This window comes from Ranitomeya variabilis, chromosome 1, assembly GCF_051348905.1.
Source record: "Ranitomeya variabilis isolate aRanVar5 chromosome 1, aRanVar5.hap1, whole genome shotgun sequence".
Lineage (NCBI taxonomy): Eukaryota > Metazoa > Chordata > Amphibia > Anura > Dendrobatidae > Ranitomeya > Ranitomeya variabilis.
Window position 1 is genome coordinate 593968518 of NC_135232.1, and position 66752 is coordinate 594035269.

At 47.5% G+C, this 66752-nt stretch overlaps 1 protein-coding gene across 1 annotated transcript; it reads right to left on the reverse strand.

The window, feature by feature from the left end:
* Positions 1 to 9226: 9226 nt before the first annotated feature.
* Positions 9227 to 58252, reverse strand: LOC143807595 (T-lymphocyte surface antigen Ly-9-like). Its single transcript, XM_077289348.1, has 4 exons — positions 58183 to 58252; positions 57995 to 58072; positions 9685 to 9996; positions 9227 to 9512 (listed from the first exon to the last, which is right to left on the reverse strand). Exons 1-4 carry the CDS (start codon positions 58235 to 58237, stop codon positions 9415 to 9417), a joined length of 543 nt encoding a protein of 180 aa, XP_077145463.1. The 5' UTR covers positions 58238 to 58252; the 3' UTR covers positions 9227 to 9414.
* Positions 58253 to 66752: the final 8500 nt, after the last annotated feature.

Consider the following 66752-nt stretch of genomic DNA (forward strand, 5'->3'; position numbering starts at 1 on the left):
TTGAGACGCAGTGGATATGGCGTCTTCAAACTGTTCAGCCTCATGGTCTCAACAAGCATATATCCTTCGCCCCATTACTGTAATCCACTGACTGCTGTTGTCTTATTCTTCATGCATTCCTCCGCATGTCTTTTATTATATGTGATTTTAATGGGTTTTAATTCTTTTTCAGTATCATTGACTGTGGCATATGAAAGCGGGTGATCATTTTGGTGAACATTATGGGAAGACAGTAGGCTGTATGGACCATTGTTAATAATACGAGGATACACGAGTTGATATGGATACCTTTGGACGATGTGCAATGGGATATTCATTATGGATTGTAAACACTATATTTTGATGTGTGAGGGATGTCTGTGTACATGTACCTGTGAGTGCATGTGCTATTATTTACTATATTTATGATGATTTGTTGTTATGCACATGACACATGGATATACGTGCTCAGTATTCCCCCTATACATGTTCATTGTGGATTGGGTGTTATATTTGTGTGTATGGGGAGTGAGATGCACTTATGTGGGGTCATGCAGCTATAGAGATATTATTTCTATTTATATCCACGAGACTATGTACACTTATATATCTGTTGATGTGCATCTATTTTTTCGTATGTATATGTGTGTTGATCATATTATGTCTCTATATGCTGTTAATAATTACTATACAATCTGCTTGTAAACGTAAATATGTGTTTGATAATATGGTTCCCTTGTACATTGGAGCAAATCTCCCTTTCAGCATATGCTGCTTTCCCTTTGCTCGCCGCTGTTTATTGTGCCATATGTCTCTTTTTTCGTTTCTTTTGGGGCTGGTAGTGGCGTTTTTTAATATGCCACTTTTGGGACTTACCTAGTGGTGTTTGCTATGTGGCAGCCATACCTATATCTTGATGATCAGATATGACTATACCTCCTCAGAAAGATGGTGGCGTGACACTCTATGCGCATGTCCATTGGACTTTCTTCACCAAGATGGCTTGACCCTGGTATTGTCGACGGTGTAGTCTTTAACGGTAAAACACCCCCACCCATCTTTTTCCTACCCGTGGCCCACCAGCTATCATTCCTATACCCAGTAAAAACACGACAACTGTAATTCTTTGGAATGATATAGGCCACAGTAGCCTTTTTATTAAACATATAACAATAAATACATTGATAATAAAGCAATAACATTTTAAAGGCTAGAAGGAGTCCTTGGAGCCCCAAGAATCTGGTGATTGACAAACCATACCGTGAACGTACATAACACCAACTTTACTCCCAGCCGTTCAAAACCCTGGCTCGGGAGCACCAAAAACCCAAACGAGGGTTCACTGTTCACGGTAAAAAATCCCAGGAGATCCGGCCACCCCTGCCGGAACTCCCCAACCACCATTCACCAGATTCAAAAGATATCAACACCAAAACAGAGGAGCCATATGCCAAAATGGATCGCCAAAACCAATTTTTACCTACTCCCAGGACTCCCCCCCCCCCCCCAGCCGCCACGGCCACAATGACCCAACAAGGCAAAACAACCTTGCCATTTAACGATCAAAACCTACAAGAACCCCCCTTTTTAAACCAACAATAGGGCGGGAGGGCGGGACTGCTCACGATCCTCTAAGAGCGGGAAGTGTCAGATCCCTCCCCCAAATTCCCATATACCCTCGAGCCAGAACCTTCCCCCCACTCATTACCATATTTCCTACCCCTCTCCCCCCCATTGTCATGCAGGCCTCCGCCTACGCCGTAGGGGGAGGGGTACGGCTCGCTCCGGCCTTTTCTTGACCCTGGTATTGTCGACGGTGTAGTCTTTAACGGTAAAACACCCCCACCCATCTTTTTCCTACCCGTGGCCCACCAGCTATCATTCCTATACCCAGTAAAAACACGACAACTGTAATTCTTTGGAATGATATAGGCCACAGTAGCCTTTTTATTAAACATATAACAATAAATACATTGATAATAAAGCAATAACATTTTAAAGGCTAGAAGGAGTCCTTGGAGCCCCAAGAATCTGGTGATTGACAAACCATACCGTGAACGTACATAACACCAACTTTACTCCCAGCCGTTCAAAACCCTGGCTCGGGAGCACCAAAAACCCAAATGAGGGTTCACTGTTCACGGTAAAAAATCCCAGGAGATCCGGCCACCCCGGCCGGAACTCCCCAACCACCATTCACCAGATTCAAAAGATATCAACACCAAAACAGAGGAGCCATATGCCAAAATGGATCCCCAAAACCAATTTTTACCAACTCCTAGGACTCCCCCCAGCCGCCACAACGAGAGGCCCTTTGAACCCCTCAAAGGCCTGAGACCCCACCACTCCGAAAAAGTATGGCCCGCTCAATGCCCTCCTGAATAGCGAGGGCCCAAAAGTCCATTCCTACCGCGTTCAAATGGACCCCATCAGCCAACCAAAAGGCCCCTTCTCCTTTTTCCAGCTCAAAATGTCGCACCGCCACACCTCCATTCCTGGCCACAGAACCGGACACCGCCCGATTAACCTTTATCCGGGCTTTGTTCAACTTGTCCAATGACCTCATGTTCCTCCACCGTTTTCGCGGCACGATTTCTGACCAAACAATGGTCAAACCAGGGTACAGGACCCACAAATGCAGACAATCCTGCTTGATGTCTTTTATCAAGTCCCTAAAGGGTCGGGCACCCAAATCATTACCCGACGTGCAATACTAAAATATCCGGAGCCCTGTCCAACTGGACACTGTTATTCATTTCTTTTAAAACTCTATGCCAGACCAACCCCCGAAAACCCAACCAACGAAATACCGCCACCTCGCGATCGAAACCCAATTGCCTCCCCTCGTTCCGCACGTCGGCTCGCTGCGCTCCCCAATGGACGTACGAATGGCCGAAGATCCACACCAACAAAGGCGGGGAACCTGAAAGAACACAAAGCAGAAACTCAAAATCCACACAACCGAACCAGCGGCCATACAGCCCCCACCTGCCAAAGCGCACCTCAATTTACGGGCGCACGTAGCTCCGATATCCATCAGAACGCCACCTTCCAATGCGCTGAATTGCATGAACCCCCAGTCCCCCCAACGCTGCTTCCATCGCTGCCCCAATCCTGAAAGAGTGAGGAGTAGTGTTGAGCGATACCGTCCGATACTTGAAAGTATCGGTATCGGAAAGTATCGGCCGATACCGGCAAAGTATCGGATCTAATCCGATACCGATACCCGATACCAATACAAGTCAATGGAACTCAAGTATCGGACGGTATCCCTGATGGTTCCCAGGGTCTGAAGGAGAGGAAACTCTCCTTCAGGCCCTGGGATCCATATTAATGTGTAAAAGAAAGAATTAAAATAAAAAATATTGCTATACTGACCTCTCCGACGCAGCCTGGACCTTACCGAGGGAACCGGCAGCGTTCTTTGCTTAAAATGCGCGCGTTTCCTGCCTCCCGTGACGTCACGGCTTGTGATTGGTCGCGTCGCCCATGTGACCGCGACGCGACCAATCACAAGCCGTAACGTAATTTTCAAATCCTGAATGCCTAGAATTAGGCATTCAGGACCTGAAAATTACGTCACGGCTTGCTGTGATTGGTCGCGTCGCGGCCACATGGGCGGCACGCGACCAATCACAAGCCGTGACGTCACGGAAGGCAGTAAACGCGCGCATTTTAAGCAAAGAACGCTGCCGGTTCCCTCGGTAAGGTCCAGGCTGCGTCGGAGAGGTGAGTATAGCAATATTTTTTATTTTAATTCTTTCTTTTACACATTAATGTTGTTTCGATACCGATACCCGATACCACAAAAGTATCGGATCTCGGTATCGGAATTCCGATACCCGCAAGTATCGGCCGATACCCGATACTTGCGGTATCGGAATGCTCAACACTAGTGAGGAGCAAAACAAGCCTCGTCCAGACCCAGCAACCCAATTGCCTTTCTAAAAATCACCGTAAATTAATACCGGGACACAAGGAACCATCCATATGGCATAATAACGACCGGTCATGACTAGGCCGCAATTCCCCAAAATTTGCCAAACAGGTAACCGGACACATAACCGACCCCGGAACCGAACCTAACACGATCCTGCTACCCCTACCTTCCTGATCAGACTTAGACCGCCGCAGCCACAACTCAACCCTGCCTGCCAATAAAAGCACGTCACGAGCCAACAAACCTCCCATAACATTCTTACTAGGTGAAACCAACTCACTAACCCGAAATGCCCCAAAAAAGGCTAAAGAGAAAGCTAACCGAAATAAACGCAATTCAAAAACCGACACACAGACCGAAGGCAAAACCCCGCCCAATCTTTCCAACAAGCTGAAAGACATGGGGCGTCTGGCATCCATGCGCCACGGCCGCCGCCGAAAACCCTTTACCGCTTGCTTCACCAGAAAGATCTTAGTTAAATCCGTTTGACCACGTAATTTAAAACCGAATGCCAAAGCTGACATAACACGTGACACCTTGGCAGGAGACCAACCCGCTGCAGCTCCCCGACTCAACCAAGACAACAACACCCCAGCTTGCTCCTGCTCGCTTGGCCCACATCCGGCAGCCCGCAACAACTCCACCCAAATAGCCTCGTAAGCCTCCCACGTTCTGGGGGACAACGACGACTTGATCAACGCCTCTGCGTCTCGGACACCACAAGCCAAAGTTCCGCAGGGCATTCCAAACCAATGACCTCCGCATCCGGAGCCAGTGACCGAAAACGCTCGAACTGTGAACGGGAGAGAGAGTCGGCAATGGAATTATGAACACCAGGAACATGCGTCGCAGTTACACGCGCGTTCAATTTCAAACACGATAAGACCAGCTGTCTCAACACCCGCATGACAGGGGGCGATGAAGCCGACAGATTGTTTATCGCACAAACCACCCCCATGTTATCGCAGTAAAAGCGAACACGCCTGTTCCGAAAAACCTGCTGCCACAAATGCACCGCCACCAAAATAGGAAAAATTTCCAAAGTGCGATATTCCGAACCAAGCCAGAAGAAATCCACAATGGCGGCCACGTTGCTGCACACCATTGCCCTTGAAAATACGCACCGAAGCCTGACCCCCCGGCTGCGTCCGTAAACAAATCCAACGACTCGTTATCAACCACTCCCTCCTGTAACAATGACCGGCCATTATAGCTCTGTAAAGAACTGCTCCACACCGTCAAATTCTCTTTATGGTCAGTTGACAACCGCACAAAATGATGAGGAGCACGAACTCCCGCCGTAGCCATGGCCAAGCGCCTAGAAAAAACTCTGCCCATGGGCATAACTCGACAAGCGAAATTTAGCTTTCCAAGGAGCGATTGCAACTCCCTTAATGACAACTTCCACAAACGACAAGCCCGCAGCACCTCCTCGCGCAAACTCACCACTTTGTCGATGGGCAACCTGAACTCCCACTGAAAGGTATCGATTACAATGCCAAGGAAAGACAAACATGTGCTCGGGCCCTCCGTTTTACCCGGAGCCAACGGAACTCCGAAGCGATGCGCCACCAATTCAATTGCTCGCAAAATCGTTTTACAACGGTCAGACCCAGCCGGGCAGATGCACAAAAAGTCATCCAGATAATGGATAACAGACTCACAACCCGAAACATCACGAACGACCCACTCCAAAAAGGAACTAAACGCCTCAAACAACGCGCAAGATTGCGAACACCCCATGGGCAAACACCTATCAACAAAGAAGCGATCCTCCCAAAAACAACCCAACAGCCGAACGCTGTCTGGATGAACCGGCAACAAACGAAAGGCGGATTCTATATCTGTCTTAGCTAGCAGAGCCCCTTTTCCGGATTTTTTAACCCATTCTACCGCCGTGTCAAACGACGCGTAAACCACCGAGCAAAGCCCAGGGTCAATCCCGTCATTGACCGACATACCTCTGGGATAAGACAGATGCTGAATCAAACGAAATTTCCCTTCCTCTTTCTTAGGCACGACCCCCAAAGGGGAAACCACCAAATCCACAAAAGGCGGTGACTCAAACGGGCCCGCCATCCGACCCAACACAACCTCCTCCCACAACTTTTCGGAAACCACATCGGCGTGTAACAAAGCCGACAGCAAATTCTTCCTAACACAAGGAACATCAAACGAAGGAGCCGGGATTACAAAACCCTCCTGAAAACCTAACAACAATAACTCCGCTTTCTCCCTATCTGGATATCTATTTAGATAAGGGACCATCTTTTCCCACTTCACCGGCATCACCCCCATGGGTATTACCACTTCCCGACTTTCCTCTACCCTTTTTAAAACATTTTGCCGCCCCATATGTGGAGCCGCTACAATGGGAACACAAGTGTTTAAACTTGCAGTTGACATCGAATCTACACTGACCTTCGTTAAACTGCCAACAGACACCCAATTTTTGACCCCCCGCTTGACCAGTGGAACTAGGGGACCCTGCGGTACCGGACTGAAAACCCTGGCCGGAACTTCCGGCCCCCCGTGAAAGGGATGGCCGAACTTGTACTGTGCCATCACCCGCAACCATAGCCCAATATCCTTCTGATCCCATCGAATTGCCGGCTGGACCGCTTTCCTCTGCCTGAACTGCTCATCATACCTGAGCCACGCCTGACCACCGTAAACCCTATGAGCCTCACTGATAGAATCCAAGTAACAGAACAAACCCGAGCAATTCTCGGGCGCCTTTTCTCCAATCACACTAGCCAAAATGGCAAAAGCCTGCAGCCAGTTAGCAAACGTCTGAGGAATCAAGCGCCACCGCCGCTTTTCCTCATCCTCCTTCTTACCCTCCTCCTTCTTCTTCTTATCCAGATTAAATTTCTCGGGAGTAACGAAAATATTTCGATATATTCGTCCTTCGCAATCTTTTCCTTAACTTCCTTTTTAAGATGCGCCCCTAAAGGGCCCTCAAAACACACATAAACTTCACCGTGAGCCCTATCATCTAAATGCACCCTACACTCTTTCTCCTTCTCCGTCTGCACTGAGACCGATATCTGTGCAGGCGCCGCTACTGGCGCCACCGCTGCCCCAAAAGCCCCCCCCTGCGGTCTCAACCAAGCCCCCAAAGGTCTCTGAGCGGACATACCCTGCTCCAACCTGGATAACAACTCCTGCACGCTACCCAAAAGCTCACGGACCCCCGCTGAACCCGCATCGCCCGCCACCCTCTCAACACTATCAACCCCCTGACTACCCATAAAAGCGGGTGATACCAAAGTTGGTATACAAAGACCCGACACAGACATATACTCACCGGGCTGCAAGGGATCTGTGGTCCCCTCAGCCGAAGTGCTGGCATCCAGACGTCCCCGGCTCGCCGCGTCCATGAAAGATCCGCCCGAATCCAGCCGATGGTGAAGCCCCAGGAGGTCCGCCTGTGTGCCCTGTCCAGGTACAGGCACGGCAGGTAGGGGGCCCGGACTCTGTATACCCGAGGAGAACGGTGCCTGCGTGGATGAGCTGGCAGCGCACCAGCTCACATCTGCCCCAGCGCCAGCCGCCCATGCCATTATCCTGCCAACCTGATGCAGGAGAGGTCCCGGCCGCTGAAGGTAGGGCCAGCCCGGATCCGTCCAGCCTCGGGCCGCCCGCCCCGACGTCACTCGCCATAAACATTGCGCTCCCAGATGTGGCCGAGGCAGGCCGTGCGGCAGGAGCCTCACCGCTGCGGCCTCCCGCTCCAACAGGCCCCAGGCGCTGCCCGGCGTGCCGAAGCCCCGCCCCCGCTGCACTGCGAGGTGTAGGCCTCGCGACCGCCGCTGAGCCCCGACCGGCAGATGGATTCCGGGGCCGCACAGCCGCTGATCTTACCAGCGCTCGGCCTGGAGGGTCCCGAGAGGGGCTCCTGCGCCTTCGGGGGGCTCGAGGAGCGGAGTCCGGTGAAAGGCGCTCGGGGGGCCGCGTCCTCCGAGAGCGCCGCACCGTCCGACATGATGTGGGCCACCTGCGCCTGCAACCAACCAGGGGGATGTAACGCTGCCGCCGCCCTGAGGCCCTCAAGGATCGCGTCGACGCCAGACATGTCAGGTATGTCTGCTCACGATCCTCTAAGAGCGGGAAGTGTCAGATCCCTCCCCCAAATTCCCATATACCCTCGAGCCAGAACCTTCCCCCCACTCATTACCATATTTCCTACCCCTCTCCCCCCCCCATTGTCATGCAGGCCTCCGCCTACGCCGTGGGGGGAGGGGTACGGCTCGCTCCGGCCCTTTCTGCTTCATTGCATTCAGATGTCTTTATGTGGTCTCCAGTAAGATGGCCGCGCGGTACCATCTGCGCATGTCGGCTTGTTTCATTATACTCTATGAATTTTGCGTGGTGTTCCCCATGCGTCATTTCCGGTCTCGGATATCGTGGTGCTGCTGCCTCTGGACTACATGGGGCCCGTGTACTTCCGGTGCTGTGCAGCCGTGCGGACCGAGTCCAATTATGACGTTTTGTTGGGTAGGTGCAGCCACTTCCGGCTCTGTTTATGTATATATTCATCACCCATGGACACAATTGCTGAGCCCTTGAGGAAGGCATTTGCCGAAATGCGCGTCGGGGTGGACGGGTGTGGGGTGCCTGCACACTGGTGCTTTTCACGTTGATTGGTACGTATACTTTATACATCTGCCTCATTTGACGATACTTGCTACTGGTATTAAGTGCAATAATGGTACTGACCTACTGATGAGGATTCTAGATGGGCATTACTTTTGTTGATACCATTGATACAATTCTCTTGCACCCACCCCTGTTCCTTTTTTGTACGTGCTGAGGGTGGCACGGGGACTATTCCTATCTGCTGTTTTTTAGCCTGTTATGATTAATAAAGACTATTTGTATTTTGCACATATTTGGACTTATGACTGCGTTTGTATGGATGGTTTGTTCGTAATGAATAGGCAGTTTGTCCATTAGATCCGATTCAGTCCCATCAATTTTTGATACTTAAACCCTTATTGGGAAAATAATTATAGATGACTGGTATGTATTCCATAAAGTGTTTATAACTATCTTCCAATGTGTATGGGGGTCTTTACTGTTCATGGTGCCGTAATGTTTCACTATCATTTGGAGCCAACTCAGGGTGGGAATGGGGACATCAAAGGGGAATGACATGTAGGAGGGTCTGAAATGTACAATTGGTGGAGGAAGGTTAAACTTGATGGACCTAGGCCTTTTCTCAATCTATGTAACTATATTCAGTTTTTTGGCTCACCACACTGCGTAGTTTTTCTCAGGGGCATTTTACAAACAAATTGGCAATTGTGATCTACAGTTTTGGCTTTATTTGCACATTTTTTTTTACAGTTTTGCACTGGCATCGTTACAGTACGATTTTCAGCAGCGTGCGGCAGTTCTCTTTATTCCACATTGTTTTTGTGACTAATATTATCTGCAGTCCTAGCTGTCAGCAGACAAGCATGCTAAGCATCTGTGATATTACAAAGCCATTACGTCATTGCATTGAAGAAGGTGGCAAGAGTCCCCAGGATGATGATTAGCTGGATGCTACTCTTTGTCCACTGGACTCCACATGTCTGGTATTTTCCTAAAAAAAAAAAATCACAAAGACATCTGCTAAATACATGGCCATGTGTACTGCCCCACTTGGAGAAGTACTATATTTTGCATGACAGCTTCTCTCAATGGTCTACATAGGAATTTCACATTTTTCTGCCCATTTGCCAATTCTAATTTTGCACCCTCCTCCATCTACTTACCGCACACTTGCAGTTTGAAGCTTCTTTCGATAGTTGGCCCATTAGTGTATATTTTAGCTTCATAAATCCCACTGTCTTCTTCAGTGAGATTACTCAACTTTAACGAAAAACTAGGCTGTTGAGAAGTCAGCCGCTTGAGGAACCTTGGGTTGATAACATTAAGATGGTCTGATTTGTCAATGGCGACCATTTTCTGCATGTGAGACCAAAATACACTGGTGATCTCGGTATTCTTTGGTATGTTGACTTGGAACAAGATGGAGCCACCAAACTTTGCCGACAGTGTCTGTCTGGTCGTATCTGAGAGGACACCTGAAATCAAAATTTGAATGAAACCATTTAGATTAAGGATGGGTTCATGACAATATTTTTTTGTAAGCTCCATCTAACGCCCCAAAAACTAGACGTGCCCCTGATTGAACCATCAACTTCACGTACATAAATTTAGCCTCTTATCATCTTTTCTGCAGTGTCCGTCTGTTCTTTCAGACACAATAGCATCTTAGACCATGCTCATGTGCGGCTGCAAAATGATAGTCAATAGCTCCGACTAGGGTACATCTGAGGTGATTCAAACTGAAGCTCCCACGACAGAGTCATGAAGGAGCAGGCAAAGGTGATGTAAATATGGCCTAAAGGTATGCTCATACATAAGGGGATTATTTGAGAATCCTTGAGTGGACTGGACAAGAACCATACGCCTGTGCAGATCAACCATTGTTTTTGTTTTTACTTACACTGACGAGCAAAAGGGCAACAATAGTTTGAACTGTTTTTTTAATTGAAATTTTTTTCTGTAAGATTTTTATGCTTTACAAAATATAGACTTGAAAGAAAGGAAAAATAAAAAGACTTACACACTATCTGTTTTGCGCATGCGTTTGATAGGAAAAACATTGCCTTGAAACAGCAGAATTGCCTTGAAACAAGCCACGCGTGGCTCATGGCATTTCTGTATATAAACCCTTGTACAGATGAAATCCTCAGATTTTGCTCCTGTATCCTGCGTCAAGATGGATCTTCACATGGTGAGTTTCTATCGGAATCTGGATTTGGATGTCAACTTGTTTCTTTCCTTTGCATTTGCTTGTGAGCAAGAACGGAAAAGAGAAAAACAGAGAAGACGCCGTTGGCGCTTTTGGCAGCACCTGATTCTTGAACTCCGACAGAGCCTTGGAGCCTACCACTCCTTATTCCATGAGCTCCGTGAAAACTCGGAGAAATATTTTGAGTACACGAGGATGTCTCAAGATAGCTTCATGGATCCACATGGAGAAAAAAGAAGAACCGGAGGATAAAAGCCGCGCAGACCATGAAGATAACAGAGTTACACACACACTCTGTTTATTAGCCTACGCGTTTCGTGGCAGACAAGCCACTTCAACAGGGCATCATCTGCCCTGTTGAAGTGGCTTGTCTGCCACGAAACGCGTAGGCTAATAAACAGAGTGTGTGTGTAACTCTGTTATCTTCATTGTGGTCTGCGCGGCTTTTATCCTCCGGTTCTTCTTTTTTCTCCATGTGGATCCATACTGTTTGCCGGGAGCCTGCTGCGACCATACGTGCTTATCCAAGGGAGTTGTGACCTGTCACAACCAGACCAGGTGAGTCTGTTTTGTGGGGGTCCACGTGATTGTGATACCTGAAGGTATTACTCTATGTGCGCTTCTTTTTCTTGTTTTTAAAGATAGCTTCATGGAATTGCTGGTCCGTGTACAAAAAGCCATCAGCAGGCAGGACACCCAGCTCCGTAGAGCAATTCCTGCTGAGGAACGTCTGCTGGTGACACTAAGGTACGTAATATTTAAACATTAACGCCTGTCCTAATTCTTATTGTTCTGCAATGTACTTAATATTTGCAAAAAAACTGTTATTGTTATAAAAGCCATGTCCTTTAGTTTTTTTTTTCTTTCTCTGTTTTGCAAAACCCCAGTCATGAATATTATTGTTCTGATTTTTTTTTTTTCTTTCTCTGTTCGGCAGATTCCTGGCTACCGGAGAAAGCCTATCATCGCTCAATTTCCAGTTCCGGATAGGAATTTTCACACTATCTGGGATTGTCGCAGACACCTGCTGGGCTTTGTGGGATGTTCTCGGTGAGGAATTTATCCCCCCACCCACCACGGAAATCTGGCAGGAAAATGCCGATAAATACTAGCAAATTTGTAATTTCCCCAACTGTTTGGGAGTAGTGGATGGAAAACATATTAGAATTACCAAACTGGCTGGAACTGGATCCGAGTACATTAATTATAAAAAATATTTTTCCATAGTGCTCATGGCGATAGCAGCTGCGGACTGTAGGTTTGTGTTATGGACCTGGTGGTTAGGAGCACCCGGAATGACCTGATGAGTAAACTAGTAATCGGAACAAGCTCTGGGAAAGTGGGAACTCTGCTGATCGCAAACCCTACTCCTATCACACACACTAGAAATAGCCGTGGAGCGTACCTAACTCTCCCTAGACGCCTCTTCACAGCCTAAGAGCTAACTACCCCTAAAGATAGCAATAGAAGCCTAACCTTGCCTCAGAGAAATTCCCCAAAGGTAAAGGTAGCCCCCCACATATATTGACTGTGAGTTAAGAGGAAAGTCACAAACACAGGAATGAAACAGGTTTTAGCAGAGGAGGCCAGACTTCACTAAATAGTCAGAGGATAGAAAAGGGAACTATGCGGTCAGCACAAAAGACTACAATAAACCACGCAGAGTAAGCAAAAAGACTCCCCACACCGACTCACGGTGTGGAGGTGCCACTCTGCACCCCAGAGCTTCCAGCTAGCAAGGGAATATCATGATAGCAAGCTGGACTAGAAATTGGCAGTACTAAGAAATATATTCAGGAAGCAGTAACAACAAATGAACTAGCAAAGACTTAGCTTCTGCTGGAGTAGACAGGTCCTCAGAGAAGTCCAAGAGAGATCTGAACCAATACTGAAACATTGACAGATGGCATGAAGTAACGATCTGAGTGGAGTTAAATAGGGAAGCCAACATAGCAATAAACGACAGCAGCTGACAAAGCCAACCTCAGTGACCAGCAGTTCCGCTCAAAGCCACCAGAGGGAGTCCAAGAGCAGAACTAACCAAAGTACCATTCATGACCACAGGAGGGAGTCCGAGAACGGAATTCACAACAGGTTTGTCACCGTGGACATTGGATATTTTGGCCATGGTAATGACTCCCAGACATTTAAAAACTCGGACATGAGCCAACGGTTGTATGGCAATCATTTCAATTTCCCCCTGCCACAACCTCTTCTCAACACTCAAGGCCCCCCAATGCCATTTGTGGTTGGGAATGAGGCCTTTCAAATGTGTGGAAACCTACTGAAACCATACACCAGTCAGGACTTGACACACACACTAAAAGGATTTTTAATTACTGATTGACCAAGGCACGAAGAACAGTTGAGCGTGCCTTTGGTATCCTTGTCTCAAAATGGTGCATTTTAGGGACAGCCATTAATCTCAAAATTCAGCCACTCGATGAGGTTGTCAAGGAGTCTGTGGTTCTGCACAACTACATAATGGCTAAAGAACTACCCAACGTTGAACTTGATGAACCTGTTTCTAACCCAATTCCAGATTACCATCATCACCCTCTCAGGACAGCAGTTGAAGTTGCACAAATGAGGATACATTTGCGTCCTACTTTGTTTCTGAGAGTGGACTTATGTCCTGGCAAGATGAAATGGTTTAGTGTTCTTGTAATGTTGTGTAATGTTATTAAAATGTATTTTAATGTTGCTGACAATAAAACACCTCTAGATAAACACCTGTTCCAAGTGCCCTCTATATTAGAATAATTTTTTTTTAAGTTTAATAAGGTGATCACCAGTTCACAACTACAGTTTTTATAAAATCCACTTGCTGTATCATGCAGATTGCATGAGACAGGGATTGGATTATAACCAAATTGGGTTATGTAACCCATGCTTTACACTACACCTCTTCTCTCTGAGGTCAGTGCTATGGTAGGTGACGTTGGATTAGCTCTATCGTCTCTTCAGTCTGCATTTCTATAGTTCTATATATTAATGCAGACTGAAGAGATGATGGAGCTAATCCACCTCATATCTTTACTCACCTGCCCGTGTGTCACATCTAGTGCACTCAGGATGCAGAAAACACTGCATCCTGAGTGCACTAGTGCTGACACCTGGGCAGGTGAGCATTGTTGACCCCTGACCTTTTTTGCTGTATTAATATATATTTTTGGAGGATTTTCAGTCCTCTTTGTGTTTTTGCCACCTCATAGCTCCATGACAGACACAAGAAGCAAAGCTGCAGTGTAAAGGAAATAGAAGAGGGGCAGTAGATTGTGTGTCATGGAGCTTTGAGGTGGCAAAAACACAGTGTGTGTACACGGCAACATGTGTGTTGATGGCGCACGGTGTGTTGCCGGCGACGAAAGAGACCAAGAACAAGCAGTGATTGGGGAAAAAATAACACAAATTTATTTTTTTTAAAAATTTACATTTACGAACCAATGAGGGGGAAATGTTATGGACCTGGGGGGTGTGGAGCTGGGAGGATTGGCTACGGGTGGAGGATGAAGGGGTTCCAGGGGAAGGGCTAACTAAACTTGTAGGGTCTGGGAGGTCAAGGATGCGAGAAGACACATTAGGAGTGGAAGCATGGGACGGGGAGACACATTGGAAAGGAGAGAAAAACTTGACAACACAGCAGGTCGTTCAGAATGTGGACCTGGCCTGGTGGTGGTGGTGGACAGCCGTTCAGGATCTTGAGGCGGCCTGTTGTGAAATTCCGTTCTCGGGCTCCCTCCTGTGGTCGTGAATGGTACTTTGTTGAGTTCTGTTCGTGGGCTCCCTCTGGTGGCTTTGAGTGATACTGCTGGTCTTTAGCTGGGCTCCAGCTGCCTCGTTTTCTGCAGTGCTGGTTGCCTATTTAACTCCACCTAGATCTTTACTTGTTGCCAGCTGTCATTGTATTCAGTATTGGTTCAGTTCTCTTTGGGACTTCACGTGTGACCTGTCTCCTCCTGGAGAAGCTAAGTTCATGCTAGTTCATTTTTGCTCATTGCTTTTGGAAAATGTTTCTCAGTATATGATAAGTTCAGCCCAGCTTACTTATATGCTATTTTCTTGCTAGCTGGAAGCTCTGGGGAGCAGAGTTGCTCCCTCACATCGTGAGTCGGTGTGAGGGTCTTTTGTTCTCTCTGCGTGGATATTTTGTAGTATTTTATACTGACCGCACAGTTCCCTTGCTATGTTCATACTATTTAGTACTAGTGGGCCTCTTTTGCTAAAACCTGTTTTCATTCCTATGTTTGTATTTTCCTCTTAACTCACCGTCATTATTTGTGGGGGGGCTGACTTTACTTTGGGGAAATTTCTCTGAGGCAAGTGAGGCTTTTGTTTCTCTCTAGGGGTAGCTAGCTCTCAGGCTGTGAAGAGGCGTCTAGGGAGAGTTAGGTACGTTCCACGGCTGCCTATAGTGTGTGTGATAGGATCAGGTTTGCGGTCAGTAAAGTTCCCACGTCCCCAGAGCTTGTCCTATATTTCTGGTTTACCTATCAGGTCATTCCAAGTATTCTTAACCACCAGCTCCATAACAGCGGCCTAGTGATGGTGGCTGTTGACAACCATGCAGGATCTTGAGGCGGCTTAGTGCTGGTGGCGGTGGACAGCCATGCAGGAGCAGGACTCGGCATGGTGGTGGTGGTGGAGTGGCTTTCAGCAGCACCTGGCCTGGTGGTGGCGGTGTAGTGGTGTGCAGCAGAACTCGGGATTGAGGTTAAGTGTGTAATTTGTGGCACAGGTGGAAATACCACCTGTGGCTGCTGGAAGTACCGAGTCTGCTGCATAGCTTGAATGTAAGCAGCCTTGCAGGCCTGCATCACGTTGAGCTGGAGTTCAGGCATAAGGTGTTCTGACATGCCCTGCTCTATCTTATTTAAAAAAATGGTGTGCTGGTCTCTGGAGGTCGGCTTCCAGACGGTTAAGGCGTTGGTTGACATCCTGGAAAAGTGTGTTAATATGGGTCAGACCACTTTCCAGTCTATCTTCCAGTGCCTTCAAGCCATTCTGGAAGACCGAGCTCAAGTGAATAAACTTGGGCATGAGTGACCTGTCCGAGGCCTTCTGCCGCTGGCGAGAAGAACCCAAAAAAAAGAGGCAGAGGACTGGGACAGGGGAACACCTGAAGAACCAGCTGCCTGTTCTCCAGACTGTGACGATGGCCCACTTGCTGCTTTGCTGGTGGATGGCTGGGACTGGTCCATGGCTGTTCGATGAGGGACCACTCCAGAGGACGATCCAGGTTCAAGGGTGCTGCTACAGGTTTTGTGAAAAGAAAAGTAAAACATTGCTACCAAAAAATAACAATTGTAAAAGCGCCAACTCTTGTGGAATAGAAAAATTCAGATTAGTGAATACAACACAATGGAATACAACACAAAAATACTTACGTTCTCTGAGCAAGGACAGGCTTCAGGAAAGACAGCAACCGGTGGTATTTGTATTTCCAGATCCTTGCTGCAGCACCACTGCGAACTTGGATCTCCTATCTCAGGTCCGTGTTGAAGAGATCCTTCATTGAACGCCAACGGGTTTTGACTATGTTCACTGTGAATATGGCAAAAAAAATTGTTAAACGATGCTGTTTATGCCGGGATTACTCAACCATATGTGATGCGAGAACCTTGCAGGAGTTTCTCGCATCACACACGGTTGTGTAGTCCCAGCCTTCAGGTTCACTGCTGCATCAGACCACACAGCAATACTTACGAAAAGCCTTTCTGACTCGTGGTGTTGTCCCAGTCATCCATCAGCGCTTGGGCCACCTCATTCCACAGCCGCCGAATCACCACAGTGTCCGAGTGCTGCTGCTCCCGGGTGTCCCACAACACAACTCGCTCCTGCACCAAGGCGATGAGGAGGTCGTTGTCAAGGAATTCCTTTTCCCATTGTGGAACCTAGAAATGAAACAAAGACATTCATGTTGGAAAGATGAAACACTTAAAACAAAAAAGGCAAAAATAATAAAAAAAGCAAGAGTACCAAAAACAGTCAAGAATGAATAAAAACAGTCAAGAATACTTACACGTCGTCTTGTCACTGGAACTTGGGCCTGAGCCTGCTGCTCCTGCTTATCTGCACTGGTATGGTTCTGTAAAAAGAAAAATAAATATTTTGCCACATGTGTAATAGTGACAGTGAATACTTACCAATCAGTAGCAAATGTACTCACTTCAGTCTCCTGTCCACTCTGTGAGGTCTGGTCTTCACTGGAGGACATGATGAGGAATGCTGCAAGAGAGACAGAAATGATTGCAGACTGCAGGGAGAAAAACAGACAGGCAGACATATAGCTTGTATACTCACATTATGTCATGCTCGCGCCCAGACTGGTTGGCGCGGGCGTGCGGGGGAGTGGCCCCACTGGACCACAGACCAAACCTCCCTGGACGGGGCGTAACTAAGTAGCTTCCTAGGTGTTCGCTGGAGCCTCTGATGGTGAGGTCAGACTTGTGCAATAGGAAGCTACCAGGTACCACTCCAGGGTGGAGTCTGGTTGTGGCTGCTGATCCCACCGGGGAACGGAACATAGACAAGCAAGCGGGCACGGCTGGCACATAGGCAGGCAGACGGGTACAACAGGAACACTGTCAGGCAGGCGGGCACGGCTGGCTCACTGGCAGGACTGGTAGACAAGACTGGTACACTGGAAGAACCGGTAGGGACCGGTCTGCAGGCAGGTATGTAGAACGGGTAAGAACCTGTTCAGACACGAGGACCTAGGAATAAGTAGATAAAGACCGCAAGAGCGGATGCAGAGAGAAAGCACAGGAGCTAGAGCCAAGAACAGAAATGCAGGAGGCGGAGCCAAGAGCAGGAGGCGGAGCCAAGTGGAAAACCGCAGGAGGCGGAGCCAAGAGCTGGAGGCGGAGCCAAGTGCAAAACCGCAGGAGGCGGAGCCAAGAGCTGGAGGCGGAGCCAAGTGCAGACAGGCAGGAGGCGGAGCCAAGAGCTGGAGGCAGAGCCAAGTGCAGGAGAAGTAGAACCGCAAAGAGCAGAGCCAGGTAGAACCGCAAGGAGCGGAGCCAGGTAGAACCGCAAGGAGCGGAGCCAGGTAGAACCGCAAGGAGCGGAGCCAGGTAGAACCGCAAGGAGCGGAGCCAGGTAGAACCGCAAGGAGCGGAGCCAGGTAGAACCGCAAGGAGCGGAGCCAGGTAGAACTGCAAGGAGCGGAGCCAGGAAGAACCGCAAGGAGCGGAGCCAGGAAGAACCGCAAGGAGCGGAGCCAGGTAGAACCGCAAGGAGCGGAGCCCGGTAGAACCGCAAGAAGCGGAGAGGAGCGGCGGGAGGGGTCTCTGCAGCAAAGCTGAGCAGAGCCACAAGGAATGTGGAGAGAAGCTGCAGCAAGGGATAACTGCAACAGCAGAAGAAAAGCTGAGTAGAAAGGAGCAGAAACGCAGAAGTGAGGAGCAGAGGTAAAGTCACAAAGGTTCAGAGCAGGCAGAGCTGCAAGAGTGCGGAGTGTAAGCAGACTGAGAATACAAGGAGAGACAACAGGGAAGGAAGCCAAAGGCTAGGAGACCGAGGTAAGACTAAGTACAGACAAGGCAATGGAACAAGACACAAGGACAAAGACACTAGGACCAGGATATACTGCCTCCTGGTGGGCGGACAACAAGACCAAGGAAATAACACAGAGAATCCTCCAGAGAGGGAGTAACTCAGAGCAAGGCCAGGCAAACTCAGAAGCAAGACACTAACTGAGCTAACACATTGCACAGGCCCAGACCACTGGGTGGAGCTGCACTATATACTGGAGGCCTCTTGGTAATTGGTCAGGAACAGATTGGACAGATGCACCTGATTCCTATAAGAACCAGAGAGTTCAGGCGCCGCCCCTCTATACACAGAACCATGAAACATGCAGAGAGCAGAGACACAGAACATGGAGCTGGCAAGAAACAGAAACCACATCATGACCTGGAGCAGTGGGTAAGATAGTGTGAGAAATGCGAGGCCATGCCGTGATGCCAGCAGAGTTGTTACAGTACCCCCCCCCCTTTACGGCCCCTCTTCTTCAAGCCCGCCAGAATAACTTGTAGAAGAAGGATGGGAGCATACATAGTCCAGGCCAACATGATATCTTCAGGGTAGAAGGCGGCAGGAGGGTCACCAGGTATCTCAAAAAACAAAGTCTCTTTGTGCTCTGCAGGTTTAGCTTCATCAGAAATCTCGGATAGCAAAGTCTCATTGTACCCAATAGGGTTAGCCTTCTCAATGGACTGGACCATTTCCTCAGGGTAGACAAGAAGCAGGGACTTGGAAGCTACCGACTTGTTATCTTCACCAGCCAGCCACATGGAAGCCGAATGAATACTCACAGGATACACCCTCTGCCCGATATCCAGAGACAAACTTTCAGATAGCAGAGATGTTCTAGAGTACTGAACACAGGAAAAATCACTAGAAATGAGTGTGGAGAACAACAGCTCCACCGGGTCAGAGAAAAGTTGAGGAGAACAAACTTCTGTTTTGAAATCTTCACCAGCCGGCCATAAGGACGCAGAAGGTATAAACATAGGAACAATCTTGTGCCCGTTATCCAGAAGAAATCGTCCAAGCGGCGGGGATGTTCCTAGGAACGGATTACAGGTATAGTCGTTGGAGATGTGTGGAGAGATAGTCACCGCTTCCCCATCTTCGGTGACATTAGCACACCTTGACTCGACGACTAAGTGTTTACTGGTATAGTCGCTGGAGATGTGTGGAGACATCGTCACCGTTTCCCCATCTTCGGTGACGTCAGCACACCTTGACTCGTCGACTAGCAGACCAGCTGAAGAAGATGACACTGCTGAGTGTCTTTGACGCATGGGAACCAGACAGTTCTCAAGACTGGGTAAGTTCAAACGAAGCACTTTACTGGAACCCTTGACCAGAGCGGGTGGTAGAGTCCTTGGCTCAGAATGACCCATGGGCATACCAGACAGCATGTGGAAGACAAACTTCTTCGTGTATAAGGCTCCAACTTGGAGCTGTAGTTGTCCTTGCAGGACTAGACTGCTCTTTAGCAGGGTTCGGCCATTATCAGGCAACGCCCACACTGGGTTCTGGAGCTGAAGAACGGAGACCATACACCGACTCCGTATGACAGGCGGCTTAGACACACCAAAGCTCCCAGAAGGCAGAGAAACAGTCATTAACTTTGATGGGAAGGAAGTACTCTCACCAGGGACAGCCTCTCCTACTGGCCCAGGGTTTTGGAGTACAAGCTTCACAGGCCAAAGACCATCTGAATGTTCTTTACAACCACAGGGATGCCGTATTTCAATCTCAGCACCAGATTCAGGCTGCAGATTTGCCAGCCCCCTTTCATTAGACCTCTCGGATCTTGCTTGGGTGGCTGCTTTGGCAGGTTGTGGAACAGGCAGGGCCGGACTGGCCATAGGGCACTTCTGGCAAATGCCAGAAGGGCCGGTGCCAGTGGTGGGCCGCTTTGAGTGATACTGCTGGTCTTTAGCTGGGCTCCAGCTGCCTCGTTTTCTGCAGTGCTGGTTGCCTATTTAACTCCACCTAGATCTTTACTTGTTGCCAGCTGTCATTGTATTCAGTATTGGTTCAGTTCTCTTTGGGACTTCACGTGTGACCTGTCTCCTCCTGGAGAAGCTAAGTTCATGCTAGTTCATTTTTGCTCATTGCTTTTGGAAAATGTTTCTCAGTATATGATAAGTTCAGCCCAGCTTACTTATATGCTATTTTCTTGCTAGCTGGAAGCTCTGGGGAGCAGAGTTGCTCCCTCACATCGTGAGTCGGTGTGAGGGTCTTTTGTTCTCTCTGCGTGGATATTTTGTAGTATTTTATACTGACCGCACAGTTCCCTTGCTATGTTCATACTATTTAGTACTAGTGGGCCTCTTTTGCTAAAACCTGTTTTCATTCCTATGTTTGTATTTTCCTCTTAACTCACCGTCATTATTTGTGGGGGGGCTGACTTTACTTTGGGGAAATTTCTCTGAGGCAAGTGAGGCTTTTGTTTCTCTCTAGGGGTAGCTAGCTCTCAGGCTGTGAAGAGGCGTCTAGGGAGAGTTAGGTACGTTCCACGGCTGCCTATAGTGTGTGTGATAGGATCAGGTTTGCGGTCAGTAAAGTTCCCACGTCCCCAGAGCTTGTCCTATATTTCTGGTTTACCTATCAGGTCATTCCAAGTATTCTTAACCACCAGCTCCATAACAGCGGCCTAGTGATGGTGGCTGTTGACAACCATGCAGGATCTTGAGGCGGCTTAGTGCTGGTGGCGGTGGACAGCCATGCAGGAGCAGGACTCGGCATGGTGGTGGTGGTGGAGTGGCTTTCAGCAGCACCTGGCCTGGTGGTGGCGGTGTAGTGGTGTGCAGCAGAACTCGGGATTGAGGTTAAGTGTGTAATTTGTGGCACAGGTGGAAATACCACCTGTGGCTGCTGGAAGTACCGAGTCTGCTGCATAGCTTGAATGTAAGCAGCCTTGCAGGCCTGCATCACGTTGAGCTGGAGTTCAGGCATAAGGTGTTCTGACATGCCCTGCTCTATCTTATTTAAAAAAATGGTGTGCTGGTCTCTGGAGGTCGGCTTCCAGACGGTTAAGGCGTTGGTTGACATCCTGGAAAAGTGTGTTAATATGGGTCAGACCACTTTCCAGTCTATCTTCCAGTGCCTTCAAGCCATTCTGGAAGACCGAGCTCAAGTGAATAAACTTGGGCATGAGTGACCTGTCCGAGGCCTTCTGCCGCTGGCGAGAAGAACCCAAAAAAAAGAGGCAGAGGACTGGGACAGGGGAACACCTGAAGAACCAGCTGCCTGTTCTCCAGACTGTGACGATGGCCCACTTGCTGCTTTGCTGGTGGATGGCTGGGACTGGTCCATGGCTGTTCGATGAGGGACCACTCCAGAGGACGATCCAGGTTCAAGGGTGCTGCTACAGGTTTTGTGAAAAGAAAAGTAAAACATTGCTACCAAAAAATAACAATTGTAAAAGCGCCAACTCTTGTGGAATAGAAAAATTCAGATTAGTGAATACAACACAATGGAATACAACACAAAAATACTTACGTTCTCTGAGCAAGGACAGGCTTCAGGAAAGACAGCAACCGGTGGTATTTGTATTTCCAGATCCTTGCTGCAGCACCACTGCGAACTTGGATCTCCTATCTCAGGTCCGTGTTGAAGAGATCCTTCATTGAACGCCAACGGGTTTTGACTATGTTCACTGTGAATATGGCAAAAAAAATTGTTAAACGATGCTGTTTATGCCGGGATTACTCAACCATATGTGATGCGAGAACCTTGCAGGAGTTTCTCGCATCACACACGGTTGTGTGGTCCCAGCCTTCAGGTTCACTGCTGCATCAGACCACACAGCAATACTTACGAAAAGCCTTTCTGACTCGTGGTGTTGTCCCAGTCATCCATCAGCGCTTGGGCCACCTCATTCCACAGCCGCCGAATCACCACAGTGTCCGAGTGCTGCTGCTCCCGGGTGTCCCACAACACAACTCGCTCCTGCACCAAGGCGATGAGGAGGTCGTTGTCAAGGAATTCCTTTTCCCATTGTGGAACCTAGAAATGAAACAAAGACATTCATGTTGGAAAGATGAAACACTTAAAACAAAAAAGGCAAAAATAATAAAAAAAGCAAGAGTACCAAAAACAGTCAAGAATGAATAAAAACAGTCAAGAATACTTACACGTCGTCTTGTCACTGGAACTTGGGCCTGAGCCTGCTGCTCCTGCTTATCTGCACTGGTATGGTTCTGTAAAAAGAAAAATAAATATTTTGCCACATGTGTAATAGTGACAGTGAATACTTACCAATCAGTAGCAAATGTACTCACTTCAGTCTCCTGTCCACTCTGTGAGGTCTGGTCTTCACTGGAGGACATGATGAGGAATGCTGCAAGAGAGACAGAAATGATTGCAGACTGCAGGGAGAAAAACAGACAGGCAGACATATAGCTTGTATACTCACATTATGTCATGCTCGCGCCCAGACTGGTTGGCGCGGGCGTGCGGGGGAGTGGCCCCACTGGACCACAGACCAAACCTCCCTGGACGGGGCGTAACTAAGTAGCTTCCTAGGTGTTCGCTGGAGCCTCTGATGGTGAGGTCAGACTTGTGCAATAGGAAGCTACCAGGTACCACTCCAGGGTGGAGTCTGGTTGTGGCTGCTGATCCCACCGGGGAACGGAACATAGACAAGCAAGCGGGCACGGCTGGCACATAGGCAGGCAGACGGGTACAACAGGAACACTGTCAGGCAGGCGGGCACGGCTGGCTCACTGGCAGGACTGGTAGACAAGACTGGTACACTGGAAGAACCGGTAGGGACCGGTCTGCAGGCAGGTATGTAGAACGGGTAAGAACCTGTTCAGACACGAGGACCTAGGAATAAGTAGATAAAGACCGCAAGAGCGGATGCAGAGAGAAAGCACAGGAGCTAGAGCCAAGAACAGAAATGCAGGAGGCGGAGCCAAGAGCAGGAGGCGGAGCCAAGTGCAAAACCGCAGGAGGCGGAGCCAAGAGCTGGAGGCGGAGCCAAGTGCAAAACCGCAGGAGGCGGAGCCAAGAGCTGGAGGCGGAGCCAAGTGCAGACAGGCAGGAGGCGGAGCCAAGAGCTGGAGGCAGAGCCAAGTGCAGGAGAAGTAGAACCGCAAAGAGCAGAGCCAGGTAGAACCGCAAGGAGCGGAGCCAGGTAGAACCGCAAGGAGCGGAGCCAGGTAGAACCGCAAGGAGCGGAGCCAGGTAGAACCGCAAGGAGCGGAGCCAGGTAGAACCGCAAGGAGCGGAGCCAGGTAGAACCGCAAGGAGCGGAGCCAGGTAGAACTGCAAGGAGCGGAGCCAGGAAGAACCGCAAGGAGCGGAGCCAGGAAGAACCGCAAGGAGCGGAGCCAGGTAGAACCGCAAGGAGCGGAGCCCGGTAGAACCGCAAGAAGCGGAGAGGAGCGGCGGGAGGGGTCTCTGCAGCAAAGCTGAGCAGAGCCACAAGGAATGTGGAGAGAAGCTGCAGCAAGGGATAACTGCAACAGCAGAAGAAAAGCTGAGTAGAAAGGAGCAGAAACGCAGAAGTGAGGAGCAGAGGTAAAGTCACAAAGGTTCAGAGCAGGCAGAGCTGCAAGAGTGCGGAGTGTAAGCAGACTGAGAATACAAGGAGAGACAACAGGGAAGGAAGCCAAAGGCTAGGAGACCGAGGTAAGACTAAGTACAGACAAGGCAATGGAACAAGACACAAGGACAAAGACACTAGGACCAGGATATACTGCCTCCTGGTGGGCGGACAACAAGACCAAGGAAATAACACAGAGAATCCTCCAGAGAGGGAGTAACTCAGAGCAAGGCCAGGCAAACTCAGAAGCAAGACACTAACTGAGCTAACACATTGCACAGGCCCAGACCACTGGGTGGAGCTGCACTATATACTGGAGGCCTCTTGGTAATTGGTCAGGAACAGATTGGACAGATGCACCTGATTCCTATAAGAACCAGAGAGTTCAGGCGCCGCCCCTCTATACACAGAACCATGAAACATGCAGAGAGCAGAGACACAGAACATGGAGCTGGCAAGAAACAGAAACCACATCATGACCTGGAGCAGTGGGTAAGATAGTGTGAGAAATGCGAGGCCATGCCGTGATGCCAGCAGAGTTGTTACAGTACCCCCCCCCCCTTTACGGCCCCTCTTCTTCAAGCCCGCCAGAATAACTTGTAGAAGAAGGATGGGAGCATACATAGTCCAGGCCAACATGATATCTTCAGGGTAGAAGGCGGCAGGAGGGTCACCAGGTATCTCAAAAAACAAAGTCTCTTTGTGCTCTGCAGGTTTAGCTTCATCAGAAATCTCGGATAGCAAAGTCTCATTGTACCCAATAGGGTTAGCCTTCTCAATGGACTGGACCATTTCCTCAGGGTAGACAAGAAGCAGGGACTTGGAAGCTACCGACTTGTTATCTTCACCAGCCAGCCACATGGAAGCCGAATGAATACTCACAGGATACACCCTCTGCCCGATATCCAGAGACAAACTTTCAGATAGCAGAGATGTTCTAGAGTACTGAACACAGGAAAAATCACTAGAAATGAGTGTGGAGAACAACAGCTCCACCGGGTCAGAGAAAAGTTGAGGAGAACAAACTTCTGTTTTGAAATCTTCACCAGCCGGCCATAAGGACGCAGAAGGTATAAACATAGGAACAATCTTGTGCCCGTTATCCAGAAGAAATCGTCCAAGCGGCGGGGATGTTCCTAGGAACGGATTACAGGTATAGTCGTTGGAGATGTGTGGAGAGATAGTCACCGCTTCCCCATCTTCGGTGACATTAGCACACCTTGACTCGACGACTAAGTGTTTACTGGTATAGTCGCTGGAGATGTGTGGAGACATCGTCACCGTTTCCCCATCTTCGGTGACGTCAGCACACCTTGACTCGTCGACTAGCAGACCAGCTGAAGAAGATGACACTGCTGAGTGTCTTTGACGCATGGGAACCAGACAGTTCTCAAGACTGGGTAAGTTCAAACGAAGCACTTTACTGGAACCCTTGACCAGAGCGGGTGGTAGAGTCCTTGGCTCAGAATGACCCATGGGCATACCAGACAGCATGTGGAAGACAAACTTCTTCGTGTATAAGGCTCCAACTTGGAGCTGTAGTTGTCCTTGCAGGACTAGACTGCTCTTTAGCAGGGTTCGGCCATTATCAGGCAACGCCCACACTGGGTTCTGGAGCTGAAGAACGGAGACCATACACCGACTCCGTATGACAGGCGGCTTAGACACACCAAAGCTCCCAGAAGGCAGAGAAACAGTCATTAACTTTGATGGGAAGGAAGTACTCTCACCAGGGACAGCCTCTCCTACTGGCCCAGGGTTTTGGAGTACAAGCTTCACAGGCCAAAGACCATCTGAATGTTCTTTACAACCACAGGGATGCCGTATTTCAATCTCAGCACCAGATTCAGGCTGCAGATTTGCCAGCCCCCTTTCATTAGACCTCTCGGATCTTGCTTGGGTGGCTGCTTTGGCAGGTTGTGGAACAGGCAGGGCCGGACTGGCCATAGGGCACTTCTGGCAAATGCCAGAAGGGCCGGTGCCAGTGGTGGGCCGCTCAATCCGCCGCCCCCGCCGTCGCATTCAACTATACCGGCGTATAGACGCCGGTACAGTTGAATGCAATGATGGAGGAGAGAGCGTCTACAGACGCTCCTCTCCCATCATTCCCCGCTCTGCCTCTGACACTGCGGGTGCGCGATGATGTCATATCATCGCGCACCTGCTGTGTCCCGGGCAGACTGCAGCTGCTGAGACAGGAGCAGGAACCAGGAAGCAACGCTGGGCACGAGGAGAGGTGAGGAGAGTTTTTTTTTTTTTCTGGACTGTGGGGCCATTCTCGGAGGAGGGGAGGGGAGGAAGAGAAGAGATGTGGGCTGTATATAGTTCTCTGTGGGCTGTGCTCTGTGCTGTATACTGCTGTGGGCTGTATATAGTTCTCTGTGGGCTGTGCTCTGTGCTGTATACTACTGTGGGCTGTATATAGTTCTCTGTGGGCTGTGCTCTGTGCTGTATACTGCTGTGGGCTGTATATAGTTCTCTGTGGGCTGTGCTCTGTGCTGTATACTACTGTGGGCTGTATATAGTTCTCTGTGGGCTGTGCTCTGTGCTGTATACTGCTGTGGGCTGTATATAGTTCTCTGTGGGCTGTGCTCTGTGCTGTATACTGCTGTGGGCTGTATATAGTTCTCTGTGGGCTGTGCTCTGTGCTGTATACTGCTGTGGGCTGTATATAGTTCTCTGTGGGCTGTGCTCTGTGCTGTATACCACTGTGGGCTGTATATAGTTCTCTGTGGGCTGTGCTCTGTGCTGTATACTGCTGTGGGCTGTATATAGTTCTCTGTGGGCTGTGCTCTGTGCTGTATACTACTGTGGGCTGTATATAGCTCTCTGTGGGCTGTGCTCTGTGCTGTATACTACTGTGTGCTCTGTGCTATATATAGTACTCTGTGGGCTGTGCTCTGTGCTGTATACTACCGTGGGCTGTGTGCTATATATAGTACTCTGTGGGCTGTGCTCTGTGCTGTATACTACTGTGGGCTGTATATAGTACTCTGTGGGCTGTGCTATGTGCTGTATACTGCTGTAGGCTGTATATAGTTCTCTGTTGGCTGTGCTCTGTGCTGTATACTACCGTGGGCTGTGTGCTATATATAGTACTCTGTGGGCTGTGCTCTGTGCTGTATACTACTGTGGGCTGTATATAGTTCTCTGTGGGCTGTGCTCTGTGCTGTATACTGCTGTGGGCTGTATATAGTTCTCTGTGGGCTGTGCTCTGTGCTGTATACTACTGTGGGCTGTATATAGTTCTCTGTGGGCTGTGCTCTGTGCTGTATACTACTGTGGGCTGTATATAGTACTCTGTGGGCTGTTCTCTGTGCTGTATACTACTGTGGGCTGTATATAGTTCTCTGTGGGCTGTGCTCTGTGCTGTATACTGCTGTGGGCTGTATATAGTTCTCTGTGGGCTGTGCTCTGTGCTGTATACTACTGTGGGCTGTATATAGCTCTCTGTGGGCTGTGCTCTGTGCTGTATACTACTGTGTGCTCTGTGCTATATATAGTACTCTGTGGGCTGTGCTCTGTGCTGTATACTACTGTGGGCTGTATATAGTACTCTGTGGGCTGTGCTCTGTGCTGTATACTACTGTGGGCTGTATATAGCTCTCTGTGGGCTGTGCTCTGTGCTGTATACTACTGTGGGCTGTATATAGTTCTCTGTGGGCTGTGCTCTGTGCTGTATACTGCTGTGGGCTGTATATAGTTCTCTGTGGGCTGTGCTCTGTGCTGTATACTGCTGTGGGCTGTATATAGTTCTCTGTGGGCTGTGCTCTGTGCTGTATACTACTGTGGGCTGTATATAGTTCTCTGTGGGCTGTGCTCTGTGCTGTATACTACTGTGTGCTGTATATAGTTCTCTGTGGGCTGTGCTGTATATAGTACTCTGTGGGCTGTGCTGTATATAGTACTCTGTGGGCTGTGCTGTATATAGTACTCTGTGGGCTGTGCTGTATATAGTACTCTGTGGGCTGTGCTGTGTATAGTACTCTGTGGGCTGTGCTGTATATAGTACTCTGTGGGCTGTGCTGTATATAGTACTCTCTGGGCTGTGCTGTATATAGTACTCTCTGGGCTGTGCTGTATATAGTACTCTCTGGGCTGTGCTTTATATAGTACTCTGGGCTGTGCTGTATATAGTTCTCTGTGGGCTGTGCTGTATATAGTTCTCTGTGGGCTGTGCTGTATATAGTTCTCTGTGGGCTGTGCTGTATATATTACTTTGTGGGCTGTGCTGTATATATTACTTTGTGGGCTGTGCTGTATATATTACTCTGTGGGCTGTGCTGTATACTACTGTGTGGACTGTGCTGTATACTTCTACGTGGGCTGTGCTGTATACTACTGTGTGGTCTGTGCTGAATACTGCTGTGTGGGCTGTGTTATCTACTACGCGGGCTGTGCTATATTATGCAGGCTGTGCTGTATACTATGCGGTTTGTGCTATATAATATGCGGGCTTTGCTATATACTATGGGGAGTATATTATATTCTATGGGGGAGGCCATGTTATGTACTATGTGGCTGTGTTATATACTATTGTGGGGGTATATTATATTCTATGGGGGAGGCTGCGTTATATACTATGGGGGGCTGCATTATATTCTATGGGGGGCTACATTATATATTATGGGGAGGTGGGCTGTATTATATTCTATGGGGGTTACATACTCTGGGGTGGCTGCATTATACTCTGTGGGGTGGCTGCATTATACTCTGGGGTGGCTGCATTATACTCTGGGGTGGCTGCATTATACTCTGGGGTGGCTGCATTATACTGTATCGAGGACTATGGGGAATACGTTATACTATATGAAGAACTATGGGGTGCATTATACTATGGGAAGTGAATTGTACTACATGGATGACTGTGGCGGTGCATTATACTATATGGAGCACTATGAGGATTGTATTATGCTATATGGAGGACTATGAGGATTGTATTATGCTATATGGAGGACTATGAGGAGTGTATTATACTATGTGGAGGACTGAGCAGTGTATTTTAATATATGGAGGACTATAGGGAGTGTATTATACTATATGGAGGACTATGGAGCACATTATAATATATGGAGGACTATGGGGTGTATTTTACTAAACAAGTAAAATGCTGCATATTCGGATTGTTTTTGCTGGAACAAAAAGCCTTGTTGTCAGCAGCACATTGCCAGTGTAAACTGTAGATGTGCTGCTGAAAACATGATACTGTATGGTGATCTGTTAGTGATCTATTAGTGATCGTTCTGTCTCATCATTATTCCTCAGCTGGTGGAAAGAGGCCGGGAAACAAGCGTTGAACAACTTCAGTATTGTCGATCAAACTCGTTTAGCGGCCTGAACTCAGCGTATGTAAATACAACAGAAAGGCTTCTGTGTGATGTGCAGTATGTTAGCATTTGGGGACCCATTTTAAACTTTGCCTAAAACCGGCCCTGCCTACAAGTGTACAAAGATATTATACAGTCACCATGTGACAAGTGGGCCTGTGTAACTTCAAATGCCAGGGCTGAATTTTAGTCCCAGTCCGGCCCTGGGAACAGGTGAGTCTTGGGTGGTCATGGACGGAAGCGACGGTTTACCTACAGGTTTCTTTCGTCTGGACCGTCTCTGTGAGCTTGGAGGGGAAGACTTTTCAGGAGATGCAGTACTTGGCTCATCGAAGGCTTTACAGAAGGCCACCAGGAAGGCCGGCAGATTCGAGATAATGGGGTCCCCTGCTTCCCAAAGGGGGTCGCACCACATCAAAGCATCTCCTCTTAGGTAGGCCATTAAGAAACCTACTTTCAACCAGTCAGTGGGGAATTGGGGAGCATGCCCCTTGAAATAACGCAAGCACCGCTCCAAGAACACACGACATTGCTTTGGGTCCCCATAGTAGCATGGAGGATCTGCTGGCATGGATTCGTCATTAGGAGCGCAGGCTTGAAGTTGATCCAACAGCTCATTGGAGATGACAATTGGACATGGAGCAGTGAAGGACTGGCTTTCAGACTGGGTAAACATTTTCCTCGGAGGCCAATACTGGCAAGAAGAGAGTTCATCTTGCTCCGAGAGCAAAGGCACATGGGACTCAGCGGGGACCATGGCCTGTGCAAACTGTCATGCTCGCGCCCAGACTGGTTGGCGCGGGCGTGCGGGGGAGTGGCCCCACTGGACCACAGACCAAACCTCCCTGGAAGGGGCGTAACTAAGTAGCTTCCTAGGTGTTCGCTGGAGCCTCTGATGGTGAGGTCAGACTTGTGCAATAGGAAGCTACCAGGTACCACTCCAGGGTGGAGTCTGGTTGTGGCTGCTGATCCCACCGGGGAACGGAACATAGACAAGCAAGCGGGCACGGCTGGCACATAGGCAGGCAGACGGGTACAACAGGAACACTGTCAGGCAGGCGGGCACGGCTGGCTCACTGGCAGGACTGGTAGACAAGACTGGTACACTGGAAGAACCGGTAGGGACCGGTCTGCAGGCAGGTATGTAGAACGGGTAAGAACCTGTTCAGACACGAGGACCTAGGAATAAGTAGATAAAGACCGCAAGAGCGGATGCAGAGAGAAAGCACAGGAGCTAGAGCCAAGAACAGAAATGCAGGAGGCGGAGCCAAGAGCAGGAGGCGGAGCCAAGTGCAAAACCGCAGGAGGCGGAGCCAAGAGCTGGAGGCGGAGCCAAGTGCAAAACCGCAGGAGGCGGAGCCAAGAGCTGGAGGCGGAGCCAAGTGCAGACAGGCAGGAGGCGGAGCCAAGAGCTGGAGGCAGAGCCAAGTGCAGGAGAAGTAGAACCGCAAAGAGCAGAGCCAGGTAGAACCGCAAGGAGCGGAGCCAGGTAGAACCGCAAGGAGCGGAGCCAGGTAGAACCGCAAGGAGCGGAGCCAGGTAGAACCGCAAGGAGCGGAGCCAGGTAGAACCGCAAGGAGCGGAGCCAGGTAGAACCGCAAGGAGCGGAGCCAGGTAGAACTGCAAGGAGCGGAGCCAGGAAGAACCGCAAGGAGCGGAGCCAGGAAGAACCGCAAGGAGCGGAGCCAGGTAGAACCGCAAGGAGCGGAGCCCGGTAGAACCGCAAGAAGCGGAGAGGAGCGGCGGGAGGGGTCTCTGCAGCAAAGCTGAGCAGAGCCACAAGGAATGTGGAGAGAAGCTGCAGCAAGGGATAACTGCAACAGCAGAAGAAAAGCTGAGTAGAAAGGAGCAGAAACGCAGAAGTGAGGAGCAGAGGTAAAGTCACAAAGGTTCAGAGCAGGCAGAGCTGCAAGAGTGCGGAGTGTAAGCAGACTGAGAATACAAGGAGAGACAACAGGGAAGGAAGCCAAAGGCTAGGAGACCGAGGTAAGACTAAGTACAGACAAGGCAATGGAACAAGACACAAGGACAAAGACACTAGGACCAGGATATACTGCCTCCTGGTGGGCGGACAACAAGACCAAGGAAATAACACAGAGAATCCTCCAGAGAGGGAGTAACTCAGAGCAAGGCCAGGCAAACTCAGAAGCAAGACACTAACTGAGCTAACACATTGCACAGGCCCAGACCACTGGGTGGAGCTGCACTATATACTGGAGGCCTCTTGGTAATTGGTCAGGAACAGATTGGACAGATGCACCTGATTCCTATAAGAACCAGAGAGTTCAGGCGCCGCCCCTCTATACACAGAACCATGAAACATGCAGAGAGCAGAGACACAGAACATGGAGCTGGCAAGAAACAGAAACCACATCATGACCTGGAGCAGTGGGTAAGATAGTGTGAGAAATGCGAGGCCATGCCGTGATGCCAGCAGAGTTGTTACACATTATAGTCAGAGTCTTCCAATGCTTCCAAAAAAGTCTTCCAATCCTAGTAGTGTTTTGAGCAGTGGCGGCATCAGCACCCGGCACACCCGGGGTCCAGGCGAGACGGGGGGGCCCATTCATGGTAAAGACAGGACACAGTGCCGGTGTTAGGGGCAGGCAGCTGCCTAGGGCCCCCACTCCCCAGGGGCCCTCAGCTAGCGGCACGTCACGCAGCTGTTATGGGGCCCCTGTGAGGCAGGGGGGCCCGCCTGCCCGCAGCGCCGACTCCCCCGCCGCATTGAACTATCCTAGTGTCTGCTGGTACAGTTCAAAGCAATGATGGAGGAGGGAGCATCAGATGACGCTCCCATAATTCCCTGCTCTGCCTCTGACACTGCTGGTGCGTGATAACATCATCGCGCACTCACTGTGTGCCAAGCAGTGCAGCGTTAGCCGCCGACACAGGAGCAGGGAGCAGCACAGGCACGAGGAGAGGTGGGGAGTGTTTTTTTTTTTTACTATAACAGTGAGTACTGGACTGTGGGGCCATTCTCGGGGGGGATGTAAGCTGTGCTATATACTACATGGCTGTGCTATATACTACATGGACTGTGCAATATGCTACGTGGGCTGTGCAATATGCTACATGGGCTGTGCTATATACTACATGACTGTGCTATATACTACATGGCTGTGTTATATACTACGTGGCTGTGCTATATACTACGTGGCTGTGCTATATACTACATGACTGTGCTATATACTACATAGGCTTTGTTATATACTACATGGCTGTGTTATGTACTACGTGGGCTGTGCTATACACTACGTGGGCTGTGTTATATACTACGTGGGCTGTTATATACTACGTGGCTGTGCTATATACTACGTGGCTGTGTTATATACTACGTGGCTGTGTTATATGCTACGTGGGTTGTGTTATATACTACGTGGCTGTGCTATATACTACATGGCTGTGCTATATGCTACGTGGGCTGTGTTATATACTACATGGCTGTTATATGCTACGTGCGCTGTGCTATATAATACATGGCTGTGCTATATACTATGTGGCTGTGCTATATGCTACGTGGCTGTGCTATATGCTACGTGGCCTGTGCTATATACTATGTGGCTGTGTTATATACTATGTGGCTGTGCTATATGCTACGTGGCTGTGCTATATGCTACCCATTTTGCACTTTTACATATGTTCTACGTTAATACTTTATAATGTTTACTTTAAAAAGTTTTCCATTAAAAAAATTGTCATATTCAATGTATGCAGTTTTTTCTTTGCAGCAAGTTCAGCTAACAATAAAATGCCTACTGGTAACTGAGGAAGAGGGAGGAGGTAAAAAAAAATTGGCGTATAAGGGGTTGACTTATATAAAGCCCCTCTGCTGTATGGTATTGTAGAATTTACAATAGCTATCACTCATGTAAGTGAAATCTGGCATTGTACTATACATACTGTATATTGCTCTGCTATATCTGTGCATCATGCATCGTGGTATGTGTTAAAGGGGGGGCCACTGAGACTCTTTCGTCCGGGGCCCTCAAAAACCTGGAGCCGGCCCTGGTCTTGAGAGTTATGGACTTCCACTGCCAACACCTTCTTTTATAAGGCTTGTTTGGGGGGTGGCATAAAACCAGTTCCTAGACATGTATACTCATAAAACCAATAATAAAGGCCTGCACCCACTACCTACCAGTAGGGAAGGTGCAAAAAGAGTGAAACAGGTAGGTGCAGTAGCGTAGCTACTGGGCGGGCAGAGGGGGCCATCGCCCCGGGCCCTGTGACATGAAGGGGCCCTCCGGGAGCCAGGGCAGGGCCACTTCTGTGAGGAGGCAGAACACCGCATAGGAGCAGAGCAGTATAATGTCTGCTCCCATCTGACAAGCTGCACGCTGCTAGCACAATGGCCGGCTGGCGGCTGCAGTCTCCCTCCTGCAGTGAATGCTGCTGCCCGTCTGACCTGATCATGAAGCTTTTCCCCGGCTGCAGTTTTCTTCACTCTGCGCACGCTGGGATTGGCTCAGGCACGCTGGGTCCTAGTGCCCACCTTGCATTTCACCTAGACACTTCCTGGTCCTTGCCTGCAAACTTCATCAGTAAGTGCTGGGGATGGAACTTATTAGGGTTATTAAATTCAGGTATGTCAGTGTGAGACCGTTGGGGTATTGTGGGGGCTGAAAGTGGGTGAGGGGGGACAGGGTACTGGGGGGTGAATGTGAGACCATGGGGGTGTTGTGGGGGAGGGGAGACAGGGTATTGGGGGGTGAATGTAAGACCATTTGGGGGTTGTGAGGGCAGAAGGTGGGTGAGGTAGGACAGGGCACTGGGGGGGTGGATGTGAGATGATGGGGGCATTGGGGCTGAAGTGGGGGAGGGGGGACAGGTCACTGGGGGCTGAATATTATAATGTTTTCTTATGATATTATATGTACTCCATCACATGTAATATTTGCTGTCTGGGGAGGCTGGAGATTGGGGGGAGGCTGGAGATGGGGGGGGAGGGGACTTTTGATACGTACCACCTGGGTCTTTTATGAGTATTAGTATAAGGAGCCCGCATACAGTAACCAAGAGCTGCATCACATTTACAGCACCACTCCGGCATTAGTTTTTATCTCATTGCTGGGGTGGTGCTGACAATCCACGTCCCCTGCCCCCTGTCTGATACTCACCTTCTGGCGTCTTCATCTGTTTTAGTCTCCGCTCGGCTCCGTCTCCTGCAGTTTGTGGCCTGTCCGCGGCTCCAGTGTTTCATGGAGCAGCGCAGAGGTCACTAATCAGTGTGAGTCTGTGGGAGCCTCGTTATGGCCTCTTTCTCACTCTCAGGCTATGTGCACACGGTGCGGATTGGCCACTGCGGATCTGCAGCAGTTTTCCATCTGGTTTACAGTGCCATGTAAACCTATGGAAAACCAAATCCGCAGTGCACATGATGCGGAAAATACCGCGCGGAAACGCTGCGTTGTATTTTCCATAGCATGTCAATTCTATTTGCGGATTCCACAGCGTTTTACACCTGCTCCTGTATAGGAATCCGCAGGTGGTAAAACGCAGGTGAAATCTGCACAAAAAACATAGGAAATCCGCACAAATCCGCAACAAGTGCACATAGCCTCATAGTCTTACATTGAGCGCTTGTGACATAGCTTCTAACTTCTGGCCTGTCAGAAGCTGCGCTCACAAGTTTGAGCAGCGGCACTGCAGCAGTGCCACAAAATAGTGAATACGCCGGAGGATGAGTAAATGACCGGGGCATCCAAATCATAACAGGGAGCTTTGAGTCCATCATACTGTGTATACGGGAGCTGTGGGCCCATCACACTGTGTATACGGAAGCTGCGGGCTCATCATACTGTATATAAGGGAGCTGCGGGCCAATCATACTGTGTATAAGGGAGCTGTGGGCCCATCACACTGTGTATACGGGAGCTGCGGGCTCATCATACTGTATATAAGGGAGCTGCGGGCTCATCATACTGTATATAAGGGAGCTGCGGGCCAATCATACTGTGTATAAGGAAGCTGCGGGTCCATCATACTGTGTATACGGGAGCTGCGGGTCCATCATACTGTGTATACGGGAGCTGCGGGCCCATCATACTGTGTATAAGGAAGCTGCGGGTCCATCATACTGTGTATAAGGGAGCTGCGGGCCAATCATACTGTGTATAAGGGAGCTGTGGGCCTATCATACTGTGTATAAGGGAGCTGCGGGTCCATCATACTGTGTATAAGGGAGCTGCGGGCCAATCATACTGTGTATAAGGAAGCTGCGGGTCCATCATACTGTGTATAAGGGAGCTGCGGGCTCATCATACTGTATATAAGGGAGCTGTGGGCCCAACATACAGTGTATAAGGAAGCTGCGGGTCCATCATACTGTGTATACGGGAGCTGCGGGTCCATCATACTGTGTATACGGGAGCTGCGGGCCCATCATACTGTGTATAAGGAAGCTGCGGGTCCATCATACTGTGTATAAGGGAGCTGCGGGCCAATCATACTGTGTATAAGGGAGCTGTGGGCCTATCATACTGTGTATAAGGGAGCTGCGGGCCCATCATACTGTGTATAAGGGAGCTGCAGGCCCATCATACTGTGTATACGGGAGCTGCGGGCCCATCATACTCTGTATACGGGAGCTGCTGGCCAATCATACTGTGTATAAGGGAGCTGCGTGCCAATCATACTGTGTATAAGGGAGCTGCGGGTCCATCATACTGTGTATAAGGAAGCTGTGAGTCCATCATACTGTGTATAAGGGAGCTGCGGGCCAATCATACTGTGTATAAGGGAGCTAGGGGTCCATCATACTGTGTATACGGGAGCTGCGGGCCCATCATACTGTGTATAAGGGAGCTGTGGGCCCATCATACTGTGTATAAGGAAAGTGCGGGTCCATCATACTGTGTATACGGGAGCTGCGGGTCCATCATACTGTGTATACGGGAGCTGTGGGCCCATCATACTGTGTATAAGGGAGCTGCGGGCCCATCATACTGTGTATAAGGGAGCTGCGGGCCAATCATACTGTGTATAAGGAAGCTGCGGGTCCATCATACTGTGTATAAGGGAGCTGCGGGCCCATCACACTGTGTATAAGGGAGCTGCGGGTCCATCACACTGTGTATAAGGGAGCTGCGGGCCCATCATCCTGTGTATAAGGGAGCTGCAGGCCCATCATACTGTGTATAAGGGAGCTAGGGGTCCATCATACTGTGTATACGGGAGCTGCGGGCCCATCATACTGTGTATACGGGAGCTGCGGGCCCATCATACTGTGTATAAGGGAGCTGCGGGCCCATCATACTGTGTATAAGGGAGCTGCGGGCCCATCATAGCATTATACTGTGTATAGGGGAGCATTGGACTCATATTATCTATAGGGGAGCAGTGGGAACATCATACGGTGTACAGGGGAGTTATAGAACCATCATACTGTGTATAGGGGAGCAGTGGAAACATCATACGGTGTATACGGGAGTTATAGAATCATCATACTGTGTATAAGGGAGCTGTGGGGGCCTTAGACTGTGTATAGGGAAGCTTTAAGCTAACCATACTGTGTATAATGGAGGAGTACATGGGGGAACTTAGGGGACATTATTAACCCCTTCACCCCCAAGGGTGGTTTGCACGTTATGGACCGGGCCAATTTTTACAATTCTGACCACTGTCCCTTTATGAGGTTATAACTCTGGAACGCTTCAACGGATCCCGGTGATTCTGACATTGTTTTCTCATGACATATTGTACTTCATGATAGTGGTAAAATTTCTTTGATATTACCTACGTTTATTTGTGAAAAAAACGGAAATTTGGCGAAAATTTTGAAAATTTCGCAATTTTCCAACTTTGAATTTTTATGCAATTAAATCACAGTGATATGTCACACAAAATACTTAATAAGTAACATTTCCCACATGTCTACTTTACATCAGCACAATTTTGGAACCAAAATTTTTTTTTGTTAGGGAGTTATAAGGGTTAAAATTTGACCAGCAATTTCTCATTTTCACAACACCATTTTTTTTAGGGACCACATCTCATTTGAAGTCATTTTGAGGGGTCTATATGATAGAAAATACCCAAGTGTGACACCATTCTAAAAACTGCACCCCTCAAGGTGCTCAAAACCACATTCAAGAAGTTTATTAACCCTTCAGGTGTTTCACAGGAATTTTTGGAATGTTTAAATAAAAATGAGCATTTAACTTTTTTTTCACACAAAATTTACTTCAGCTCCAATTTGTTTTATTTTACCTAGGGTAACAGGAGAAAATGGACCCCAAAAGATGTTGTACAATTTGTCCTGAGTACGCCGATACCCCATATGTGGGGGTAAACCACTGTTTGGGCGCATGACAGAGCTCGGAAGCGAAGGAGCGCCATTTGACTTTTCAATGCAAAATTGACTGGAATTGAGATGGGACGCCATGTTGCGTTTGGAGAGCCCCTGATATGCCTAAACATTGAAACCCCCCACAAGTGACACCATTTTGGAAAGTAGACCCCCTAAGGAGTTTATCTAGAGGTGTGGTGAGCACTTTGACTTACCAAGTGCTTCACAGAAGTTTATAATGCAGAACCGTAAAAATAAAAAATCATATTTTTTCACAAAAATGATCTTTTCGCCCCCAATTTTTTATTTTCCCAAGGGTAAGAGAAGAAATTGGACCCCAAAAGTTGTTGTATAATTTGTCCTGAGTACGCTGATACCCCATATGTGGGGGTAAACCACTGTTTGGGCGCATGGCAGAGCTCGGAAGGGAAGGAGCGCCGTTTGACTTTTCACTGCAAAATTGACAGGAATTGAGATGGGACGCCATGTTGCGTTTGGAGAGCCACTGATGTGCCTAAACATTGAAACCCCCCCACAAGTGACACCATTTTGGAAAGTAGACCCCCTAAGGAACTTATCTAGAGGTGTAGTGAGCACTTTGACCCACCAACTGCTTCACAGAAGTTTATAAGGCAGAGCCGTAAAAATAAAACAAACATTTTTTTCCCACAAAAATTATTTTTTAGCCCCCAGTTTTGTATTTTCCTGAGGGTAACAGGAGAAATTGGTTGTTGTCCAATTTGTCCTGAGTACGCTGATACCCCATATGTGGGGGGGAACCACTGTTTGGGCGCATGGGAGGGCTCGGAAGGGATGGAGCGCCATTTTGAATGCAGACTTAGATGGAATGTTCTGGAGGCATCACATTGCGTTTGCAGAGCCCTAATGTACCTAAGCAGTTAAAAAAAACCACAAGGGACACCATTTTGGAAAGTAGACCCCCTAAGCAACTCATCTAGATGTGTTGTGAGAGTCTTGAACCCTCAAGTGTTTCACTACAGTTTATAACGCATAGCCGTGAAAATAAAAAATAAAAAATTCCCCCCAAAATGATTTTTTAGCCCCCAGTTTTGTATTTTCCCAAGGGTAACAGGAGAAATTGGACCCCAAAAGTTGTTGTCCAATTTGTCTTGAGTACGCTGATACCCCATATGTGGGGGGGGGAACCACCGTTTAGGCGCATGGGAGGGCTCGGAAGGGAAGGAGCGCCATTTGGAATGCAGACTTAGATGGATTGGTCTGCAGGCGTCACGTTGCGTTTGCAGAGGCCCTAATGTACCTAAACAGTAGAAACCCCCCACAAGTGACACCATTTTGGAAAGTGGACCCCCTAAGGAACTCATCTAGATGTGTTGTGAGAGCTTTGTACCCCCAATTGTTTCACTACAGTTTATAACACAGAGCCATGCAAATAAAAAAAAAAAATTTTCCACAAAAATTATTTTATAGCCCCCAGTTTTGTATTTTCCCAAGGGTAACAGGAGAGATTGGACCCCAAAAGTTGTTCTCCAATGTGTTCCGAGTACGCTGATACCCCATATGTTGGGGTAAACCCCTGTTTGGGCGCACGGGAGAGCTCGGAAGGGAAGGAGCACTGTTTTACTTTTTCAACGCAGAATTGGCTGAAATTGAGATCGGACGCCATGTCGCGTTTGGAGAGCCCCTGATGTGCCTAAACAGTGGAAACCCCCCAATTATAACTGAAACCCTAATCCAAACACACCCCTAACCCTAATCCCAACGGTAATCCTGACCACACCTCTAACCCAGACACACCCCTAACCCTAATCCCAACCCTATTCCCAACCATAGATGTAATCCAAACCCTAACCCTAACTTTAGCCCCAACCCTAACCCTAACTTTAGCCCCAACCCTAACTGTAGCCTTAACCCTAACCCTAGCCCCAAACCTAACCCTAGCCCCAACCCTAACCCTAGCCCCAACCCTAGCCCCAACCCTAACCCTAGCCCCAACCCTAGCCCCAACCCTAGCCCTAACCCTAGCCCTAACCCTAACCCTAACCCTAGCCCTAACCCTAATGGTAAAATGGAAATAAATACATTTTTTAAATTTTTTTATTTTTCCCTAACTAAGGGGGTGATGAAGGGGGGTTTGATTTACTTTTATAGCGGGTTTTTTAGCGGATTTTTATGATTGGCAGCTGTCACACACTGAAAGAAGCTTTTTATTGCAAAAAATATTTTTTGCGTTACCACATTTTGAGAGCTATAATTTTTCCATATTTAAGTCCATAGAGTTATGTGAGGTCTTGTTTTTTGCGGAACGAGTTGACGTTTTTATTGGTAACATGCTCGGGCGCGGGAGATTTTTTGATCGCTTTTTATTCCTATTTTTGTGAGGCAGAATGACCAAAAACCAGCTATTCATGAATTTCTTTTGGGGGAGGCGTTTATACCGTTCCGCGTTTGGTAAAATTGATAAAGCAGTTTTATTCTTCGGGTCAGTACGATTACAGCGATACCTCAATTATATCATTTTTTTAATGTTTTGGCGCTTTTATACGATAAAAACTATTTTATAGAAAAAATAATTATTTTGGCATCGCTTTATTCTGAGGACTATAACTTTTTTATTTTTTCGCTGATGATGCTATATGGCGGCTCGTTTTTTGCAGGACAAGATGACGTTTGCAGCGGTACCATGGTTATTTATATCCGTCTTTTTGATCGCGTGTTATTCTACTTTTTGTTTGGCGGTATGAGAATAAAGCGTTGTTTTTTGCCTCGTTTTTTTTTTTTTTTTTTTTTTTACGGTGTTCACTGAAGGGGTTAACTAGTGATATAGTTTTATAGGTCGGGTCGTTACGGACGCGGCGATACTAAATATGTGTACTTTTATTGTTTGATTTTTTTTATTTAGATAAAGGAATGTATTTATGGGAATAATATATATATTTTTTTTCTTTATTTAGGATTTTTTTTTTTTACTTTTTTACTTTGTCCCAGGGGGGGACATTACAGATCGGTGATCTGACAGTGTGCACAGCACTCGGTCAGATCACCGATCTCACTTACAGCCGTGCAGGCTTCTCAGCACCTGCACGGCACCCGGAAGTAATCCCTGCAGGACCCGGATGCAGCCCCGCGGCCATTTTGGATCCGGGGCCTGCAGGGATAGGAGGTAGGAGACCCTCGCAGCAACGCGATCACATCGCGTTGCTCCGGGGGTCTCAGGGAAGCCCGCAGGGAGCTACCCTCCCTGCGCGACGCTTCCCTGTACCGCCGGCACATCGCGATCATGTTTGATCGTGGTGTGCCGGGGGTTAATGTGCCGGGGGCGGTCCGTGACCGCTCCTGGCACATAGTGCCGGATGTCAGCTGCGATGGGCAGCTGACACCCGGCCGCGATCGGCCGCGCTCCCCCCGTGAGCGCGGCCGATCCTACTGGACGTACTATTCCGTCCTTGGGAATTAGGGCCCACCCCACATGGACGGAATAGTACGTCCAATGGCAGAAAGGGGTTAAATGTAAAGTGGGCACTTAAGCATTATTGTTATAGGGGCACTCAGAGTATTGTGACCATCAAAGTTGCATATGGTCACAATATGGCGGTAAAGTCAATGTTCGTTTTTGTATATAGATTTATTTTCAATAACAGTAGGGTCATATTCTGAGGTTCCACTATATTCACAACTAGAGTGCGCAACCGTAGCTGTAATCAGGGTTAGCTGGTTAGGGGCCCACTCAGATGTTTCGCCCCCCCTAAGTTGAAACCCTAGCTACACCTCTGGGTAGGTGCTAATTGTACATGAAGATGATATATGAAAAAAGCACCAAAGCAACCAGAGTCATAAAAGATATATCAAAATCTTTATTCATAAACATGTAATAACAATAAACATAAGACTTAATAGGGATGTGACAGAGGTAATCCAGATTTAGGTGGCACCACAAAGAGAAACAGATAGCAGCAAATATTATAGCAGAAATATGCCAGAAAAATAATCCCCTGCTATAGATGCTTAATTTTATTTGTATTTTTGCTATGCTTTGTTATTGCTATCAATCTGACAACTTATCTGCTTCATCCTCAGGTATGTCCGCTGGCTGCTACCCCAATCCCATCACCATCACCCAACTTTCCTGATCCTCCTCACCCTGCTATTTCTTCCTGGTATGTCCGCTGGCTGCTACCCCAATCCCATCACCATCACCATCACCCAACTTTCCTGATCCTCCTCACCCTGCTATTTCTTCCTGGTATGTCCGCTGGCTGCTACCCCAATCCCATCACCATCACCCAACTTTCCTGATCCTCCTCACCCTGCTCTTTCTTCCTGGTATGTCCGCTGGCTGCTACCCCAATCCCATCACCATCACCCAACTTTCCTGATCCTCCTCACCCTGCTATTTCTTCCTGGTATGTCCGCTGGCTGCTACCCCAATCCCATCACCATCACCCAACTTTCCTGATCCTCCTCACCCTGCTATTTCTTCCTGGTATGTCCGCTGGCTGCTACCCCAATCCCATCACCATCACCCAACTTTCCTGATCCTCCTCACCCTGCTATTTCTTCCTGGTATGTCCGCTGGCTGCTACCCCAATCCCATCCCCATCACCCAACTTTCCTGATCCTCCTCACCCTGCTCTTTCTTCCTGGTATGTCCGCTGGCTGCTACCCCAATCCCATCACCATCACCCAACTTTCCTGATCCTCCTGACCCTGCTATTTCTTCCTGGTATGTCCGCTGGCTGCTACCCCAATCCCATCACCATCACCCAACTTTCCTGATCCTCCTCACCCTGCTATTTCTTCCTGGTATGTCCGCTGGCTGCTACCCCAATCCCATCACCATCACCCAACTTTCCTGATCCTCCTCACCCTGCTATTTCTTCCTGGTATGTCCGCTGGCTGCGATGACTGTTTTTTTTTTTCCCCCCTTCCCCTGCATGTTTTCTCATTTTAATTCCTTGATGCCAATACACAGCCTGGCTTTATCTTTCCATTTGGATCTATTTCCCCTTTCATTTTCCCTTCTGACTTCCAATTAATCCCCTCCTGTGTCTGTGACCAGTCTTCCTGCTGCCCCTCCCTCTTGATCACACCTGGCCTATTTCATGAGCCCTTAGCCTGTTATAAATTCAGAGCCACAGGTCTGTCTGGACCTTGGTCTGTCTCTAGAAGGATAACAGCAAATATTATAGCAGAAATATGCCAGAAATGAGCCAGAAGTGAACAGAAGGTAAGACTAACCACTGTTAATAACTGTACTAAATTTCATTCCATTTCCCCATACTTATTCTCGTCATGCTGACATACGCTCTAACAGTTTTGGCTCCCTTACTCCTCACTCTCCTTCGCTATCCTCAAACCCCAGCACCCGCTAACCAAGTAATAATCTCTTCTTCCCTCCTGCCTCCCCACCTGACCTCCTCCGCTGACCTTCTCCTCAACCTCAGATCTCTCCTAATAAAACACAAAACAAGCCGCCCACTCTCCTTCTCCCACCTGCTCTGTCTCTCTCTGCTTCTCCTCACTGCTGGTGACATATCTCCCAACCCTGGGCCCCCACAGCTCATAGCTCCCATTACTACCCCCTCCTATCGCTCCCAACCCAGTATAAAAACCCAAAATCTTGCCCACCTCAAATCCGTGCCCATGACGCCCACCCCCCTGCACCCTCTCTCTGGATCACTATGGAGTGCCCGCTCTATCTGCAATAAACTCCACGTGATTCACGACCTCTTTACCTCTCGTAATCTTTTTCTGGGCATCACCGAAACATGGCTGACACCCTCTGACACAGCCTCCCCTGCTGCACTATGTTACGGTGGCCTCCACTTCACCCACACTCCTCGCCCTGGCAACAAACAGGTGGAGGAGTGAGCCTTCTCCTTTCTTCCAACTGTACCTTTAACCCAATCCCACCTCTACCCTCCCTTATCCTCCCCTCTTTTGAAGTCCACTCTGTCCGCATCTACTCCCCCTACAACCTCCAAATGGCCATCGTATACCGACCTCCGGGCCCGACCACTGCCTTTATTGACCAATTCTCCACCTGGCTCCTTCACTTTCTGTCTGTTGACATTCCCACCATCATCATGGGTGACTTCAACATCCCCATTGACACCCACCAGTCAGCAGCCTCCAAACTCCTGTCCCTTACTTCATCCTTTGGACTTACTCAGTGGTCCTCCTCAGCCACCCACACAGATGGACACACATTAGACCTGGTCTACACTCCTGCTTCCCCTCTTTGCAAATCCCTTTACTGGCTCCCAATTTCCCAGCGTATCCAGTTTAAACTACTAACACTGACCTACATAGCCATCCATAATCTTTCTCCTCCGTATATTTCCACACTAATCTCTCAATATCTTCCCTCACGTAATCTCCGGTCCTTCCAAGACCTCCTCCTCTCCTCCACGCTTATTCGCTCCTCACCCGATCGCCTCCAAGACTTCTCCCGAATATCCCCCATCCTCTGGAATTCAGTGCCCCAACATATCCGGTTTTACACTACTTTTGGATCCTTCAAAAGAAACCTGAAAACCCACCTCTTCAAAGAAGCTTACAGCCTGTAAAGACCACACGGCCATCTCAACACCATCAGAGCTACCGCAACCCTCGACCTACTGTCTCCTTAATCCTGTAGAATGTAAGCCCGCGAGGGCAGGGTCCTCTTCCCTCTGTACCAGTCTGTCGTTGTTAGTTTGCTTACTGTAAGTGATATTTGTATTTTGATGTAACCCCTTCTCATGTACAGCACCATGGAATTAATGGTGCTATATAAATAATACTAATAATAACATAATTGCTCAAAGGAGTGCATATGCACAATGTGCAAAACAGCATATTAATTTTTAAAATCTAATACGCGCTATAACCAAATTATAGTGTTCCCAGAAGGGCTGTGTGCCACAACTAGAAGGAGAGCAAAAAGGATGACATGTAAATATTACCTGGACGGTACCTGGAGCTCTGAGGTGCCACCGTCCCCATCGTGCATTTCGGCGCTTTGCCTTCTTCCGGGGGATGGCATCCAGAGATTACCAGGACCTTATATATGCCGGGCTGCCCTATCGCAAGATTCGAACCATAAAAGTACTGCATATGTATGGCGCATGTGGACGCCGACACTCCCGGAAGCAAAGGCCAACGAGGGCGTCACCGGGCAAGCCAGACCACGCACGAGGCAACGCCCACATGAGATCATGTGACCAGAGCTCCGAGCGCAGGAACGGCCCGGCCGGAGAAAGACGCCGTCACCGGCACCCAGCCATCAGGGGCAAGCGCACCAGCAGTAACATGTAAGTATATGGTGAAAAAGAAATCTAGATAATATCAATATAAATAAATAATAACAATGAGAGAACATTAATAACAACTAATTGAAGTGACATACAATATAGTAAGGTGCAATACTGAATGGAATTACAGTGTTATATAAGAGTCAAAACTTGACTAATATAATGGGACCCCAAGGGATGGAGATGTATACAAAAATATAGAGTAATAAATAGTGATATAAAAATATAAATATAAGACCCCAAATCTGGGGTATATACAGACACAAAACTGCCAATATATAAATAACAGTTGAATGATGAGAGTGAAACATACAGCCATTAAAAATCTTATGTGAAATATACAATATAGCAATTAGGTGGGATCCCTCCGTGATGACATCCCAATAGAGAAGCTGAATGATAGGGTTAGATGAGTCCAAGCTAAATCCATACTTGATGTCCGAACAAATATTGTTTCATCACAAGCACAAGGAGCAGACTGACGTAAACAAGAGAAGATACTGAAAATATAAAAAAGTAATTAATAATATGTACTGTACACCCACAATAAAATAAAAAAGAGAATGCCAATTAAAAACCACACAACACCAGAAGATTTACAGAAAAGGGGCAAAACTTAAAATCTCATTAAGGCCCTGAGGATGAAAGCAAAGCGCTGAAACGCGCGTTGGGGACGGTGGCACCTCGGAGCTCCAGGTACCGTTCAGGTAATGTTTACATGTCATCCTTTTTGCTCTCCTTCTAGCTCTTCTGGGAACACTATAATTTGGTTATAGCACGTATTAGATTTTAAAAGTTAATATGCTGTTTTGCACATTGTGCATATGCACTCCTTTGAGCAATTATATCTACTCTATATGTACCTGAAGGTATCTGTCTCTCTTTGTGGTGCCACCTAAATCTGGATTACCTCTGTCACATCCCTATTAGTTCTTCTGTTTATTGTTTTTATATGTTTATGAATAAAGATTTTGATATATCTTTTATGACTCTGGTTGCTTTGGTGCTTTTTTCATATATGATCTTCATGTACACTTAGCAACTACCAGTTTCACTCTTTTTGCACCTTCCTTACTGGTAGGTAGTGGGTGCAGGCCTTTATTATTGGTTTTATGAAAAAACATGTCTAGGAACTGGTTTTAAGCCAGCCCCCAAACAAACCTTATAAAAGAAGGTGTCGGCAGTGGAAGTCCATAACTCTCAAGATCAGGGCCGGCTCCAGGTTTTTGAGGGCCCCGGGCAAAAGAGTCTCAGTGGCCCCCCCTTTAACACATACCACGATTCATGATGCACAGATACAGCAGAGAAATATAGGTATAGTACAATGCCAGATTTCACTTCCTACATGAGTGATAGCTATTGTAAATTCTACAATACCATACAGCAGAGGGGTTTTATATAAGTCAACCCCTTATATGTCAATTTTTGTGACCTCCTCTGGTATACCTCTGTCACATCCCTATTAGTTCTTCTGTTTATTGTTTTTATATGTTTATGAATAAAGATTTTGATATATCGTTTATGACTGGTTGCTTTGGTGCTTTTTCATATATGATCGATATGTTTACTCATAAGAACGCATGCGTACGCAAACGCAATTGTACGCATGTACTTGTGTACCAATGCGTTCCCATAGACTGTAACGCGTTTTTTTGATGCACTTCTTCCGCAAGCGTCCACATGCAAACGCATGCACCTGCATCTACAATGTTAAAGATAGGAAATCAAGGCGCATGCGGATGTATGCGTCAGAAACACTGCGTACACAACCACAAATGTGAAACCAGCCTTATACAGGAGTGTCCTAAACGTATACCAAGGAAACCAAATGAGATTGAATTTCTCAACTGTTTCATGGCTTTCAGGCTCTGTATTTCACCATACACTATGGCTTCAGAGGCGAGACTGCCATAATTTTATAGACCATCCTCTTGGCTATCTCATAGATAAATTTGACTTGCAACTATTTAGCATGTGACTAGTTATGCAGATTATTAAAATTAAACATGTTTTGTTATGCACACGTTTATTTCCTTTGTGTGTATTGGATCAACACAAAAAAATTAGAAGAAAACTGCAAAATGCACATAATTTCACACAAAAACCCCAAAATGGGCCAGACAAAATTATTGTCACCTTTCCAAAATTGTTGCTTGTTCAAACTCACCTGTGGCAAGTAATAGATGTGGGCAATATGAAAATCACACCTGAAACCAGTTAAAAGGGAAGACGTTGACTCAATCTTTGCATTGTGTGTCTGTGTGTGCCACACTAAGCATGGAGAACAAAGAGAAGAGAACTGTCTGAGGAATTGAGAACTAAAATTGTTGAACAATATCAACAATCTTAAAGTCACAAGTCCATCTCCAGAGATCTTTATGTTCCTTAGTCCACGGTGCACAACGTAATCAAGAACTTTACAACCCATTGCACTGTAGCTAATCTCCCTGAATGTGAATAATTGATGAAAGGTTGCAACGTAGAATAGTATGGATGGTGGATAAGCAGCCCCAATCAAGTTCCAAAGAAACTGAAGCTGTCCTGCAGGCTCAGGGCGCATCAGTGTCAGCGCGAACTACCCATCGACATTTGAATGAAATAAAACGCTATGACAGGAGACCCAAGAGGACCCCATTGCTGACACAGAGACATGAAAAAGCTTCAGTAGACTGCAGTTTACCAAAATGTACGTCAGTAAACCAAAATCCTTCTAGGAAAGCATCTTGTGGACAGATGAGACCAAGAAAAAGCTTTTTGATAAAGCACATCATTCTTTTTTTACCAAAAATGGAATAATAAGGCCTACAAAGAAAAGTACACAGTACCTACAGTTAAATATGGTGGAGGTTCAAAGATGTTTTGCTGCCTCTGGCACTGGGTGCCTTGACTGTGTGCAAGGCATCATAAAATCTGAACATTACCAAAGGATTTTGGATCGCAATGCAGTGCCTAGTGTCAGAAAGCTAGGTTTGCGTCCTAGGTTATGGGTCTTCCAGCAGGACAATTACCCCAAAAATACTTCAAGAAGCACCAGAAATGGATGGACACAAAGCGTTTGAGAGTTATGAATTGGCCAGCTATGGGTCTGGATCTAAATCCCATTGAACACCAGTGGAGAGATCTTAAAATTGCTGTAGGGAAACGGCAACCTTCAATTATGAGAGATCTAAGGAAGTTTTCAAAGGAACAGTGGTCCAAAATTCTAAATTCCAGTTGAAAGGTGTAAGAAGCTTGTTGATGGTTATAGGAAGTGATTGATTGCAGTTATTTATTACAAAAAGGGTTCAATCAAATATTGAGTTGAGGGTGCCAACAATTTTATCTGGCCCACTTGTGGGGTTGTGTGTGAAATTATGTCCAATTTGCCCTTTTTTTCTCTGCTTTTTTTGCATTGTTCCAATACACATAAAGGAAATAAACGTCTATAATAAAACATGTAATTGCAATAATTTTACTTCATTTTCTTCAAAAATTTCAAGGATGCCAACACTTTCGGCCATAATTGTGAATAAGCAGTAAATTGCAATTGCATCATTTTTTACAAACTCTATCCAACAATATCCATTTATGAAGAAGGGAGATAACCCTTTACCCCTTTGCTGTATCTGTGGAGATGTCCCAGTGGAGAGAACTAAGGAAGGCTGGGTGGTGCCGATGATAAACTTGGAGGAGCCAAATAGCTAAGAAAGAAGCCAGTTCTCTGGGGATTGGTGAGGACCTGTACTGCCTGCCATACACATTAGATGGCTTTCGACCCAACGATGCTTAAACCAATTATTTTGCCAACTGCCATCTCAACCATTTATCCCGTACACAAGAGCATTTGTTTGGCTGACAGACATGTCATTCGGCAGCTTAACATTGCACTCGGCAGTCTGAAAACGGACTTGTCCAGTGGGCATCTCGTCCGAAGATTAGTTGGCCGACACCCCCATACACATTAGACCATCAGCCGAATCTGTTGATATCAGAGGGTTCAGCCAACATTATTCTAATGTGTATTGAGGCCTTAATAAAAGCCTCGTAATTCAGAGACGTGAAGTACGTCTTGACGTTTGAGCTGTGAGATTTCATGGTGCTGTCCTGGAAAAGGGAAGCATGCTATTAAACAGTGTACAGAGCTGTGTTCCACACTGTACACTGTTTATACTGCCATAGCTGGTAACATAATAGTTGGGGGGACTCGATGTCAGAATTTTATCTCGTAGAAGTGTAAAGGAGAAGACCGGGCTGTGGATGCCAACAGAACACCGAGTCCGGAACTGCTGGGGCCAAACCTACTGTTGCAGGGGGGAAGGAGATTGCAGATGGAGCAAACCCTTAACCTGGGTTGAAGGAGCATGATGAGCCAAGGGGTATAAAAGGGTTTAGGTGGGAAAAGAACAGGGCTTCCTGCCAGAGAGAGGAGTTAGAGGGGACCGGAGCTGGGCTACAGGGAAAGATAGGCAGCATAGTAGCGATCATGGCCGGGTACAGTGAGGACTCCCAGATTTTGACAGGTGTACGGAGTAACGCATGCCGAGTGGAGGATTGTGGTGAATACGACTTTGCTGAGCTGCTGCATAATGGACTAGGGGCTCAGCAGGTAAGACCGGTGACTGCCCGCTGCCGCCAAAAGTGATGACAACTAGTTAGGCGAGGAAACCGGAAGAACTCAGCACCGGCCTCAGCCAGCAACTGATCAACCATCTGACTCAGGAGAAAAAACAGTGCAGTCACGCTAAGTGGAATTAATATGTAGACAGCCATTCTGAGTTACTGTTTCCCTTGTTTACCCCTTATTCTTTATTAGTTTATTTCCTGTTGCTCCCTGCAAGGAAGTTACTCCTGTATTGATAAAAATAAGTACGGTAATTGTTAATTCCTGCTCTGTGCTTCTGTGTCACTGCATCCGTATACCTCTGTTAAAGCCATAGGAAACCCCTATAGCCCAAATCACTGAGGATCTTAAGAGAACCCTGGCTAAAGTGGTTGGTAAAGGCACTTTGACCATCAATGACCAGGAGCCTACGTTGCTCTTGGTCCACATCTAGCTATCCAACTCTGTTTTTCCCACCTCCTGCACTGCTGCACCTGCACTTTCCCTGGATGTGGGATTCGCAGGAAGTATTAGATACCACAATTTTATTTTTTTCCGTTTTTAATATATAGGGTCGGAGCAGCAGGCGAGACGATATCCACCGAAGGTTATCTCTAAATGCAGCCTTCGCACAATGATCTATTACGGGAAAGTCTCATCTCCATTGTGTGTGATGATGGCGTTTCTCTGCTGAGAAATTCTCTCCGGGAACAATACACAAATCCTCTGAATCTGACTTCAAAGAGGCATTGGAATTGGTTTTTCAGCTGTTGTTTCCTAATGGCAGAAAACATAAGTGCAGATTTGTCTTCGGCAGTGCTGAGGATTATGGCCATAAACACACATCACAGTCATTTAGAACCATCGTAAGAATTACGTTAGGGATCTGCATAAGTATCAGTATAAACTTGATTTTTTTTGCAGTGTAATTCCTATAATAGCTCCACTTGGCTCCAAGGAATTTGCATTGCTTCCAAAACAAAGTAAATGCTAGTATTGACCACAGGTCCCGATTGACAGCCATCCACTCTTTATCCAATGCTGTTTAGAAAGCTAAGTTCTGATTGGTTGAAAAGGGAAAGAAAGTGGTGCAGTTATATATATATATATACTAGCTGAAGAGCCCGGCGTTGCCTGGGTATAGTAAATATCTGTGGTTAGTTATAGCATCTCACTTCTCTTATTTTCCCATCACCCCTCTCATTTAGCACCTCACTTCTCTCATTTTCTCCCTTACACCTCTCATTTTCCCCCTCTTATTTTCACCCTCACTCCTCTCATTCCCCCCTCACTCCTCTCATTCCCCCCTAACACTTGTCATTTCGGCCTCACATCTGTCATTTTCTGATCACTCCACTATTTTCCCTCACTCCTCTCATTTTGTACTCACACCTTTTCATTTTCACCTCACACCTCTCATTTTCACCTCACACCTCTCATTTTCACCTCACACCTCTCATTTTCCCCTCAGTATATACATGTTTGTCATCTCCCTTATATATAGTATACACCTGTATGTCATCTCCTGTATATAGTATATACCTGTATGTCATCTCCCCTGTAAATAGTATATACCTGCTGTATGTCATCTCCTCCTGTATATTGTATATACCTATGTGTCATCTCCTCCTGTATATATAGTATATACCTGTATGTCATCTCTTCTGTATATAGTATATAACTGTATGTCATCCCCTCCTATATATCCTATATATAGTATATACCTGTATGTCATCTCCTGTATATAGTATATACCTATATGTCATCTCCCCTGTATATAGAATATACCTGCTGTACGTAATCTCCTCCTGTATATACTTATGTGTCATCTCTTTTATATAGTATATACCTGTATGTCATCTCCTCCTGTATATAGTATATACCTGTGTGTCATCTCCTGTATATAGTATATACCTGTATGTCATCTCCTTCTGTTTATACCTATGTGTCATCTCCTCTTTTATATAGTATATACCTGTATGTCATCTCCTGTATATAGTATATACCTGTAGGTCATCTCCTCCTGTATGTAGTATATACCTGTGCGTCATCTCCCCTGTATATAGTATGTACCTGTATGTCATCTCCTCCTGTATATAGTATATACCTGTATGTCATCTCCTCCTGTATATAGTATATATCTGTGCGTCATCTCCTGTATATAGTATATACCTGTGTGTCATCTGCTCCTGTATATAGTATATACCTGTATGTCATCTCCTCCTGTATTAGACCTCGTTCACACGTTATTTGGTCAGTATTTTTACCTCAGTATTTGTAAGCTAAATTGGCAGCCTGATAAATCCCCAGCCAACAGGAAGCCCTCCCCCTGGCAGTACATATTAGCTCACACATTCACATAATAGACAGGTCATGTGACTGACAGGTGCCGTATTTCCTATATGGTACATTTGTTGCTCTTGTAGTTTGTCTGCTTATTAATCAGATTTTTATTTTTGAAGGATAATACCAGACTTGTGTGTGTTTTAGGGCGAGTTTCATGTGTCAAGTTGTGTGTGTGTTGAGTTGCGTGTGGCGACATGCATGTAGCGACTTTTGTGAGATGAGTTTTGTGTGGCGACATGCGTATAGCGACTTTTTGTGTGTCGACTTGTATGTGACAGGTTAGTGTAGCAAGTTGTGTGCAGCAAGTTTTGCGCATGGCGAGTTTTACACATGGCGAGTTTTATGTGTGGTGTGTTTTGAGTATGTGCAAGTTTTGTGTGAGGCAACTTTTGCATGTGTTGCAACTTTTGTGCATGTGGCAATTTTTCCGCGTGTGCAAGTTTTGCGTGTGGCGAGTTTTCCATGAGGTGAGTTTTGCATGTGTGGCGAGTTTTGCGTGAGCCTAGTTTTGCATGTGGCGACTTTTGTATTTCGACTTTTATGTGGTGAGGTTGGTGTATGTGTGGTGAAATGTGTGCTGAGGGTGGTATATGTGTTCAATCACTTGGTAGTGTGTGGCGCATTTTGTGTGTGTTCATATCCCCGTGTGTGGTGAGTATCCCATGTCGGGGCCCCACCTTAGCAACTGTACGGTATATACTCTTTGGCGCCATCGCTGTCATTCTTTAAGTCCCCCTTGTTCACAGCTGTCAATTTGCCTCCAACAGTTTTCCTTTCACTTTTTCCCCATTATGTAGATAGGGGCAAAATTGTTTGGTGAATTGGAACGCGCGGGGTTAAAATTTCGCCTCACAACATAGCCTATGACGCTCCCGGGGTCCAGACGTGTGACTGCAAAATTTTGTGGCTGTAGCTGCGACGGTGCAGATGCCAATCCCAGACACACACACACACACACACACATTCAGCTTTATATATTAGACTAGCTGTTTACAGCCAGCTAACGCTCGGCACGCTCATTGCTTTCTAATTAACGCTGCTGATGATTAAACTAAAGTAAATAATGACAACATTCAATAGCGCTTACGCAGGTGGTAAATTAACTTAAAATGAAGTTAATAGCAATAATCTCTCTCTCTCTGTCCTTATCAATCTGCTCAGGTGTTCGTTGTTGATAACCAATCCTACGATTTAGTCAATATTGCTGTTGTCGATCAGCTACTGCATCGTTGTCTGGATTTTCCTGCGGCCTGTGAGATGGACCTGGCGACTCTTCTTGGCTCATTTTGTTTGAGAGAATGCGGATGCAATTAAATGTACGTTTACCTTGGCTGAAGTGGTTGAATTACATAGAAAGGAAGTGCTGCATGTGGTAATGTGTGGGGACGGAGCCTCGTGTGGTAATGTGTGGGGATGGAGCCTCGTGTGGTAATGTGTGGGGACGGAGCCTCGGGTGGTAATGTGGGGGGACGGAGCCTCGTGTGGTAATGTGGGGACGGAGCCTCGTGTGGTAATGTGTGGGGATGGAGCCTCGTGTGGTAATGTGTGAGGACGGAGCCTCGTGTGGTAATGTGTGGGGATGGAGTCTCGTGTGGTAATGTGTGGGGACGGAGCCTCGTGTGGTAATGTGTGGGGACAGAGCCTCGTGTGGTAATGTGGGGGGACGGAGCCTCGTGTGGTAATGTGGGGGGACGGAGCCTCGTGTGGTAATGTGTGGGGACGGAGCCTCGTGTGGTAATGTGGGGGGACGGAGCCTCGTGTGGTAATGTGTGGGGACGGAGCCTCGTGTAGTAATGTGTGAGGACGGAGCCTCGGGTGGTAATGTGTGGGGATGGAGCCTCGGGTGGTAATGTGGGGGGACGGAGCCTCGTGTGGTAATGTGGGGACGGAGCCTCGTGTGGTAATGTGGGGGGACGGAACCTCGTGTGGTAATGTGTGGGGACGGAGCCTTGTGTGGTAATGTGGGGTGACGGAGCATCGTGTGGTAATGTGGGGATGGAGCCTCGTGTGGTTATGAAGGGTGGCGGGATTATGTGTGGTAATGTGGTGGGGGGGCGGGATTATGTGTGGTAATGTCGTGGGGGACGGGATTATGTGTGGTAATGTGCTGGGGGGGCGGGATTATGTGTGGTAATGTCGTGGGGGTGGGATTATGTGTGGTAATGTCATGTGGGGCGGGATTATGTGTGGTAATGTGGTGGGGGGGCGGGATTATGTGTGGTGATGTGTTGGGGGGCGGGATTATGTTGTGATGTGGTGGGGGGTGGGATTATGTGTGGTAATGTGGTGGGGGGGCGGGATTATGTGTGGTAATGTGGTGGGGGGTGGGATTATGTGTGCTAATGTGGGGGGCAGGATTATGTGTGGTAATGTGGTGGGGGGGCGGGGGATTATGTGTGGTAATGTGGTGGGGGGCGGGATTATGTGTGGTAATGTGGTGGGGGGCGGGTATATGTGTGGTAATGTCGTGGGGGGCGGGATTATGTGTGGTAATGTGGTGGGGGGTGGGATTATGTGTGGTAATGTGGTGGGGGGCAGGATTATGTGTGGCAATGTGGTGGGGGGGCGGGATTATGTGTGGTAATGTGGTGGGGGGGCGGGATTATGTGTGGTAATGTGGTGGGGGGGTGGGATTATGTGTGGTAATGTGGTGGGGGGCAGGATTATGTGTGGTAATGTGGTGGGGGGCAGGATTATGTGTGGTAATGTGGTGGGGGCGGGATTATGTGTGGTAATGTGGTGGGGGGGCGGGATTATGTGTGGTAATGTCGTGGGGGGCGGGATTATGTGTGGTAATGTGGTGGGGGGCGGGATTATGTGTGGTGATGGGGGCGGGATTATGTGTGGTGATGTGGGGGGGCGGGATTATGTGTGGTAATGGGGTGGGGGGCGGGATTAGGGAGTATTTGTAAAGAAGTCGTGTGTTTAGAAGAGGCGGTATGCATAAAAGGGATGAGATAGAACTACTCAACCATGGAGATTTTTATCTTCCATCCTGTCTTTCAGAGCATCAAAGAAATGTCATGCTTTTACAAAGGGGTAAAATAATATTCTCCTCTAGAAGCCAATAATGGTGGCTTTTGATACAGCACATTGGCATTGAGTGCTATCAACAGTTACACCCAAATTATCAGCATTGAATATTGTCTGCTGCCTATTTAGCGGGGTTTCTCTGGATCACACGGGACGGATAAGACATTCTGTAATGTATCTACAAAATCAGAGCTTCATGTCATCTATGCTCCAAAACTGCTTACTAATCCTTTGAGTATTTAATGGGTGTCTGACAGCACAAAATGACTGTTCCAACCAAGGATAGGTGCTTGATGCACTCTCGTAGCGGCCAAACAGTTCTTACTTGTTTTCCATCAATCTCCACCCTCCTCTTCATTGATTGACAGCTCTACCTTTACAATAGCCAGAGAAGTGCATAGCTAGATGGAAAAAAGTAGGTGGGGACTGCTTGGCCATGCCATGAGTGCACTGAGAACATGTGCTTAGTCTGAATACTGTGTCCAGTTTTGGGCATCACATTTCAAAAAAGACATCAGCAAACTGGAGCATGTTCAGAGAAGAGTGACCAGAATGGGCACCGATCTGCAAACCATGTCCTATGAGGAACAGTTACAGGATCTGGGAATGTTTAGCTTGCAAAAAAGAAGACTGAGAGGAGACTTAATAGCTGTCTACAACTATCTGAAGGGCTGTCACATTGTAGAAGCATTATCTTTATTCTCATTTGCACAAGGGAAGACTAGAAGGAATGGGATGAAACTGAGAGGAGACACAGATTAGATATTAGAAAAAACCTTTTGACAGGGTGATCAATGAGTGGAACAGGCTGCCATGAGAAGTGGTGAGTTCTCTTTCCATGGAAGTCTTCAAACAAAGGCTGGACAGACATCTGTCTGGGATGATTTAGTGAATCCTGCTTTGAGTAGGCGGTTGGACCAGGTGACCCAAGAGGTCTCTTCCAACTCTACCATTCTATGATTCTATGAATAGTCATTTTGTGCTGACAGACTCCCTTTAACGTTCAACATTTGTCCAGAGGTTGTCCTCTTTGGACAATTTCTTTAAAAGAAACTGATCACTACTTCTGGGACCTCCAGCTCTCAGTTGTAAGCTGTGTGATCTCACACCACAGCGCCACCACAAGGGAAAAAAGATCATTACATGGTATCAGTTGAAAGTGATGTTCTATGGCCTGTTTGGACACTTTTAAGGGATGTCTCATCTTCCATCCCCCATATCTCACCCCCTGATTGTGCTCCTGGATACCAGGACTCAATCTTCTAGTTAAGCATCCCGGCACCACAGGCAGGAAACCTTCATGGAGCACTGCTTACTGAGAAGATCCAGGAGGCTTCAGGAGCTCCCAGAAGATTAGTTAAGTCTTCAGGGAGATTTCCTATTTTACGGGGAGCCTACCAGAAGTTCTGGGAAAGTTGGCAAGTGTGTCTAATAGGGTAATTGAATTGTACTTTGGTATCAATAAAGATTCACCAGAAACTGAAAGATGATCTACTGCCATTGATAGGTAGTAGGATGGCCTGTGTTAAAGGGTGAATCCTACTTTATGCAGAAGTGGGACTGTGGATATTCCATAAATGTCTATTTAGCACTATCCATCCCTTTCCAGCAATTTAAAATATAGATGTATATAAAATCCTGACAGTGGGAAAAACGTAGCAAAAGGTAGGCACTTAATGACCTTTTCATTATCTATTTGTCTCATGGAGTCTTAGCTGCCAACTCTTGAAGCCAAGTATTTAAGAGGAGGATTCATTAGTCACTAATGAATCCTCCTCTTAAATGATTAGTGGCACAAAAGAGCTCCGCAACACTTTCCAGACACTCATTTTTGAAGCTACCTACCCTCCATACTCCTTCTCCACCTCCATAATTAACCCCTTCCTGACCTCCGCCGTACTATTACTGCGGAGGTCGGGTTCCCTGCTTTGATGTGGGCTCCGGCGGTGAGCCCACATCAAAGCCGGGACATGTCAGCTGTTTTGAACAGCTGACATGTGCCCGCAATAGCGGCAGGTGAAATCGCGATTCACACGCCGCTATTAACCAGTTAAATGCCGCTGTCAAACGCTGACAGCGGCATTTAACCGGTGCTTCCGGCCGCGCGGACGGAAATGATCGCATCGCCGACCCCCGTCACATGATCGTGGGTCGGCGATGCATCAGGATGTTAACCATAGAGGTCCTTGAGACCTCTATGGTTACTGATGCCGGCCTGCTGTGAGTGCCCTCCTGTGGTCGGCGCTCATAGCAAGCCTGCATTTCAGCTACATAGCAGCGATCTGATGATCGCTGCTATGTAGCAGAGCCGATCAAGTGGTGCCAGCTTCTATTGAAGCATGGCAAAAGTAAAAAAAAATGTTTACAAAAAATGAAAAAATTTAAAAAAAAATGTAAATCACCCCCCTTTCTTCTCATTCAAAATAAAACAATTAAAAAAAAATCAAACCTACACATATTTGGTATCGCCACGTTCAGAATCGCCCGATCTATCAATAAAAAAAGGATTAACCTGATCACTAAACGGCGTAGCGATAAAAAAATTCGAAACGCCAGAATTACGTTTTTTTGGTCGCCGCGACATTGCATTAATATGTAATATCAGGCGATCAAAAGAACTTATCTGCACCAAAATGGTATAATTAAAAACGCCAGCTCGGCATGCAAAAAATAAGCCATCACCTGACCCCAGATCTCGAAGAATGGAGACGCTACGGGTAACGGAAAATTGCGCAATTTTTTTTTTCTGCAAAGTTTGGAATTTTTTTTACCACTTAGATAAAACGTAACATAGACATGTTTGGTGTCTATGAACTCGTAATGACCTGGAGAATCAAAATGGCAGATCAGCATTTAGTGAACTTAGCAAAAAAGCCAAACAAAAAACAAGTGTGGGATTGCACTTTTTTGCAATTTCATCTGAATTGTTTTCCCATTTTCTAGTACACGACATGCTAAAACCAATGATGTCGTTAAAAAGTGCAACTTGTCCCGCAAAAAACAAGCCCTCACATGGCCATATTGACGGAAAAAAAAAAGTTATGGCTCTGGGAAGGAGGGGAGCAAAAAACGAAAATGCAGAAACGGAAAAGGGCAAGGTCGTGAAGGGGTTAAAAAAAACCTCCTGAAATTTCTGATTTCTGGGGGTGGTTGTTATGATCGATTTGAGATTTCCCTACTCTTCTGGGAGTCCGGGAGGTCTCTATACATGCAAAAAGTTTCCCAGACAATTCGGGAGAGTAGAAGCTGGTCATGTATCAAGTCATCAAACCATAGCATAAAAAAAACATTGGTAACACCAAGCATAACATCAATTCGGAGCTTTGGATAAAATTGCACTTACCCCATGCCGGCATCAGTAAGAGAAGGAGCACCACCATCTCCTGAGTTATTCTGCCGCGATCCTCTCTCCTCAAGTGTCCTAAAAAGAAAAAAATCTTCTTTCTTATAATAAAAAGCAGGAAAAGCTCCAAAGTTTCCTACATGGCTGATGTCCAAATCTAACCCTCCAGGGATGTGACAAGTTCTCACCAGCTTCTATGGAATGGGAAATGTCTTCCACCCAACTCCGCTTCATAATATTCATCCTGCAAATAGAAGCTTTTTCCACAGGACAAGTTATTGTAAAAGTTTTGAAGGATGGCTTACTTTTGATACCCTGACCCCTCCTGCATTCAAAAAGGACCTATCATTTCTGAGAAAAACTCTCAGGTTTTAATACAGGATGCAATTTCTTCCTAAGACTTTTAAGTGTCATTTTGGCTTTTGTCACACTGTTATGTATAATATGCACCTAGGGAATGGCATGGAATAATGTAGGAAGATTGTTAAAGGGGTTGTCCAACACCAAATTTTTTTTTCTTAGGTATAGATGGTGTCACGTTGCTGCAATGTAGGTAGGTGCAGGCTCCACTAGATGGCACTAGAGTGGAAGTAGGACTGCACCTATACAGAGCTGGCCTGCAGTGCAGCAGTGAGGCTGCCACAGGTGGCAGCAGAAAGTCAAACAATCCAGGTCAAATCCTAGACTGTAGCGCAGTACCAAACGAATAATCAAACTCCCAGTCAAAGACAAGCCAGGGAGTCACTAACAGTCAGGAGCGGATAAGCCAATAGACAGAAGCATGTCAGGATACAAGCCAAGTCAAAACCAGGGAGTCAGACCACTAACGGGAAACATGGAGTCAAGTCGGGAATAGGGGAAAACAGAGACATGGGTTCAGACAGCAACACAGCAGTACAAATCAGAGTCAGCTACAGCAGCACTAGGTAAAAACTATAACTGACATTGCCTGCAGGAAGCAGCGGTAATAAATAGCCAACCTGAACCCAGACAGAGGCTGAGAAAGGTTAACTCTTGACATGACCAGTCTAGGAAAAAGGGAAAACAGGACTCAAAACCCGGTCTGGATCATGACAGATGGTTTTAAAATAATAATCGGAGGCATTCTTGGCTTCCAGTGCAGGTCACTCCATAGATATCCTCTGCTCCATTCAGAATTCATAGACTGCTGCTCCATAGTATAGGCTGCAGGTGAATAGAATAGTGCATCATCATAGAAACATCTGATGAAGTGCTCTTCTGGTAACCTGACCACTGCAGACAATTACAAGCAGCAATGTCCTGTGACCTCTGAACAGAGCAGACTTCACTTCTGGAGCTGGCACAGACCTTTGGATTGGCCGTACACTTACATCCTCCTATGGAACATGGGCCTGACATATGGGCTGAGAAATAGGCCTTTAAATGGTTTAGCTTTGGACCCTGTTTCTCACTTGGCATTTGAGGCAGTGTGAGAATGGAGGCTCTTGTTCCACTCTTTTGGCTTCTTCTTCTTTAAGCCTATTTGTTTGTCAAACCAATTGTTCCAATTCTGCAGAGTTGACATCTATAATCCCAGTAAATGGGAGGATTGCTTCTGGCAGCCCTTTTGGTGGGTCTTCATATTCCTGTAGTCCAGACCTTCTGGCTTTCCAGCTCCACATTTAGAGCTTAGGCCGGTTTCACATTTGCGGTTGTGTCCGCAGCGTTTCTTCTGCAATTATCCACATGCGTCGTGTATTTCTATATTTAACATTAGGGACGCATGTGTCTGCGTTTGATTGCATTTTGCCGCGTTTGACGACGCATGCGTCATTTCATCGTCTGCGGTTTGGTGCGGTAAACGCTACATGTATTAATTTTAGAGGCGTCAATTTGCCACCTAGAAACGTATGCGGTTGTTAGCGGAAGAAATGCGGCAAAAAAACGCATTGCTGTCTATGTGAACGCATGCGGCCACAAGCACATGCGTTTGCTTGCGTTCGTGAACGCATGCGTTGCACCAGAGAAAGACATGTTTAGACACTGATTAGCCACCCCCACATACAAGGTGATAAAGGGAGGGAGTAGACAGTTGCAAGTCACTACTCAGCAGACAGAGAAGCAGAGCAGACGCAGGCCAGAACCTTGGAGGAAACAAGACACTGAACAATGTGAGTATATCAAAGCCAATGCCTTTATTTTCTATTTTCTGTCTCTACATGTCCTAATTTGTGCCATTTCTTTCTTTCTGCATGCATCAGAATGTCTTCTTCTTCTGATGAGGAGCAACGTCGTGGGCCTTCTCAAGCCGAACATGTCAGTGAAGTGAGTACTCAACTCCTCAGATTGGTAAGTATTCACTGTCACATCTTCACATGTGACAATTTTTTTTCCTTTTTTAAGAGCACTTCTTCCACTGCGGCAGAGGGTGAGCAGGAGCAGTGGGGTCACAGTCGGGTGTCAAGGCGGCAGCGTGTAAGTATACCTGGCTGACTGTTTACTGTATCCTCACTTTAGTATTCTTGAATCTTCCTTTCTTTACTTTCCTCTTTCTTTACATTTTTCTTCTGGACTCCTTTTTTATCTTGACTTTCCTTATTCATGCCATTTCTCAGCCTCTGTTTTCTTTCTTTTCCTTATGTTAATGTATACAACATTTAATGTCTTCATTTATGTTTTAGGTTCCAGAACGGGATGAGGACCTCATTGACAACGATATCCTCATCTCTCTGGTCCATGAGCGAGTCCCGTTGTGGGACACCCGGGTTCCACAGCACTCGGACGTGAAGATCCGGCGCCTATGGAATGAGGTGGCCATAGCGATGTGGGATGGCTGGGACAATGACCCGACTCAGGTCTGAACTGCATTTTGTAAGTATTGCAATGCAGTGTGAAGCAGCAGAGACCTTGGCCGTGCTCACACAACTGTGTGTGATGACAAAAACTCTCATGAGTTTCTCTCATCACACATAGTTGTGTGAGCACGGCCAAAAGTACATTGTCTAACCATTATGTTTTGTTTTTTCAACAGTGCTCAAAGTCAAAACACGTTGGCGTTCGATGAAGGACCGCTTCAACAAGGACCTGCGTCAAGAGAGCCGTGTTCCTAGTGGTTCTGGAGCAAGGATCCGAAAGTATAAATACCACCGCATTCTGGCATTTTTAAGACCAGTCCTTGCCCAGAGAACGTAAGTATTTTTCCTGTGTATTAGGTTGTGTTGTATTGCCATAATCTGTATGTTTCTATTCAACAGGAGTTGGCGTTTTTTTAGTTTTTGGTATTATTATTTTTTTTCCTTTTTCACAGCACTTGGTGCAGCACTGTTGACCCAGGTTCCGGAGCGGTCCTTCATCAGACAGCCACGGACCCGTCCTAGCCATCCTGCAGCGCTGCAGCAAATGGGCCTGCCACACTAACTGGAGACCAGGAAGCTGGTCCATCAGGTCTTCCCCTTTCGCAGTCCTCTGCCTCTGCCCCTTTTTTGGGGGGGCTCCTCCCGGCAGCGGCAGAGGGCACAGGTCACTCATGCCTGAGTTTTTGCACTTGAGCTCGGTTTTTCACGATGGACTCAAGGCTTTGGGTGACCGACTGAATACTGCCATTAGCCATATGAATATGCAGCGCCCCAGAGTCCTGGTCGTTGCAGTACTGTGGCTCCGCCACTAAGGGGGGCTATGGTACGTCTGATGGCACTGAAGGAGTTCATCTGACCAGGTATCACATACACCAATACATTTCACAGTCGGGCCTCCAGGGGGAGCTAAGGGTGCTATTTATTAGGCCACTCCTCACCGTGTGGGTAAACTGGGGGTCAGGCAGGAAGTTAGTGAGAAAGCTGACTGGGTTGGAACCAGGCAACACCTTGTGGCAGGGGGTGTTGTGGGGAAGATTCGGTAGGGTCCCTGTCAGGTTTGGGACCCTGACAGAGGCCTAGCAACAAGAAAGGACGTCACGGGACCGTGCCTGCTCAGCATAGCGGCGGTGCCCTAAGAAAGGATCAGAAGCGAGATATATTGTGCTGAGTGAGAAACGAGATCAAAGCAAGAAGGAGAATACCAGTAGGAGTCTGTAAGACCGAGGCAACATCCTACTGAGGCGCACAACCAGCGGCCGGAACGCCGAGGAAGTATTCATATATCTAGCTCCAAGCAATACTTCAAACCAACGGCAGGACAGTCAGTCACAGGCGGGCTGTCTCACCTAAATCACCTATGCAGACTTGGGGGGCAACCTGTGGAGAGGGGCGACTCTAGGGTCCCGGAAGAGCTCCGAGCCTACCCGTCATACGGGTGCGTCCCAACCATAACACCGGGAGGGACGGAGGATTAGCAGAATATCATCTAATCGAGTTGTTGTGAGGGAACACGAGAAACAGACACAACAGTTGTGGGGACTATCCCGTAAGCACAGCAGGGGAGGACCACAGCACATAGCGCTAGCAGGAAGGCACAGATTTCCACCTGCAAGGAGAACTCTGGAGGTGCCATCGGACCGGCCGGACTTGCGCAGCCTGGTGAACCGTATTCCGGACTGAGGACCCAGAGACCTTCAGTAAAGAGGTAAAGAGACTGCAACCTGGTGTCCTCGTTATTTACTGCACCGCACCACCACCACTATCTACATCTATCACTGTATGCCCCTCAGCAGGGCCACGGACCGGGTCTAGCCACCGTCACAACCCCAGAGCAGAGACTCAGAGGCCCGGTACCGGGTACCCCTCGGCCCTGTGGCAGTGGGGGCGCTACAAATACACGTATCCAGGAGGTCATCAAAACCTTGACCAAGTAAAAGCCGACCTCCAGAGGCCAGCACATCATTTTTTTAACCAAATTGAACAGGGCATCTCGGAACACCTTACTCCTGATCTCCAGCTTAGTGTCATGCAGGCTTGCAATGCTGCTTACGTGCAAGCTATGCAGCAGAGTCGGTATTTTCAGCAGACAGTGGCAGCATATCCACCTGTGCCTACACTGTCACGCTTTACCTCAATGCCGACCTCTGCTGCATACCACTGCACGGCCACCTCCATTCTAAGCACTGCCGGACACCACTACAGCACCACCACCATGCCGAGTGCTGTTGGACAGCCCACCGCCATCACCATGACAACTGCTGCTCCTGCTTGGACTTCCTCCACTGCCGCCACCATGCAGCAGCAGGACCCTGGCATGGCCTTCCGCTCCACCACCACCATGATGCAGCAGGACTCAGGCATGGCCTTCCGCTCTACAACCACCACGATGCAGCAGGACCCAGGCTTGGCCTTCTGCTCTACGAGCACAATGGACCCTGGCATGGCCTTCCGCTCTACGAGCACTATGGACTGATATGGCTGCACACTCTACGAGCACAATGGACCCTGGCATGGCCTTCCGCTCTACGAGCACTATAGACTGTGATATAGCTGCCCGCTCTACGAGCATAATGGACCCCGGCATGGCCTTCCGCTCTACGAGCACTATGGACTCTGGCATGGCTGCACGCTCTACGAGCACTATAGACTCTGGCATGGCTGCACGCTCTACAAGCACAGTGCAGCCGGACCCTGACAGGTCACCCACCACGACCATGCCGTGACAAATGAGCCCACCGAGGCTTCCCAGAACACGTAGATCCCAGAAAAAGAAAAAAAAAAATGCGTACTGTCAGTATTCCTCCCCCCTCACCTCCCAGTGTGTCTGTAATGTCTCACCCTTCCAGTGTGTCTCAGGCCTCTGATGTGTCAAGCCCCATCCCCGAACTACCAGACCCCACTAGTTTAATTGCCCCTTCTCCTGCCACCCCTGCGTTGTCCACACTTAGCCAGGCCTCACAGCTACACCCCCCCCATTTCCATCACTCTACCCCAAGCAGGCGCAGTTAAATAAAAATTTGTTTTGTAATAAAATAAATACTATTGCTTTTTGCCCCCAATTATGTGTGGTTAATTGTGTATTTTGCAGCCGGCAACACACACCGTGCGCCAAATAAAACACTGCGCCGCACACTTTATTTTTTGGCCACATCATAGCTCCAGTAGTTAGCAAGTACAACACTGCAGCTTTGTGTGTCTTTAGTATAGAGATATGAGATGGGCCAAAAAATGTATACCGTACTTGTATTTTCTCCATAATCTCTTCGTTCTGCTTAGTCTGTGACTAGTGTTGCAGACTGAAGTGAAAATGGTGGCAATACAATGCAGAACTATACTCTACAGGTCATGTGTCCAAAAACGAATTAGTTAGGACACCTGAACTGGTGAGTAGAGAACTGCCTTGTATAACCTCCATTTTCTCTTCTGTATACGTAATCTATTTTACACAAAGTGAAGGGACGATGGCGGTCATACAAGGCATATCTATGCTCACCTGGACATGTGTCAGAAATAGTGAATTCATGAGGCTGTTATATGTGCATCATGAATTCATTATTTCTGACACCTGACTTGATGAGTATAGATCTGTTTTGTATTAAACAGCCATCGTCTCTTCAGTCTGCGTCCAATAGATACTGCAGAACAGAATCAGGACGCAATGACGTCAACAACCTTACCACTAACAACCTGGCTGCCGTCACACTAGCAGTATGTGGTCAGTATTTTACATCAGTATTTGTAAGCCAAAACCAGGAGTGGAACAATTAGAGGAAAAGTATAATATAAACATATTTACCACTTCTGCATTTATCACCCACTCCTTGTTTTGGCTTACAAATACTGATATAAAATACTGACAAAATACTGCTAGTGTGACGGCAGCCTTGGTTTGTAGAGGAAATACATAGGAGACACGGTCAAGATACCAAAAAATAAAGTTTATTAACAACAAATATTAGTAACATTTAAAAAAATAACTGGTACAGACCAAATCCCAACAGGACATTTATACAACATTGTCCTGCCATGACACACGTCCAATATCAGAATAAAAAAAGGCAGCAAATTGGTCCCGCATGTGGCCAACTTCGATAGTTGACCGCAGCGGTTGATGCTGGTAATCTGGCAATGGGTTTGCAACTGGTTCATCCAGTTCAATGTTGGGTCGCTCCTTAGCCATTATGTAATTGTGGCGAACCACACAGGCTTTGACCACCTCATCGACTGTCTCCATTTTTAGATTAATGGCTGTTGCAAGAATGCACCATTTTGAGACTAGAATCCCAAAGGTACACTCTACTGTTCTTCGGGCCCTGGTCAGTCTGTAGTTAAAGATCCTTTTAGTGTGGTTCAAGTCCCGACTGGAATATGGCTTCAGTAGGTTTTCACACATCTGAAAGGCCTCATCCCCAACCATAACAAATGGCATCGGTGGACCTTGAGTGTTAGGGAGAGGTTGTGGCCGTGGAAAATTAAAATTTTTGCCATACACACGGCGGCCCATATCCGAGTTCTTAAAAGTCTGGGAATCGTTGCCACGGCCAAAAGCTCCAATGTCCACAGCGATGAAGCGACAGTCCGCATCGGCTATTGCCATGAGCACAACAGAAAAATATTTTTTATAATTGAAGTACTCCGATCCTGTTCTGGCTGGTTTGATAATGCGGATGTGCTTTCCATCCACCGCTCCCAAACAGTTGGGGAAATCACACACACTCCAGAATTTCTCTGCAATTCCCATCCACATGTCCCCGGTGGGTAGGGGTATAAACTCATCCCGGAGAACATTCCACAAAGCCCGGCAGGTATCCGCAACTGTTCCAGACAGGGTGGAAATTCCAAGCCGGTATTGGAAGTGGAGGGATGATAAACTCTCTCCCGTTGCCAGAAATCTGGAAGAAAATAAATTTAAAAAAAAATTACAATCAATTCTATTTATGGTGTTGTTATGCTAAAGACTTAAAGGAAAATGCAAAAAAAATACATGTCAGAACACCCAAAATTAGCACTGGCATTTGTTTAGATTTGTTACGTACCTTAATGTAACCAGCAGACGTTCCTCTGGTGGAATCGCTCTATGGAGCTGGGTGTCCTGTCTCCGTATGGCTACTTAGGCCTCTTTCACACTTCAGTCTTTTGGCGTCAGTCTGAAACCACCATTTTCCTCAAATAGTGGATCCGCCATTTTTTTTTGGGCGGATCCGCTATTTTACCATAGACATACATAAGCGACGGATTGTGGTGGATGGTTGTCCGTTCCATCCGCCATGCGACGGATCCGTCGAAATTTGGCGGAGGTTGTCTAGACATTGACGGCCATTGTAACGTTTTTGTCTGCGCCTACTTGACGGTTCGCGACGGATCCGTCACGACAGCCATTTCATAGAATGGGTGCCTATGGGCGACGGATCCGTCGCGAACCGTCATTTGGCGGATCCGTCGCCACAATCTGCTTATTTCAATTGAGCATGCTCCAAAAAGTAAATACTTTGCCCAGACAACCCCAAAACTATATAAACAGGACAGGTGGGCCTCATTCCTCAATGTGCCATCAAGATAGAACAAAGTGCCAGCCAGCAAGACAGACAGACCCTGCCAGCAAGACAGACCCTGACAGCAAGACAGACTCTGCCAGCAGCCAGCAAGACAGACTCTGCCAGCAGCCAGCAAGACAGACCCTGCCAGCAAGACAGACTCTGCCAGCAGCCAGCAAGACAGATCCTGCCAGCAGCCAGCAAGACCCTGCCAGAGACTGCCATGTGAGTACTGCCATCCAGCATGAGTTCTGCCAGTGTGTGTGTGTGTGTGTGTGTGTGTGTGTGTGTCCGCCTTGCATGTTTTAATTTATTTATTTATTTTTCATACTGTGCTGGTGGAGCGCCCCCTACCACAGGGCCACCGAGTCCTAAGTACCGGGTCTCCCTTCTGTCTCTGGCGATGTC

What these genes read in the sequence shown, in the direction of transcription:
- LOC143807595 (XM_077289348.1), bottom strand. Translation starts at nt 58,237, where the DNA reads ATGAATATTATGAAGCGGAGTTGGGTGGAAGACATTTCCCATTCCATA. An exon ending in TTCCCATTCCATAGAAGCTG is followed by an intron (nt 58,073 to 58,182) that starts GTGAGAACTTGT and finishes TTTTCTTTTTAG; the next exon opens with GACACTTGAGGAGAGAGGAT. An exon ending in CTTACTGATGCCGGCATGGG is followed by an intron (nt 9,997 to 57,994) that starts GTAAGTGCAATT and finishes TTTTGATTTCAG; the next exon opens with GTGTCCTCTCAGATACGACC.